General features: G+C 32.5%; 12 protein-coding genes across 13 annotated transcripts; 8 read left to right on the forward strand and 4 right to left on the reverse strand.

Annotated features, from left to right (window-relative positions):
- Positions 1-4,154: 4,154 nt before the first annotated feature.
- On the reverse strand, positions 4,155-8,744 carry LOC123907308 (ATP synthase subunit gamma, mitochondrial). Its single transcript, XM_045957509.1, has 9 exons — positions 8,454-8,744; positions 8,312-8,358; positions 8,034-8,186; positions 7,532-7,645; positions 7,274-7,401; positions 6,948-7,070; positions 6,603-6,722; positions 4,620-4,741; positions 4,155-4,489 (listed from the first exon to the last, which is right to left on the reverse strand). The coding sequence occupies exons 1-9, from the start codon at positions 8,555-8,557 to the stop codon at positions 4,420-4,422; spliced, it is 981 nt and encodes a 326-aa protein (XP_045813465.1). The 5' UTR covers positions 8,558-8,744; the 3' UTR covers positions 4,155-4,419.
- A 2,364-nt stretch (positions 8,745-11,108) lies between these two features.
- LOC123911245 (merozoite surface antigen 2-like) lies at positions 11,109-12,095 on the reverse strand. Its single transcript, XM_045962620.1, has one exon. The coding sequence runs from the start codon at positions 11,851-11,853 to the stop codon at positions 11,368-11,370; it is 486 nt and encodes a 161-aa protein (XP_045818576.1). The 5' UTR covers positions 11,854-12,095; the 3' UTR covers positions 11,109-11,367.
- Positions 12,096-14,929: 2,834 nt separating this feature from the next.
- LOC123909588 (glycine-rich cell wall structural protein 2-like) lies at positions 14,930-15,930 on the reverse strand. Its single transcript, XM_045960454.1, has one exon. The coding sequence runs from the start codon at positions 15,747-15,749 to the stop codon at positions 15,273-15,275; it is 477 nt and encodes a 158-aa protein (XP_045816410.1). The 5' UTR covers positions 15,750-15,930; the 3' UTR covers positions 14,930-15,272.
- Positions 15,931-18,231: 2,301 nt separating this feature from the next.
- Positions 18,232-20,978, forward strand: LOC123909451 (protein FLX-like 4). The gene is made up of 3 exons (XM_045960293.1): positions 18,232-19,004; positions 20,068-20,207; positions 20,296-20,978. Exons 1-3 carry the CDS (start codon positions 18,556-18,558, stop codon positions 20,505-20,507), a joined length of 801 nt encoding a protein of 266 aa, XP_045816249.1. The 5' UTR covers positions 18,232-18,555; the 3' UTR covers positions 20,508-20,978.
- Positions 20,979-23,696: 2,718 nt separating this feature from the next.
- On the forward strand, positions 23,697-26,905 carry LOC123909452 (cytochrome c oxidase subunit 6b-2). The gene is made up of 4 exons (XM_045960294.1): positions 23,697-23,823; positions 25,331-25,419; positions 25,501-25,582; positions 26,629-26,905. The coding sequence occupies exons 1-4, from the start codon at positions 23,815-23,817 to the stop codon at positions 26,680-26,682; spliced, it is 234 nt and encodes a 77-aa protein (XP_045816250.1). The 5' UTR covers positions 23,697-23,814; the 3' UTR covers positions 26,683-26,905.
- An 801-nt stretch (positions 26,906-27,706) lies between these two features.
- LOC123910402 (tetraspanin-8-like) lies at positions 27,707-28,254 on the forward strand. The gene has a single exon (XM_045961498.1). The coding sequence runs from the start codon at positions 27,775-27,777 to the stop codon at positions 28,252-28,254; it is 480 nt and encodes a 159-aa protein (XP_045817454.1). The 5' UTR covers positions 27,707-27,774.
- Positions 28,255-29,622: 1,368 nt separating this feature from the next.
- On the forward strand, positions 29,623-30,820 carry LOC123909559 (tetraspanin-7-like). 2 transcript variants are annotated; one of them, XM_045960420.1, is made up of 2 exons: positions 29,623-30,075; positions 30,368-30,820. In XM_045960420.1, exons 1-2 carry the CDS (start codon positions 29,641-29,643, stop codon positions 30,758-30,760), a joined length of 828 nt encoding a protein of 275 aa, XP_045816376.1. In that variant the 5' UTR covers positions 29,623-29,640; the 3' UTR covers positions 30,761-30,820. The 2 variants fall into 2 exon arrangements, with proteins under 2 accessions (XP_045816376.1, XP_045816377.1); XM_045960421.1 differs by having other exon boundaries at positions 30,488-30,820.
- A 2,198-nt stretch (positions 30,821-33,018) lies between these two features.
- Positions 33,019-34,284, forward strand: LOC123904650. Its single transcript, XM_045954286.1, has 2 exons — positions 33,019-33,034; positions 33,665-34,284. Exons 1-2 carry the CDS (start codon positions 33,019-33,021, stop codon positions 34,282-34,284), a joined length of 636 nt encoding a protein of 211 aa, XP_045810242.1.
- A 556-nt stretch (positions 34,285-34,840) lies between these two features.
- On the forward strand, positions 34,841-35,998 carry LOC123908837 (tetraspanin-8-like). The gene is made up of 2 exons (XM_045959565.1): positions 34,841-35,407; positions 35,541-35,998. The coding sequence occupies exons 1-2, from the start codon at positions 34,904-34,906 to the stop codon at positions 35,826-35,828; spliced, it is 792 nt and encodes a 263-aa protein (XP_045815521.1). The 5' UTR covers positions 34,841-34,903; the 3' UTR covers positions 35,829-35,998.
- Positions 35,999-39,753: 3,755 nt separating this feature from the next.
- On the forward strand, positions 39,754-42,418 carry LOC123909667 (tetraspanin-8-like). The gene is made up of 2 exons (XM_045960541.1): positions 39,754-40,717; positions 41,954-42,418. The coding sequence occupies exons 1-2, from the start codon at positions 40,214-40,216 to the stop codon at positions 42,248-42,250; spliced, it is 801 nt and encodes a 266-aa protein (XP_045816497.1). The 5' UTR covers positions 39,754-40,213; the 3' UTR covers positions 42,251-42,418.
- A 9,100-nt stretch (positions 42,419-51,518) lies between these two features.
- On the reverse strand, positions 51,519-54,387 carry LOC123909799 (WAT1-related protein At4g28040). The gene is made up of 7 exons (XM_045960709.1): positions 53,794-54,387; positions 53,614-53,682; positions 53,054-53,170; positions 52,708-52,939; positions 52,465-52,623; positions 52,224-52,372; positions 51,519-51,896 (listed from the first exon to the last, which is right to left on the reverse strand). The coding sequence occupies exons 1-7, from the start codon at positions 53,976-53,978 to the stop codon at positions 51,701-51,703; spliced, it is 1,107 nt and encodes a 368-aa protein (XP_045816665.1). The 5' UTR covers positions 53,979-54,387; the 3' UTR covers positions 51,519-51,700.
- An 8,113-nt stretch (positions 54,388-62,500) lies between these two features.
- LOC123906914 (very-long-chain aldehyde decarbonylase CER3) lies at positions 62,501-69,834 on the forward strand. The gene is made up of 11 exons (XM_045956936.1): positions 62,501-63,192; positions 63,291-63,523; positions 63,615-63,847; positions 64,283-64,502; positions 66,701-66,828; positions 66,957-67,213; positions 67,356-67,463; positions 68,126-68,332; positions 68,866-68,976; positions 69,105-69,278; positions 69,497-69,834. Exons 1-11 carry the CDS (start codon positions 63,142-63,144, stop codon positions 69,677-69,679), a joined length of 1,905 nt encoding a protein of 634 aa, XP_045812892.1. The 5' UTR covers positions 62,501-63,141; the 3' UTR covers positions 69,680-69,834.
- The last annotated feature ends 46 nt before the right edge of the window (positions 69,835-69,880 follow it).

Here is a 69,880-nt window from a genome sequence, read left to right on the forward strand (position 1 = left end):
ATAATATAATATTAGGGTTTATGATTTATATTTCTGTTTAGAATATTTAAGATTTGTTTAGAATTTATTATAGGATTAGTTTTTTTTTTTCAATATTTGATTTGTTTTTATGTAGCTCTATATATAGAGCCATAAGCATGATGAATAAAACAAGAACTTTAGTATTCTTCATATATCCCTATATTTGAGGAGAGTTTTCTCTCTAAAATTATATCCCACCAAATTCCGCAATACAAAAACACAAAAAACCATATCAATAGAGAGGTTGTACTGTATTTTTTTGTTGATTAGTTAGTAATACTAGCTCATTATTATTATGTTACAAATGTCGTAGTAAAATTGGGCCATGATTCATTCATGTGTCGTGAAGCAGTGTACTAGTATAATAGCTGGACAAAAAAAACAGTCAAAATTAAGCAACTATTGTTAGGACACGTTTGTTTTTCACGTTGTCTAGTTTATTTTATTTTATTTATTATTTATGAAAAGTTAATACTCCGTATGTACATGCCAAAGAGCACTTCAGGAAGCAAAAATAGAAAAAGAAAAATTCTTAGAAACTGTACATTGAATATTTTAGATATTAATTTTTTTTGCGGCATTAAATATAAAATTTCTATATTTAACTATCTTAATACGTGACATAATGACACACATTATCCTTGTTTTGAATAAAAAAAATTAATATGAAAAAAAATTGAAAAAAATCCAAATCCATATTTTATTGTTACTATTTGGAAATGGAGTGAATCGTAAATACCAACAACATAAACAAATGTTGAGAGTTGAGAGATTGTAGATAGACTATGGCTGGACGCTGGAGTATGGTAAGAACAGGAATATGGGCTAAGTTAAGTGCTACTTAATCATCATAAATAATCATAACTATTGGCTGCTTGGGTAAATAAAGAAAGAGCAAACCAGTGTGCTATTCTTTATTACTCCCACTTCCATAGGACCACAATGGCTGACTCAAAAACAGCACTACTACTAGTCCCTCTTACACCAAAGGTATTTGTTACATGGTCTTAACAATCAATGAATACTGGATTGGGATTGAGTACTACTATGAAAAATGCTAGAGCTTCCTTAGAGCATTTATAATAGAAAAAATTATTTTTTATATATTTAAGTGATACACAAGCAGCCACGGATCTAAGTGCATTACATTGGGGTCATGTGACCCCACTCCTTTGAATTTCCCTTAACCAATAATAACATAATTTGTGGCATTGACCCCACTTCCTATATGTTAATGTCGCCACCCATCGTCACACACAATTCCGTAAGCACATTCATGATTCATTTGTTGTAATTTATATGGTGCATGGATAGTACTATCATAATTCATAAATCATAAAAATTAGTGAATGTAATTTTATCTTTCCTTCAGACTTGTTTCTCTTTTTTATCTCACACGTTCACCTTCGTCGACGAAGACTAGGACCCCGTTTGACTCTACTTATTTTCTATTTTTCTACTTCTCCTTAAAAGAAATAGAGAAGTAGAAAATTGTATTTGACCCTATTTCTCCTTAAAAGAATTAGAAAAATAAAGTAAAGAAGTGGAAAATAAGGAGACGTTGGGTCAAACAAATTTTTTTACTACTTTTAAAGAGAAAAAAAAAGTGGAAAATAAGTAGGGCCAAACGGGGACCTAAGATTTGACTTTGTCACTGTTTGCATACACTCCAAAATTGAGTTGTTGAACATAAGACAATCTAATGGTAATTTAGTTTAGGAAAATACTTTCCCCAATCTTAAAGCATAAAACAAATTTGCATCGACATAAACATGACCATGAAAGCCAATTAGTCCGTCAAAGGAAGAAAAAAAATGAAAGTGTCCAAAAATTCTATCTAAACTGGTAAAATTGTCAAAATTATTAGATCGAAAATTATGATCGAAGTTTAAACTCAAATTCTTTCACTTATGTATATGAGTTTATAATAACTTTATCATTTCGTCTATCTAATAAAATAAAAATGTAAGCAAAATAGAATAAATAAAGAATTAGATTGGTTTTCAGTTAAACATCGCGTTAAGAATCATTTGCATCCATTTAATTAGAATTATGTAGATAAGAATTTTTTGAATGAATAGAATATGAATTTGTTTTATCCATCCTGCATATGCCAATTGGATTGTAGCAAAGATCAAAAGGCGGTGAAGTTGATGGTTTAACTCTTATTTTATTAGTTGGCAGATCATGTGAACATGTTCTCTAATCTCTTTCTCTGGTTTCTACCTTTGAACCTTCCATGATGCTTCTTCTCCGGTTTATGAGCTCCAAGACCAATCAATCAATGTATAATACAAAATTCATTTAAAACAATTTATTTATTCTATGACGCGTAAAATGTGTATTTTTAAGGTAAGTTCAATATTTGAATTTATTTAACAAAAATGCTCTTTTATGAACAATCTAGTATTTAAATAGTAATATCATTGCAAATTTGAAATAGTTGTCCTCCTACTCAGTTTCGTATTGATGACGGATGTTGTGGATATTACTCGTCCACGAGCTTAGTTTCTTTTTGTTTGTTTTATTTTCATCTCATAAGAAAAAAGTATGAATTAGTAATACACTACCTTTTATTCATCTAATTCTGAGATCACAATGATTTTTTTTCTTATTTGAGCTTTGCGGTAATCACAATGGCTATTGACAAATAATTATGTGTCATTAGTAGAATGAAACAAGCATCGTTCTATGACTTTAACTCAGTTGGTAGAACATTATATTATACATATATAGGGATCGGGATTCGAATCCCCCGATCATGTCACCAAACTGTTTGACAAAAAAAATCAAACAAGCACCTGTATTAATTTCTTTTTTACGCTAACTATATTTTTCAAGCATTTCATTCTATGAAATATGAATACAATCTGAAATACTTATTTTAATTTTCCTACCCCTTAAAAAATATGTCAATCACTGCCGGATGGTCCGGATCTAACGACAAAAAAGAGAAATAAAAAATATATATAATTTTAGCCCAACAAATTCATAAATGAAATTTCTATTTTCAGGTTCAAAACATTATCCTAGTATTTGACGTTTTGATTAATTCCCGGAAGACTTTTTAGAACAATAAAGAGTGGTATACATGTAAGCAGATCTCTTTTAACAAATAAAATATCTTGTTAAACTTAAATTTCTTATTTATATGTGGATGTCCTGAACAAGTAATCCCGAATGAAGACTATTTTGTAATCAAATTGACGAATGAATACAAAAATAGCTACTTAAATAACAAATAGAAAAATTGATCAAAACGTACAAGATTAAAAAAATGTCAACCTTAAAATGTTTTAATATTTTGATTCTTTTTTGGTATTATAATGATCAAAATCACCATCCTCAATATTAATACATTTTTTAGCCTAGTATATATTTGTCTCTCTTAAGTCTTAATGGTTCCATATGGCTTATTCAAAATTCGTGGATGTCACGAACATGTAATTCGAATAAAGACTAAATTGTTTTCAAACTGTTTGCCTTTATACCATAAAATAACGTGAGAAATGATATATATCACAAGTATCTTCTTGAATGCCTTTTAATTGTCATTATGTAAATTGAACATAAGCAATATCCTTTTTTTTTTCCTTTCAAATTTGGATGGAGAAAATGCAGGTTTTGATAGTTATCATAAGTCAAATATGGGGTAAACAGTCATTTTGGTCATCGAATGTGTAACTCGCTATCACATTAGTCCTTGAATTTATTAAAATTGCAAACAGATCCACTAATATCTTTTTTATTAGTCATTTTGGTCCTCCAATATGTTTTTAAGTAGTCAATTTAGTCCTCAAATCTTTTCTTTGTTGGTCAATTTAGTACAAAAAATTACTATCAAATGAGATACTAGGGATGTATTTGTAATTTGGGTGATATTTTCAAATTAAGCTGATCCAAGCCCAATTAAACGACTCAACAATTTGTTGTTACTCTACCCCACCCCGCTATGCGTTGCAGCCAATAACCTACTCATGATATACATGTTTCTGAAATGAGAATCCATAGTCAAGGTCGATGTATATTTACTATACTTCATAATTATTATTTGTTGAAGGAGTAAGGATCCTCTAAGGTGTTGGACGGGAGTGTATGAACTCAGTTTTTCTTCGGTCACAAGCAAATAACAGTACAAGAAACAAAGGCTGGTAGTTATTGGAAATAAAAATATCATGACAAATCATTTGAGCTAAAAAGACGTGCTCCACCTCAACATCAAAAACAATTCCAGAAATATCTGGTCAACCAAGAAATCCCAAAGCGGGTTTCACCTTGAAATGATTATTATAGTAGGCGAATACAAAAAAAATTGTTGAACCAACAATTTCAGAAGAAACCGACTGATATATCTTAATATCGTCATTGTCAAATATAATACAGCTCGTTATCTTGCAATTAACCTGTCAGTGCTGATGCTCCAGAGATAATCTCAATCAACTCAGTGGTGATTGATGCTTGACGAGTTCTGTCACAAAACAAACGAAGAGACTAGTCAGTGAAATCATAGGTTTGGTGAGAATCTGAGATATGCAATTATATAGGATAGTCACCTCTATTGAATAATATATGCATCTACAACAAAAAGAAAAATATACCTATTATAAGTGAGGGTCAGACGATCAAGCATATCCCCAGCATTCCTGCTAGAACTGTCCATGGCAGACATTCTTGCTCCTTGCTCACTGCAGGCATTCTCCAACACCGCGTTGAACATGACCTATACCAAATAGTAGAGTATATAAAAATAAGTATAATTTAAAATAGATCATCACCCCCCTTTCAAAGGACAAAGATTGGTTTAAACACTGGTTCCAACACAACAATTCCAAATAAAAAAAAATCATTAAAAATAAATAGCAAGAGTACAAGCATAATATGAAATATGCCTCAATAAGCACAATACTTGAGGTTGATGTAATACAAGAATAATGTTGGCACAAAAGAATCAGGAACAAGATTGGGTCTAGAGATGGGCCTTCCGATGGCAGACCAAATAAGACTACGGAGTTGAGGAGTCAGGAAAAAGGGTGAACCAGATTTAGGTTACAGATGAGTCTTGGGGAATGGGGTCTTTTAGGAATGTGAGGTGTAGAGCAGGTAAGTTGTTTTGTCAGCTTTGTCATTAGAATATTGAGAGGTCACTACTTTCTGGGTATCAGTCTCACAAGTCACAACCCTGCAGTAGCAGAGATGTTTCTCTGGTAATCAATGGCAGTGATGATTTTATTTCCTTCTTTTAAAATCCTCACAGAACTAAATGGATCCTCCATATAAAATTTCCAAACAAAAAGTATTAAAAAAAGGAAAAAGGAAAACGTGTGGCAATTTAGGGCCTGTTTACTTTGGGACAACATTTTCTATTTTCATTTCCTAAAATGTGTTAGTTTTATTGGTTTAACAAGAAGAAAAGAGATTCTTGAAGTGAACAACTGTCTTTCATCACCGGAAACAATGAAAATAAGAACTATTTTCATTATTTCCTGAAATACATCGTCCCCAGTTAACATTTTATCTTCTCAGCACAAAAGTTAATATCTTTTAAGAATGTGATATAACTGGATCAGAATATCAGAAATGGAAAATTTACCGACGGAAACATGTCTCTTGACATGTACAAAAGAGATGCATTAACAGAGATGAGAAAATATGAATGACTTGACTTGAGGCATTTGAGAGACCTGGTTCTGGCTCTCAAATTACAGTATAAAACCAACTATTACTTCACTCCTATTATACGTACCCTCTAATACCCCGACTCTACTAGTTATCTAACCAACTATTTCAACCAACTACAACTGTCTAATACAAACAGTTAATGTTTTCCAGTTACTGACTTTTATTTTTTACAAACTAATTCTAGCTCCAATTAGGAATCACAAAGTATTCATAAAATATAATTTCAAAACCGCACTATCCACCACTTTATACATGAGTATATATGAACTATGTATGGTATGTGGTGAAAACAGAAAATTCAATAAGTATCTTATCAACTAGTCACAACAAATAATGCATCAGCAATTTCCAACTAAACTGCTCTAGAATTATTTGCCATCCATGAAATCATAACCATCTTAATTAATGGAAGGCCAAAGGAAACTTATTACAAAGCCAATAAGGAGAGGGAGGAGAAAGCGGAAAGTTCTCTGTGGAAGGATAGATATGGAATTATTTCCATGTAGTCAGGCAGGGGCTGGGTTAGGGAAAGTGAGAGTAAAGTTTTGCCATGATGAGGATTGTTTATCTGTGTACAAGACCAGCTTAGTTATCTGTGTCAATAGTTGATTGATTCGTTCTTTCTGTAAGGACAATTGCTCAACTGTTTATAAACTTTATTGAATCTGTTCTCTTAAGTTGATCCCTGCTATGGACTTCATCTCGGTTCAAGCTAGCATTTTATTTTCTAGTAGTTTATGTTCAATCAGAATATTCCAAATGCAAATATTTCAAAAGCAATTTTCTTTGAAAGTCATATTTTGAATTTGATTCTGAAGTTCTATGTGTGGCAATTAGTGCAATGGGAGAAAATAAGCAGTACACGACAAAGTTTGTCATGAAGTGATGAAAACTGTACTCACACAAGAAAACTGAAACTCGGACAGATTCTGAAGAACTTCTGATTTTGTCTCACCCCCTTCAATCTCGTAGGAATCCAGTTCACCAAGCTTTCCTCCAGCTTCAGCCTCTCTTTCGACAATCTACATGAAAATTGTATTAGTTTACAACATTGAAACAAGCAAAAAGCACAACATCGAAAGTCTGATATTGCAAAATAAACAAGTCTTCATGGTTTTCTTCATATAAAGCAAAACCAAACGTCGAATCTTGACAATATTTTTCATGTCATGGGTCTCTGGACAAAACTTGAATTCAAATTACAATAGACAATATTAAAACTAAACATTGTTAATACATGAAAATACCTCAGGGGATAGTACAGTTGACACTGTTGGTATAAATTGCACAACCGAATGAAATTTGTTGAAAACAATCCTCAATGCATCGTACTCCACGTTCTTCAGAATGTCATCAGCCAAGACAGACACCTGAAAATACAACCATTAAAATGAAACAACGGGGATATATTCTGTGTAAGACTGTAAAACTAAGATGTAAAATGTATCTAGGGCAGAGAGAGACAACATTTTGATTTGCAATATTCAAAATCCACATTGAATGTTTAAATAGCTTATTTTTTAGCATGCTAAGTTTCAATATTCAACAATGTTTCAAGACACAATATACTAACCTGAGTATAATTCAGAGGATTCTTTTGCAGCTCAGTCAAACTGAGTGCAATGTCTTTCTTTGAGTCACGAATCAACTGAGCTTTAGCCTTCTCTCCCAATATGACATACTTTGTCTCTTTATCAGGTCCTACAAATAATAAATAGGTTTGGAACCATTATCATTTTGAGATTTTGCAGAAAATTGTGAAAATGTAACAAACATTCAAAACACTGATTCCAGCCATCACAGAACACACACAACAAAGTGTAAAACTTACCCGAATTCAACTTGCTCAATACCCTGCTTATCTTGACAGATGTGGAGTTGATTCCACCACAAAGACCTTTGTCCGAAGAAACAGTAACAACAACATTCTTCTTGACATCAACACCTAAGCATATAAACAAAATCACAATGACCAATGTCAGGGAAACATATAAATTGCATTCACATATGATTAATATGCACCATGTGGACAATTCCTATTCCTAAAAAAAATCCAAGGTTCCATTTGGTTTTAGTTTTCAGCATCAACTACAAAATATCAGTGTCTCCACTATCTTTCCTGATTTCAAAATTTTCCATCGGAAAGAGTAAAAACAATGTGATATTTTTTTTGGACTAAAATCAAGGATTTAATTAAAAGGTCCACGAGACAGATTGCGACTGAATCTCTTCGACGTCAACCACAATTACACTAGCATATAAATCGGGAAAATGAAATAAATAAATATATAAAATGTATATTAACAAGGGGAAAAAAGGTATAAACAACATACTTGCGGCATCACCGAGAAGAGCCGTAAATGGCTGCCACAAACCACGTGAATTTTCAGCCCTAGTTTGAACAGCTCGTAATTTAGAAGCAGCAACCATCTTCATAGCCTTAGTAATTTTCTGGATATTTTTCACACTCTTCATGCGATTTCTCACTACACAATCACATAGATCCAAAATACAATCAAAATTTATTCGTTCATAACCTAACACATCATGAATCTAACCAATCGAATAAAAAATCAAAAGAATAATTAAGAAAATGATGAAATGACGGTACCAATTTGAGTGGAAATTGAACGCGCTCCTCCAATAGAAGTTTGATCTCTATGAATCAAAATGAAATTAAGAGATTAATTGAAAAAATGAACGAAGATTAAGAAAAAAATGGTGAGATTTGATTTGAGAGAGTGGGAACTAACAACGGAGAGGTGAGAGAGGATCGGAGAGTGTTGTTGATTGGTTGAGAAGAGATGAGAGGAGCCAAACGCTTCCCTTCGCGTCGCATAGCAGCAGCCATTGCCATCTCGATTGATTGATTCTTTGATCGGTGATTGGGAACCCTAGCTTTTCTTCAATACAGTTCTGTGTTTTGTTTGTTAGAATGAACGAAACAATGTTGCTTAACTATATTCTTCAAAGAGGATTATATTGTGTTGTCACAAACCCACGCATTTCTCTTATTTAATCACTTGACCAAATAAATAAATAAAGAAATAAATTGATGCTCCAAATATTTTGTATGAATTATGAAAAATTGGGGAAAAAGATTCCCTGCAGACTGCAGTAACTGCGTTGACGTAGTTACGATATGAACCGTCCGATCATAATGAATGGTCAGGATTATTTTAGAGTATATTTAATCAAAACCGTTTGATAAAAAATCAGTGGTAAAGATTCATTACAGTGTTAAACTGTGTGGTTTTTCAACTGTAGGAAATCCATGTCCAAAAATTGGTGCTCAATTTTTTCTAAAAAAATTGAGTATCCTATCCAAAAAAAATAAATGGACTCTGATTTTATTTTTTTAAAATAAGGGTATATTTACTTAATTTTGTAAAAATCTAAAAATATATTCGTGAAAATATAAGTTAGTGTATTTTGTTAAGCTTTTCGGTCGTTAATCAAATTAAAATTCGACGATAGCTTAAAATTAACGTGAAAAAAGGATTTGACAATTGTTTACGTCTTTGGTGGCTTGATCTGTTTAAATGTTTAAGATATGTCTTTTAAGGCTTTTGTTTTTTGATTGGGTGTATTTTTTGTGATTTTGTTTGGGACTTTGCTTTGTTTTTTTTTCTTATTGCTTTGCACACTTTTGTGTTGGATGTGAGTGAAGTGTAGGAATATACTCACCAAACTTAAGGGAAAAGATGATGATGATTTCAAAAATCAGGAGTTTAGATTTCTCTTGCACAATTTTTCTCCTTCTCTCTAGCTCAAGTTCACTGTGTGTGTGTCACTCTCGCTGCTGCTGAGTTTGTAAAATGAGCTCTAACATAAGTGAGTACTTCTCCCTTAATTTTGTGAGAGTAGGAGTGAGGTGGAGTATTTTAGCAGTCATTTTCCCTTTTTCTCACTAGGAGTTATGAGGTAATTGCATATTATACCTTATACCTAATGCTTGTAAGGGTGGATGAGTTTCAAAGTTCTACAATAGATCAAAGTATTTTTATGGAGACTATAGAAATGAGTTGTGTTCCCGGAAGTACATTATTCTACTATGCCTGATATGTGAGATCTTAATTGAAAGATTATTGGCGTTTCTTTTTTGGATGTATACACAGTGTTTTACATCGGAGTATGAGTTTGAGGCTATACTTTTTATTCAGTTAAAAATTGGGACGAGTTTGAGTTTAGAGAAGACAAAACTCGTCCCCGTCCTGCCACATTGTCATGCCCAGAAATAATGTTATTACTCAATTTCTTCTTTCTTTGGTACAAGCTCATTCGTCATTCTATTACATTTACGAAAATATCACCAAGTGTTGTTTAGCTGGATTATATGTTTACCAAATGATATAATTTGATGATTTTATTTTTTTTAAAGTTGTCTGGTGGCTAAAAAAAATTGATTAAGTTGGTTGCTTGGAATTCAAACTATAACTTACTCCCCCGTCCTAATATATAAGACCTTTTTGCAAAATTTTGTTGTCCCATCTTATAATAAGACCTTCTTCAAAGTTCAAGATGCATTTTATAAGATCATTGTTTCTCTCTCCGTCTCTTAATAATTGAAGGGTAATTTTGAAAAGAGAATGTATATTATTGTCAAATTTAATGCGAAAACAATTTTTCATAATTCTTGTGCATTTGTGAAAGAGGTCTTATATATTGGAACGAAGAGAGTATATATAAAATGCAATGTTTACACCAACTGAGTTACAGTCACGAGAACATATGATTTGATGCTTTGATCACATACAAAAGACTAACTATAGATCAAATTATTAATATTGTTTTAAACATTCAATAGGACAACCATTATACATGGAAATATGCCTGAATAATCCGGATTTGGATCTCTCCAATTTTTTCTCTCATTTTCTTAATTCAAGTGTTGATAAATCACAATGAGCAAATACACATTTAAGAAGAGAGATAAAAAAAAAAAGTGGATGAATGATAACATGACCAATATGAGAAAAAAAATTGGAGAGAATCAAAATCCCTATAATCCAATACTACCTACTCTTGCAAACCAATATATAATTTTATTATTTTAATGTGGTCCAAAAACAATAACCAAATACATAAATATGTACCACAAGAAACATGTAATTAAGTAAAAAGCTTTTCTTCCCACAAAAGAAAAAAATCATTTTCAACACAAAGTATTGGAAAAAATTGAAGTTCCACATTGCTAGGGGTTCAAAATCTAAACTGAAATTGCACTATGAATATGAAAAAATTACACACTCCAAGAATCATGCACACAATTCATTCACTTTCTTTAATTTTCTCTCCTCTAGTTTTCTTTCCTCTCTAAGTGCATATGGATAAATTGTTCTCTCAATTTAATTTCGTTCAAAAGGCTTTTTTTTTATATAAGAACTAGCAAAACATAATAACATAAATTGGACAAAGTGAAAACATTATTAACTCAAACTTAAATTGGACTAGTGTGAAAACATTCTCGATTCAAATAGTTATATCAACTGTTCAACTACAGAATTGAGAGTTAACACTTCAAACTTTATTGAACCATATATTATAGTCAATATAAACACAATATATAAGGGAATCCAGGATTACAATATGTATATTGAACTAATTGGAATTATATTTGTTTGTTTATCGTCGCATAGTGAAGTTTTATTTTATATATGGATGATTCTACTTTCCATTACCACCGGCATATGATCCAGCACGAGAGCCTGCATATGAACCAGCTTCAGAACCGGCTCCAGAAGACCCTGACCCAGCATGAGAACCTGCATAGGAGCCAGCTTCAGAACCGGCTCCAGAAGATCCTGACCCAGACCCAGCATGAGAACCCGCATATGAGCCTGCTTCAGAGCCTGCTCCTGACCCAGCACGAGACCCTGCATGAGAACCAGCTTCGGAGCCTGCTCCAGAAGACCCTGATCCTGAACCTGATCCCGAAGCAGAACCAGAACCAGACCCTGCACCTGCACCAGAGCCAGCACCACTACCACTACCACCACCGCCGCCAAGTCCAATTCCTAGACCAGCTCCTACTCCTACTCCCACCCCACCCAGGTCCAACCCAAGGTCTTTTCTTGCCGCTCTACTTTCACATGCTATAGCATTAATTGCAACGAGCAAAGCAACAACACCTAAAACCCTCATGGAAGCCATTGTCACAAATCAATTAAATGTCCAAAGATCGATCAGCACAAGGTTATAAATTACTTGGAAACTTAGCTAATATTGATTTAGAGGTTAGAAAGTTTTAATTGCAGAGAAGTGCGTTGAGATATGCATGCTATTTATAGATGATATATAGCTAATGTACGTCCGTCGGCAAGCATGTGTGAAAGCTGGAAGAGGCGTGCATGCGTATGGAAATGGGACAATGTAAGAAGTGGGGGCGTCACTTGTGGCACAAGTCAAATATTTTCTGGTAAAAATTTGTATAGCAGAAGCTAATGTGGACTCATGTCATGTGCATATTATTTGTCATTATTGAGATAAGGCCATTATTAACAGTACATGCCACTCACCGGGCCATAATGTATAGTATATAGTGATATAGTGGGATTTGATACGTGCCATCCAAATTCAAGAACAAAAGCTATTAAGGATATGTTTTCCTATTTGCAAGCCACTAAAACAAATGTTGGAACATGATGAAGAATTATGGAGGGAACTTGGTATTGAAATAAACACAATTGTAAGAACCATTATAGTGTGAATTGAAAAAAGGTTCTTTGAGTCCCACATTGGAAAAATCACACTACTTGGTAGTGTTTATATATCACAAGTTGGCAACCAAGGGTGTGCCCTGTAAGAAAGGGAGATCACACACAATGTCGAATATCGCGCGCGTGCCGCCGTCCGGCCGGCTCGGGACGGGCCGGGCTTGGGCTTGGGTGATATATTAATTTTTTAATACTAAGAAATTTTGAATTTAAATTTCTTTTAATTCGTCTCCTTAATTCGCACATGTTAAATGTGCTTAGACCAAGTCTGAAACAGATAAATATCTGTTAAACGGTCAAAAATTACGTGTCCCTGCGTGTCCCTATCTTTGTGCCACGTTTGGAATTTTGACTGAGCAATTTCAGCTCCTGAAAATCCTCTGATTCCAGCTCCCTACTTGCCTATAAATACACTTCAGTTCTTCAATTTGAAAATCACTTCTTTTTCTCTGCATTCTGAGAAAACTGCTTCTTCCCTTCTCTCTTTTTTCTTCTTCGAAATAATTTTGTTGTTTCAACATTTGAACGGTTGTAAACCGTAGAATTGATATTCGTATATCAATTAGAGTGGTTCGAAAATTCGTACCATATTTGGTGTTATTCTGGCCGATACTACATTGCAGTAGTTTATCGGTATTTATTTGATAAACGGCTGTTTTATCCTGGGGACTTCGCGGTTGATATACTACAGTGCACTTCTTCGAGTAGTTCCGCGAAACGTCTTAAAGAAAGCGACCTAGTACGTGACTCAGCCAATAATTTATTTCGTTGCCAATTTTGAAAATTCGTTTTCTATTTTTTTTTTAAAGTCAGTAAACCGTTTTACAACAACAAACATATATGTGGAGAACATTCTGGAAAAGTTACCAATCTAGCTATCGATATGATAAGATTTGAATAAACAACAACTATTGGTATTTGAATTTTGAATATGACCAACCTGTAACATTTTTGTAATATAAACATGTTTTGAGTAATAATTAAGAGAACTTGGTGTCACTACATATTACCCGGCCCATCAAATCTTGAGAAATAATTAAGACACCGTAGATTAATCTATGTATCGACACAGTTACACGCAATTTTCGATCTAGACTGTTTATAGATCAGATGGGTAAGATTGAAAAATGTCTTTTGTATTAAATAATTTCAACCGTTAATTTTAGATCGGACAGCTGAGATGGATTACAATGACAAAAAATTTGTTTCCCCTACATAATTTTCATTAATAGCATTCAAATACTTTGACAATGACAAACAATGAATCCTAAACAGAAATTGCAATGCTAATTTGCTTCTTGCTGTTATATACATATTTTTTATACAAAGGCTTGAAGTAATATAGTACATTGTGATCGACAATTCGCTTACAAGAAATAGATTGCGAGGTTGTAGTGACACACTCTGTAGTACATGTGACAGCCAATTTGTTTATGTGGACAGACATGTGACACTTGGACACACTGACACGTGTACTATTCAAACGATGTTAGTGACAAAACTAACGGAAAAGACTAACTTGAAACCTATAATAAACGTAAGAGACCAAATTGATATTTTTTTAAACGTAAGGAACCAAATTGAAACCTAAAATAAACGTAAGAGACCAAATGTATAATTAAGCCCACTATTTATTATGAGCCTTGTTCGATACAACTTAGTCATTTACGTACTAGCTTATGATATTATGGGAAATTTTGTTCCTCGGTCGAGTTCCGTGTAATTTCTGTCTCTATAGACTTCTGCCTTCTAAGTAATCAACAAAAGAAAGAGAAAAACTTTCCCCAAAACTTTTTTTTTACTTTGTTGCATGCTTGGTGCTACATATTCACATGATCCGTCTCAGAGAAAGTAAGGCATAAAGCAAATTTTCAAGTAGGCCTTTTTGTTTTTAGTTTTGTGCTTCTTTTAAGTTAAGTTTTCCGTGAGCTTTTACGCTAAGTAGTTTTCTTTTTTGCAGGACATGCAACAAGCTGGATCTGTTTGGTGTTGCATATGTGTTTGTGAATGTATCTGGATTAAATTTTAAACCAAATTCATCAATTTTTGTTGACATATTTTTGCTTATATTTTGAGACGTAGTGAGTATTGGTTTTTGATTGTCAAAAAGAATATCATCACTTGATTTTTTCTGTCAACTATTGACATGTCTTATTTTATATCTTTATAAAGTAAATTGCTTATTTTAGAAAAACCAAAACTATATGCAGCAACGAAAGTTTTATCTTTGTTGCCGTAAAGAAAAGATTTTGTCTGCATGTAATTAGAAATAAAGATATAGGCTTTCCTGATATGTACATATTATGATTCATTGTCTTTTCAAGTCCAAAGGTTAACCAAAGAACAAAATTAATAATATAGGTAGTACTGATTATTCAATCATTCATGAATGTATTCAAATTTCATGTGCAACAAAATGCAATTGTAACTTGATCTTCATGAAACAGAAAGCAAGCTAAATTGAAACGCAGCATATTCTTGGGTGGATTGAAATTAATCAATTTCAGAAGATATCACACTTAAGTAGCAGTAAACTTTTATATATCTGAATTCAACCATGATACACATTACATTGCCATCATCTATGACTCAAAATATTAAAGCTATGATAAATTACAAGTGAAATTTTGAATCTCTAAAACAAATAGCAATTTAGTTCAGGTTGAAATTAAAACAAACTGATTTTTCTTCACTAATTAAAACACACATGATGCATGGAACCAACCATCTTACAAGTTCATTATTTGATACACACCAGCTACTACTTATTTATTACACCAAACAGTCTTAATACTTTCTTTTATTATTTGAGTCAAATATATTATTTATCTTAATCAATTTATGCATATAATTTCCTTAATCACCACCACCTTCGCCATAACCCCCACCATGACCATAACCCTCACCATAACCAGAGCCCTGCCCTGAACCTCCTCCACCACCGCCGCCGCCTCCTCCTCCTCCACCGCCACCTCCTCCTCTACCACCACCTCCTCCTCTACCACCACCTCGACTTCTGCCTGATCCGGATCCAGCTCGAGAGCCAGCGTACGAGCCAGCTTCAGAGCCAGCACCAGACCCAGAGCCAGAACTAGAAGACGAAGACGACGAACTTGATGAAGAGCTAGAACTAGAACCAGAACCGGAGCCTGCACCAGCTCCGGCTCCAGAGCCACTACCACCTCCAATTCCCAAACCTACTCCTGCTCCAAGTCCAATTCCCAATCCACCAAGGTCCAAACCCAAATCCTTTCTTGCCACTCTGCTTTCTGATTCAATAACTGACATCAAAACAAGCACTGCAAGTAAACAACATGACCAAGGTGCAGCCATTAATGTGGCAGCTTCAAGTAGCAAAATAAGGGAACTATATATATAGCTAGTGTATTATAGTATAGAATTGAACAAACTTTAGAAGGTATATAGTGTATTTGATGTTGGCTACTATGAAGAGATTGTGGAGTATTTATAGATGCTGAATGCTCTGGTTAATGACATGGCATTGTAGAGAATGGTGTTGGTATGTGTGAACATGCCTAATGATTATTTTAAGTTTGAGGCTAGAAGTGGGGGGATATCATATTGGCGTGGCATATTTGGATTTATGGACAAAAACTTGTGGCTGAAGCGTCTTGAACTTGCACATTGGCATGATTTATGACATGTGCCAATACAATATTGCCTACTCATATGATGGCCACTCAACTTTAGTGGAGAATGAAAGATTATTTACTGTTTGATTAATTATATGCATATGGTATGTACTATGTTAGTATGAAGTACTGACGATGACGGTACGTGACCCCGAGATAATCAGAAACACCGAACACGACATTAACACAATGCATAGTTACATATGTCAGTATCAATATCATGTCGTATTTGATACGCGTGGAACACCGACGACCAACCAGACACACCTTTAATTGGAAGTATTGTATGACATAAGTATGGTATGGTGTTTTTGCTCATTTTCAAATATATTATGACTGATGGTTTGTTTGGACAGCTAATATATGGTTATAGGTGAGGTAAGGATATGAAAGTTTACTTTTTGGTTGCCAGTGGTGGTAGCACTGCCAGACTCCTATTTTTGTATAAGGTAGTGGTATATCATTAACTTTTTGCTGCATGGTCACCATTTTGCACTTAGATTACTATATCTAGTGCTTATATTCTTATGAAAGGTTCAAGAATGCTTTTTATTTACTCCTCTGAGTGACTAACTCAGTGGGGATCAATGTCCATGTCCTAACTCTTTTGTTGCATTCATTTGTTGATGACCATACTTTTGTGACTTTTAAGTTGAAGAAGATTCGTGAAAATTGCTTGAAATTACCATAATGATTGGTGCTGCCCTATGTGAATAGAAGTTTATGGTATTACTTATTCTCACAATTGAGGCTATTGTCAATGCCATCTAAACAAAAAGATAAGAAAGATAAATATTAGTGCTCAAAATTCGACTCATATGTTCTCGCTTGCTTTTGTTTGAATTAACTGATCAAATCACATTCTTAACTATAAGGACATAGATGAACCTAAATTTTCACTTAAAGTGGTGATGTCGGTCATCATTTTAAGTAATTTTCAAACATTTTAACAGTTGTTTCTATGTCGTTAAAGTCCCATTTTTTTAAAAAAACTGATGAATTAATAAATAAAAAAATGGTTAGATGTGAGATCAGTTAGAGAATCCAACTCGACTATCCTCTGTAAAATGATTTGGGACATGCAAAGAAATGTGGATAATTTGTGGATTCGAGTTAGACTTTGTCAAACCTAAGTTTGGTCTATCAAAATTGTTACGGTTTGAGCCTAGGTTGTCATAGGCCGATTTTTTAAGTCTGGGTCTGACCTTTTGAAAATCTGATATGACTTGTTAGTTTGTTTAAAATTATATTTCATATGAATATATTTAAATAAGTAATTATATTTATATTTAAATACTTAATAGATCAATGAGATTAAATTCCCTTTTGATATTTAACATGATATTTTGGAGAATTCAATTATATATGACATCATATTAAAAAAATAGCCTGGCCGTTTTGAGCTCATATAGGCTAGGCTGTAGGCCCCTCTAGTCTAACCTGATCTATCCCCCTGTAGTCATAAAGAATTTTCTTTGGGAGGAAAAAAAATTGGGGTCTCCAATTTGACTGTCACTCGGAAAAAATTTTCTTTGGTAAAAGGTAAATTGTCTGGGTATTGGAACCGAATCTTCTCCTTCAAACTTACCTAATGTGTTAGTCACACATGTGTTATATCTAAAACTTTGTCCTAAACAAATAATTTGGTGCCTAATTTAGAAACAAATTATATCTGAAATCTACTAGACCTACCAATTTATATTACCTAAACAAATTACATATATAAAGTATACGCATACAAGCGTCTTCATGCTTGAGTTTTTAGGGACGCTTCAAGGTTTATGGTTAGCAATGAGGCAATAAGTGACGAAACTTGAGGTTCAAATGAATTCCGCATTGATTGTCCAAGGTCTACAATTGTGAAGAGAATGAAGTGTAGTTGACCAAAAGATCATTCACATAATTATAAATGTTCTTAAGGCCAATTAAGAGGTGAAAATTTTTCATTATTTACCGAGAAGACATTATTTAGCGGGAAGTCAATGAATGTGATGATATTCCAGGGGAAGATTTTTCTTTTTAAAATGTTTTGCTCCTACATTTTGGAATTAATGATTTTTTTATAAAATGAATTTGTTAAAAAATCTATAACAAACAATATTAAAATGATAAAATAAATTAAAAAAAAAATTCTTAAAAATATTTAAAACAAACCCACCTTATAACTGGTTCCATTTTGCCCTTGTTTTTGAATCAGAAACAGGTTGGATCGAAGTCGTCTTGAACTGAACTCGTCGTCGGAGTTCGTCGTCAGCCACCAGAAAAGCAGCGTTAAAGTCCGTCCAGGTCAGAGAATGCCATTCGCGGCCGCGATATCCACCCTGCGATTCCGTGTTATTGCGCCCTAAACCGGCGCAATTGAAAGCATAGATTGCACATACCTTGAATAGTTAGGGTATTGATTTTTGCACAAGTACAATTTCATACTCAGATGAATAACTCTTAGGGTAAAGTTTCCATCATCTATTTAAGTTCACCGTGTAACAATGAGGCATAACCATGGTTCAATTCCTTCTCATGTTTTGGAAAACAAACTCGCCGCTCAAGAAGCAGAAATCGAACGACTTGCAGGTGATAATCATAGATTAGCAAATACACATAAAGCTTTAAGAGATGCACTTGTTGCTGCTGCACAAGATGTGCAAAAGATTAAGTCACACATTAGAAGTACTCAAACTGAAAGTGATATTCAAATTAGAGTTTTATTAGATAAGATTGCTAAAATGGAGGTTGATATTAGAGCTAGTGATACTGTTAAGAAGGAGCTTCAACAGGCTCATATTGAGGCGCAGAATTTGGCCGCTTCTAGGCAAGAATTGAGTGCTCAAATTCAATTAGCTACTCATGAATTGAAGAAGGCTATTGGCGATGTTAAATGTTTGCCGGATTGTCACGCTGAATTGGATAGTTTAGTGCAAGAGCACCAGCGGATTCGGTGAGTATTGAAGTCTGTCCATTATCTGGCATGGCTTTTTTCACATAACATATATTGACATTGTTTGATCTTTGCAACTGGTTCTGCCTAGTATGATTTATTTTTGTTATAGTTGTTATTGTTATCATGGTTATCAATAGCTTACTATACATGGCACATGCAAGTGTATCTCGATTCGATACAAAACTAAATCTAATCGATATGAATCTCTAGTATGCATGTATTTTGAACATGAGTTTCATTTTGAGTTCCGAGTTATTATGATGAATCCTGATTCACTATGATGAATTCTATTTCATTATAATGAGAATGTTTAACTACCTAAACTTAAATCAGCTTATAATTTTGCAATGTCACTTGATTTTAGATTTTTACTTTAAAATGTCGTATCTTGTGGGTCTGTATCTTATGATTCATAATAAGATTCGATTCAGAATTTGAAAAGTTGGTATTTCGATTCAAAATTTGAATTTGGTAATCATAGTTGTTATACTTATACCATGAGAATGAACATATTGTACAAGCAAAAAGCTGTTACCCATATATGAAACAATCTAAGAGATTTATTCATGTTTGCTTTATCAATGGTGAGTACAGTAGTAGTAGCAAAGTTGTCGTTCCAAAAAAATGGTAATAGCAAAGTTAAGAACCACATGCTCTTGATAAGGACTATTCCTTTCTTCTAACTATCTAAACTTAGCAGGATATGACTGCATTTAAGATATGGCATGTTATCTTTGAAGAGGCTATTACGAGTGGTATAATAGTCTGAGTCTCCTATTGCTGATATACTGTCGTGAAACTATCAGGGGGTGAAATGAAAACAGTTCAAAACTTATATGAAGGACTCCTGAATCTTTTGAGGATGCAATGAAATTGTTTTTGATATCTATCATTTTGTGATTTAAGTCAGTTTTACTATTCATGGGTGCCATTATATGCCTAAAACTTTAAAGAATTTGTTACTCGTGCGCATCATGTTGCATACTTTTTGTATCAGTACGTTGACTTGAATTTTATGTTAACTTCTCATGTAAATGTTCAAATCTGCTTTGGTTGATAGTGACACATTCGAATATGAAAAGAGCAAAAATGTAGAGCTAGTAGATCACTTAAAAGCAAAAGAGAAGAAACTAATAGCGATGGCGAGAGAAGTTGAAATGTTACGGTCTGAGATTTTGAATGCTGAGAAAAGAATAAATGGTAAGTCTCTGCCTTCAGTAGGTTGCTGTCTCTTAATATGATATTTCTATACATATTTGTTTATGATGCATTGATACTATGTAAACAGCACCAAATCTGTTTGGAGCTGCTGCCCCGGCAGATGGCAGTGGTCCCTTTCTCGACCATTATGGGAGAGCTCATGGTCAGATGGGTATTGGCCAAGTAGGAGAGTCTATGGTACCGGTTGTTGACAGCAATGGAGTAGCAGTTGTAAATAGTACTGATGGTAGCGGTGCTGGTTGGGTAGGTACTTATGATCCATCAGTTGCTGGGAGATGAAGTTTAATGAGTGACGATCAATCATATGCAGCTTGACTTCAGCTTTTGTTGGTACAATGCAATGGGGATGTGATGATTTTTCCTATGTAAATCTCAGATTGGGTGGTTTTATTGATTGCTCATTTCCTTAAAACATCATGCAGTTTTGCGAATTGTTGCATTAAACTGCAAATGAAGGAGCCAAAGATATGTCTCTCAAACAACTTACGGTAGGTGTAGTTGTAAGCTTTGTTATTGATTTTGAAGTTTTTAACCAGGAGGAACCAATCTTATTAAACATGCTTAGGATTTGTTATTCATCAGAAATGATTAGACAGTTTGCAAATCATTATGGATACTAACAAGTACACACTCAAATCATCTTTTCATTTGTTGTTTGGTGCATATCTGAATTTTGTTGGTTTAACTCACCTTTTTGCATCGATACTGTTTCAAAAATTGCCGACATGAGTTTAATTTTCCTTTCAGCAATTGTAGATGCATGTGGTTATAATAACTGGTAGTGTATACTTTTTTCCTTCAATAAATTGGTAGTTTATACTCTAAACTTATTTGCAGCAGTTACACAATATGACATAGTATAGGAAATTGACATCGGACATTCTCGTACCTATATATAATAAATCGGTATAATTCAAACACACTTTAACAAATTGGACATCCTCGTTGCTAGATTGCCAGAGTCTTCCCCACCAAACCTTCCAAAACTCAACTAATAAACATGTCCTAAGAGTTTGTGTGCCTCCAAATCATGAATTGAGTCTTGGGAATTATCTCAAACACTTTAGTTGTCGACCTTTTGTAGATTTGGAGATCCAGACACACCCATTTTTTTGACTGCAAGTTACTCCTAATGCAGCTTTGTCCAATATTTATGAGATAGTTACAACTTTAAACATTTGTGTTCCTTACCATATATTCATGAGGATAGTTGCAACAAACTTGTTTCTTCCCCTAGGGGGTAGCTTTCACTATTATTAATGTGGGTGACATTTGTTTTGGGAACCCCATGCCTGCTAGTTTTGGGGTTTGTTATCACAGATTCTGAAGGGAATTGGCACTCAGGTATAGTACTATAGTAGGTAGCCTTGAATTTTACTATTTTTTTTTGTCGAGATTTTTTTTTATATTTCATTCTATTAGCTAAAAGTCAAACATTACATCACGTGTAGATCAACTACCCGCTAATGCAAAATCAACTAATACAACTTTAAACCCTAACTTGCTCCTGACTTATACATCTTCAAAATCATGACCATCTTGGCTAGATAAGAAAGAAATAGACGTCCCCTGCAGAACACCAACAAACAAATAAGCAACAAAGATAAAAGAAAAAAAAACACTAAAAATCATAGACTTGGTGATCTGAAGTAGACAAAATAAACACTAAAAAACAACTTCCACATACGTGATAACAAGAGAATGCAAAAGCTACAAACATCAACAACGACCTAAAATTATCATAAAATACTAAAACAAATATGAAGTCAGGAGGACTAGATCTGAGTGTTGGAGGACCATATCTAAAGTAAAGGGGGGTGGTTTCGGGTGGAGGTCAGTTGATATTTGGTAGAAGGATGGGTGGTGTGGTGGTGCACCCTCACCGTTGTAGAAGAGGCCATCGATGGGAAAAGTCAAAGTTGTCGTAGGCATACATGGCAGAGTGGAGACTCAATCTCATGACTCCAAAAGTTAGAACTAAAAAATGCAGCAGGGTCGACCTTTGGAGAGGAGACACAACACTAACAATGTTGAGCTTGCCATTGTTTATCATGGAATCAAGGGCTAGAAAATGCCAAGAGCACGAGGGTTTCATAAGTTATACTTGAGTACTTCACTATCAAAGCGATTTTTTTTCCACCTCCCAATCCCATCCCATCCCATAATTCTTAAAAATCACTATCATTTGGACGAGAAAAACCCTATTTTGTCTGAAATTATAAAATGGGTGAGGATTAAAAGTGGCTTTCTTACTCTTACTCTAAACACCTCATTGAACTAATTTGTGATACCCTTTCCACATTTACTCTTTTACTCTATACACCTAATTTGATATTCTCTCTGCTTACCACATCTATGCTGCCCTTATCTTCAAATCCTTGATTCAACTCTCCAAATTTGAATCCATGTTGCTGGATAATTGAAATTAAATTATTACATTGGTTTGATTGGAATTGAATTCTGATTCTTTAAGCAAGAGCTTGGATTCAACCCTTTTGAATGAAAAAATATGGCATGGAAAGGAGACTCAATTGAAAATGGTCAACCAAATTTTCCAACATATATTAATCATTAACAAAATTTATCGATATTTCACATTTATAACATGATTACTAGCCAGACAAAACAAAAAAACAAAGACCCTCTTATATGTTTGACAATATAAAAGACAATTTCGAAGGACCTATGAGCATATAAAAAAACCTAAGGAGCAATTTCCTAACTTCATTTTGCTTTAGGCCAATGTGATGGACTAGCTTAATAGTCCATTTGGATGGAGGAGTGTTTTGAGGGAATTCAATTTTTTTTTTTTTTCAAAATTTTCTTGTTTGAATGATTAATTTGTAAAAAAATTTAAAACGATGGGAATTTATGAAATATTTTGTCCAAGTTAATTTAAGGAATTTTAAATGACACAAAAAAGTTAGGAATTTGAAATTTCTTCCTCCCATATGTTTCAAAACTTTCAAATTGACCCCTATAATATTTTTAATTGCTAATTGACCCCTGAATTTTTCAAAAATTGCAAATTGGTCCTCAAAATTCACAAACGGGTCCTTTAAAATTTTGAAAATTGTAAATTTGTCCCTATTTTTCAAATTGACCCAAAACTTTTCAAATTTATAAAAGTGACCTAAAATTGTTCACAATGAAATTTCATATTGCTCTATCCAAACACACATTTAAAAATGAAGGTTATTCAAATACAACAATTTGAATTGTTTAGAATTTCAAATCCTCTTAAATTTCTAATTACTCCATCCAAACACACCATTTGAACTTTAATTAATTACATATAAGTCCTCACAAATATTTAGTAAAAAAAAAACAATAGGATTGCTTTCAGTAAATTAATCAACAGGCCTTAATTAATCAGAGCGTCCAAAATATAAAAAAAAAGTTTTATAAAAGAGGGTGCAAAAAACAACCCTTAATTAATCAATAAATTAATCAATAGGCCTTCTTTAAAGCAAGGCCCATATCAAGACCCTGTAATATTTATATTTATTTATCAAATTTGTTCTTTGTTTGATTTTGTTCGTCGAATTGAATTGTTGATTGATCGAGTCTGTCTTCTCTCTCACTCATGGCGGAGGTACGCTCCTGTTCTCTCCGTCTCCGCCTGAATCACAACCGTATATTCATTTTTTTTTTAAATTTTTAAATTAAATTTCCCTTTCCTTCTCCTTTTTCGCTTTTCACAGATTCCGATTCATTATCTTTTGATGTTTTGCATATTCATGTGTTATGAAAATGTGTATTCTCTCATTGATCTATTGTTCGATCATTTTGTTGATTGCATTTATTTTTCCTTCCTGTAATATTCTCGATTGCATGTCATTTTATTCTCTACGTCAATATATCAGCATTTCATGGTTTTTAATTTTAAATAAATTAAATTCGTTGCGGATTTTGTTACAGTTCAATTCTTCAATGTTGTTTGAATAAATTAAGATTATAGATTAGAAATTGAGATGTTTATTTTTTTTATTATCGCAAATTTTAGGTACCTTCAAATAGATCCTTGAGGTTATGATTATTTCAAAAAGGTCGCTGATTATATTAAATTTTCAAATTGGTCCTTATATTTAACCAATTATTATTAACTAAGTCCCTATAACAACTTACTATCAACTGGTCCCTAAGTTTATCTACTTTACTTATTATCAATTTAGTCCCTGATATTATTCATGGAACGACTAATATGAGTAAAATTTCGCAGAGTCATAGACCTTTTTGAAATATTTATAAAGTTAGGTATCTATTTGATTGAGAGTGCTCTAAAAGTCAAAGGCTGATTTGGTGGTTTACTCGTTTTATTTTCAATGACCTTGTATTCTCATGAAATAAGTTTTCATGAATGGTACTTTTGAGAATCAACTTATTTTATTTGAGATAAAGAAGACTAATTGTATTTAACTAAATTGTTTAATTAGTGTGTGATTAATTATTTTTAATTATAATCGAGAACAAAGGTACAGTAGTATGTTTTATACTTTGGAAAATAGTTAATAGTTATTAAGTTAATAGTTTCATATAGCTATAAAACCTTACATGGATCCCTACAGCTGGGGCACTGATAGACATTCTACGGTTGTGCCTATAAATGATTATAATCATTTATGTCACTGACTCACAGCTGCCTCAGGGGTTCATTTATTTTTTGAATTTTGACTTCACAATGAATATTTTCTTTTTTATTGCTAGTAAGTATGATTCATTTCACCGATACTTATGATTCATTTCATCGATATCGTAGTTATCGCAAAGAAATGGCATGTAGCAATTAAACTTCTACAGATGGTTTTAGTTTTACTGCAAATGGCAGAATTGACCCCCCTATAACACAATTTACATACGATTCTGAATCAAGATGTGTATGTTGTCTTTGTTTACATATTCTGCATTCTCATATGGATCATATTTTTAAGATATGCTTATCTTCATTGCTTAAACCTATATGCTATGATACAATACCACTCACTAACTTTCTTATGAGATACATTTTATCCCATTTAAGTTTTAATTTTAATGCTGCAGATATATTTCTATTCTGTCCTGTAGACTTCTTCTTGACTTAGTATTGTGTTGCTTCCTTTTAGATTGAGCTAAAAACAGCACCTGTTGATTTTCGTTTTCCTACAACCAATCAAACCCGACACTGTTTCACTCGCTACATAGAGTTTCATAGGTGAATTTCTCGACTCTGGCTATCTGGTGAAGCAAAAATAGTTTTTTAAGTATTTTATTTAAAGCCTGACTTTAATTACAGGTGCATGGCAGTAAAAGGTGAAAGTTCAGGCGACTGTGAGAAATTTGCCAAATATTATCGTTCTCTTTGCCCCGGTGAATGGGTAAGCATACCTTAAGTTTTTTTTCTCCCTTTCTGATAAGCAAGCATCTTAACTTTTTGGTTTACTTTGTTGGGACAGACCGCAAATTTACCTTAATGTAAAGATTGATGTCATAGGCAGCGAAACTTAATTCGATTTTGGTGTTTGTCCATGAGAGTTAGTCCTTTCCATCAGCTAACTTTAAACATGTAGGAACTAGAAATTTTCGCAGTAAGAATAACTAAATTCCCAGTTCGACTCTCCACTTTGTCTTCATTTGGATTACCCTTACCCTTATTTACAACATCACTATTCAACGAAATTGTGTGTTTATCTATGTTTTAACAAGATAGTCTATATCGTTTAATGGAAGTCATTACCTTAACTATTCACTTTATTTAGAGAGTTGGAGTCAAAAGAATTCTTGAGTGTTAAGGTAAGTCATTCCAAATACGCAAGGGTGAAAGAAAAGCACTGTCTTGTTTGTTTGCATTTATACTAGGGAAACTCCTTATAATTCAGTTTATACTGTATGGCCATTGCACTGGTCATGCTCTTGCGTCCTAGCTTCAAATGTTTTGAGCTTTTGTGCGTTTATGCATTTGTCTGTGTAAATTTTTCGTTTCTAGTTTGCCTCCCTCTATTCTATGGTTTCTTTCCCAAGCACATTTACTTATTTCCATGACTAATGGATTGTGTCTTATGTATTCTAGTTCCATTGGGGTTTCGTAGGTTATACACAATTTTCTGTTGACGAATTCACTTATATTTGTATTCAGTATTTATTAGTGAATTTGCTTGGAATACATTGTTTGTTCTTAAAAAAAAAAACCACCCTTCTAATTAGTCTCTAGACATATACTCCACGCATGACATGAGTTATTACATCACTGCTAGTATATTTTCCTCATTTGGGCAAAGAGCTACTTATTTCAAATTTTGTCACAAATTTGAAATTCTGGTAGTACTCCACATGAGCTGACATGAGTTATTACAAAATATTATACTGAAGTTCTTTTGTTATCATTTCTATATTTTAATTTTCCGTTTGATTCAAATTATTGCAGGTTGAAAAGTGGAATGAACAAAGGGACAATGGCACTTTTCCAGGACCTCTTTGAAAAGCATGTGTGTTGGCTACCCTTAGTTCTGAGGCATATGAATGAAATTTTTTCAACAATCTGTTGGTTTATTTTTTCTTAAATACATTTGATTGATTATCTTCACCAAGTCATGATTGTTCAAATAAGGCAGCTTATGAACATTGCTTGCTCCACACATTCCTGAAACAATTTTGCTTTTTAAGCTAATATAATGGCTCTGATATATTATTTTCTTTGTTCAGAAGATTGAATTTAATCTATAAATTTGTCAGCTCCATCCTCCCAAATTATATCCTGACACTTCCCTACCCTCTTTTGATAAAAGAAGGGTGGCTTCTATGGTGGCCAAAGTGTCCCATATCGCACACGTGCACGACTTCACAAAGTTAAAGATGAAGATGCAGTGGCGCAGAGCCTTAAGGCCTTCCCTGAAATTCAACTTCATCTTAAAACTTTTTTTTATAAGAAAAAATATGTAGTCGTCGCACATTACTTCAACGCTTTATTTTATAAGATGCGGTCAAACACTCAAGTTGTCCAAACAATTCGTCTTTAATACAGTACAAATTTTTTTTTTTTTTTACTTTTAGTTTTCAAATACAAAAATATGTTGCTGACTAAATTTAGTAAAAAAAGGGACTTACATTTAAAACGATTAGTATCATATACAAGATAGTTTTCATCATTGGATCAATAAATTACATCATTGGAATTGAAACAAATGAGATATGATGAGATTTATTAATCAAATGGTAAACAATACATTTGTGCATGTTGTAAGACTATTTTACCTGTACACGTGAGATGAAATCCCTTTTTTTGGACACTGAGATAGAATCCTCTTGTTTAGTTTATTAATTATTACTAGTTTTTTTTTTTTCCTTTGTTGGAAATTTCCATGTTAAACTTACCTTTACTGTCCTCAATAGTGAAAAAACCCAAAAAACTCTTTCTATCTATAATAGGAATATTTCGTCTATTAAGAAGGATTCCCCGAATACCTAAAATAGAGATGATCATTGAAAATGTAAAATATTTGATAGTATCCGTATGTAGTTTTCTTTTTCTTCACACTCTCTGCTTTTGACCATCATTTCACCATCAATCACCATGAAGTTCAGCAACATCTTAATCGGAATTCTGAACTTCGTAACTCTAATTATGTCAATACCAATATTAGTTTTGGGTGTATGGGTAACCAAAAATTATCACTCAGAATGCGATACATGGGCAGCAAAATTCATTATTTCCCTCAGTGTTTTCCAGTTGGTGGTTTCTCTAACGGGTTTTATAGGTGCTTGTTGTCGTGTCTCGTGGTTTCTCCGCTTCTATCTCATTGTCATGCTTTTCCCCATCATTCTTGTCTTCTCTTTCACAATCTTTGCATTTGTTGTAACTAACAAAGGCGCCGGTGAAACTTTGCCGAATAAAGGGTATAAGGAGTATAGGCTTGGTGGTTATTCCAATTGGTTGCAGAATAGAGTTAACAATAACAATAATTGGAATACCATTAAGAGTTGTTTTCAATCTCAACAACTTTGCTCTAATTTTTATTACCAGTTTGCAAATGACGCCGTTGATAAATTCTAATTTTCATGTTCTTGATGTTGATTGCATATAAATATAAGAACCTTCCTGCAATAAGATGGGAGTAACCTTCACTTGTAGATTTTCTATGGGTTAATAATTTTCTTGAATACTACACGTTAGTAAGCTGCGAAAAATGAAATGTTGTTTTTGGCTCACACTTGTGAATTGTTATATCATGTCATTATATTGGATTTAAGACACTTGTGAGAATATCTAAGTTTGGTATAACGTTAGGTTTGTCAGAATACCTTATACTTTATCCTATATTGTTCGAATTTCAAACACTCCACTTATTCGTTTTAAATGTGGAATTTTTAACCACTATATTACTTTTAAAAAAAGTTTAATTTGTTCTAGCAATTGAGCTACACTCCATTTGATATATTATTTCTATATGCAATATGAATGTCTCTCTTAACTTGACTAATTCATCTAAGTTAAGATTTAACAATCATTATTTAAAACTAAAACATTGAGTTCAAGTGGTTAATATGCTTTACCAAAAGATAGATTGTTCGGAAATACTCGAGTTCAATTCTTAGATAGAACAATTTTTTGACCATATTTTACTTACCTTACAGTCGAACTCCAGATTACTTGGACCTCGTCTCCTAAGAATCGAAGTGTTAACACCCACACACAATTTTTTTTGGGTCAAGTAGCCTAATGGCTAGACTATCACATTTAAATATGAAGAAATGTGGAATTCGGATTTCGAACTCCGACTAGCTACCATTTGAGCTATGAGACAAAAAATCATTATTTAAACATGTGCTAACTCAACTGTCTCTATAATGTTAACATTTTTAATTTTACCGAGTTTAGTATTTCTCACATTTATAATTTTTGACCATCTTAAATTTAGTTTTAAAATAGTAAAATATGATATTTAGTTTTTTAACCAACTAATTAATTTTGATAGTATTACTATTACAAATCTATTTTCCTTTTATTAATAATAATGTATTAATGGATAGTACTAATAATATTGCATAGCATAACAAAAAAAATATATGGTTTTTTTTACAGATGGAATTAACTCTGGTCTATTTTTTTTGGACAATTAACTCCGATGTTAATTCCTATTAATCATGTTTTTGTTTTTATTTTTATTTCGTTGTTGGCAATTTTCTTGCTAAACTTACCTGTTCTCCTCAACTGTTAAAACAAACACCACCAACAACATTTCATTATTTTGTGTATAAATTCTTTACAAATTTATGCTATTACTTTATAAATAAAGAAAATTACAGTTCGATAAAAAAAAACTATCGAGAAATTTTTATTTTACTTTTTGTTAAAAACAAAAATCTCTCTATAGTTTTTTTTTCTTTTCTTTTCACATTCTCTTATTTTGATACTTCCGTTTTCATCATCATCATCATCATGAAGTTCAGCAACATTTTGGTCGGAATTATGAACTTCCTAACCTTAATTCTGTCGATAGCAATGTTATGTTTGGCAGTATGGTTACCCAAAATAGTACACACAGATCAATACGACAAATGGTTGCAAAAACCCTTTATTGCCCTTGGCGTTTTCCTCTTGGTGGTTTCTCTAATGGGCTTCATAGGTGCTTGTTGTCGTGTTTCATGGGTTCTCTTGTTCTATCTCTTTGTTATGTTTTTGCTCATCATTCTTATCTTCATTTTCACCATTTTTGCTATTGTTGTTACAAACAAAGGCGTTGGTGTTCATTCCAATTGGTTAGTTAACGATAGAGATAATTGGAATACAATTAAAAGTTCTTTGCAAATTCAAGATATTTGCAAATTACCTAACCAGCATTTGGACGACACCTCCCACTTGTCCAGTCTTGAGGTTAGGGTTTTTATTTTAAATTTTCTTTATTGAATACATGCTCTTGATTTTGATTGCTTTTTTGGGTTGTCAAAAGTTTAGCTTTTTTGTGATTTTGATTTGATATTCGGGGTTTTAATTTTGAGCTTCAAAGGACACTAAATGATTCTTCACTTACCTACCTAGTGTTATTTCCTGTCAATGCTTAACTTTATAAGGATATCTTACAATTGAATTTTTATATGACACAAATACGGGTCATTAAAGTTTTATGTTTTATGGATTTTCAAAATTCTTTTTATGTTTTCTACAGATCGGATGTTGTATGCCTTCAAATGAATGTGGTTTTACGAAGAAGATCGAAAATGTTTCTTATGTCGACCCTAACTGTGCTTATAATAAAGAGGATTGTGGTGTTTTTTATTACAACCAGATAATATGGACGAAGACCGAAAATGTTACTTATACCAACTCTGACTGTAATGCTTGGAACAACGATCCAAATGCTTTGTGCTTCAATTGTCAATCTTGCAAGGATGGCTTTCTCCAAGACAGCCACATTTGGAAGAAGTTGGTTGATGTCAACATTGTAATCCTTATTTTCTTGGTTATTGTGTGCTTCTTTGGTTGTTGTGCAATCAGAAATAATAGGTGTAAGGGTGGAAATAGGCCGGGCCAAACCAAATTTTACAAGGCACGAGTCTGACCTATTATCTATGAAAGAGTTTTTTACATCTACAAAAATGTGAAAGTGTAAATTAACAATATATGCATTTTTTATTCTGCAATACACAGATAAAGATTCACAGATGTTCTAATATAGTGATGTTAATCGATATTCAATTTAGGGTGGGAGTGAGTAGCTCAACCGATTTGAGCTAAAGATGAAAGGTGTAAAAGGATTTGTGTTCAAGTTCCTATAAAGAAAAAAATACTAACATTAACAATTAATTACTGACTTTGACCGTTTAAAAGAAAATCTCACGTATCTAGTTCTTAGCTCCACAGATATGTTTGTTTTACTAATTAATTTGATTGTAACAAGTGTTTATCCTGTGTGACTCACCCACACCTTTATAAGGGAATTATACAATAAATCTGAATATAAAAATAAATTTTATAGTAAAAATTACATTTTTCAAAATCAATTCTATCTTTCTATGTCACTAGCTAGAACCAATTTTAACTCATTCAAAAGCTTTAGTAAAAAAAAATAAAAAACTCATTCAAAAGCTAAACAGAACGTACATGGCTATGTTTGCCCTAACTTTTTTTTTAGAATCGTCAAAGTTAAAGTTCTTTTTTTGTTGATATTTTTTTTTTTGGTTAAATCCAAAGTTAAAGTTATAAAGAAGAATTAAAGTTATTTGGTAATAATTGATTTTATTTGTTTATTAATACCATCTCAGATTATTTTTTTTGGGAATGTTTAGAATGTTTTTATTTTCCTTTAATGTTAACTGTTTCCGTAAATATAAGCTATGAAGCACCATTACCTCTATGATTAGGTGTGTCGCGGTGTCCGACACTCGTATGAGTGTATGACACGTGTCAGATAGCTCAGATCGGTGTCCAAAAAAATTCAATTTTTCCTTTACTTGGACATCCTTTGATTGTGTCCGATACCTGTAAAACACTCGTACAATACGTGTCGGACAAGTGTCTTAAAAAAATTGTTTTTTCTTTGCTCATACTCTCATTATGCACATATTAGACATATCTACAAGTGTTAAAGATATGTCGAAACAACAATATTGATCAATGAGGGATAAAGACATTACATTTTGATTATAATATTTTTAACATTTTTGATAGTAGATGGATAAATAAAGGTAATATATTATCACACCTTGTTTTAAACCTTTTTTCAAGAAATAACTTGCTCAACTTAGATTTATATGTATATATTTCGACTCTCTATTTATATTTTTTATAAATATATACGATGCCGGTATCCTATATTTTTTACATTAGCAGTGTCGTCGTGTCTGTATCGGTATCGTGTCGGAGTTCGTGCTTCATAGAATATAAGTCAGTTGGTAGATACATTATATTTTATATGCATGAATTAGAATTTAAACTGATTTTTTTAAGTTAAACGTAACAAGGGTTAGAATTCAAAATAAGTTTAATAATAATTAAAGACAAAAATCACCCTAAATATAAATAAATAGGATTCAAATAGCTATAGAAAGCTTTGAAAAAGACTTTAAAGTTGGTTTCAACGTCTTCTCCTTTTGCTCAATTTTGCACATAACATAGAAGCTCTTTGATCACGAGCTTTGTGAAAATTCTCTTTGGCCCCCATTTTCTTTAAAGAGAAGAAAAGAAAGCGTGGCAAACCAGGATATAATGAAACAATTTATTTATAAAAAAATAGTGACACGTTGATTGGAAAGTAAGTCTTACATGATCACAAAATTAAATATATATTGTTAATTAGGTGCACACATACACAAGAGAAACACTTACTTGAACACAAACATTTAAATACAAGATTTTGACACACACATAAATTAAAAAAATTAAAATAAAAATAAAATTGTCACATCATGTCATTCACTTTAACATTTTTTCTTTTATTTTCTTTTATTTCTTGTGAGTGTGCCCAACAAATAATATTTGGACTTGTGTCCAAACAAGTGTTTCTCCACACACAAATGAGTCTTTTTTTTTTCTAATAATAGAAAAGAGTAAAAAAGACCGATAAGTAAACATTTGATTTAATTTTTTTTTTTGAAATATTTAATTTAATATATTTTGGGACAAATGTTTTTGTGTGTGATTAAGCACTATCCATTTAATATTTTCACATTGAGTACTATTTGTGGCAAATATTTTTTGGCTGAGAATTTCTTTCGAAGCAACATTGGATACTAAATTTAGACATCTTATGAGATGGACAAAAATTGAAGTCAATTAGTATTGGACTTCTAATATTCTCCGGTACTCATATCTAAAAACATGTCTTTGTACCAATGTTATAAATTTTAAATTTCAAAAAAAAAAAAAGCTAACAAACTTTGAACTTTAAAATATATATTCAACCTAACAATTTTGACAATTAATTGAACTAAAATTTGTAAACATATAATAATTTTAGGAAAAATGTTAAATAATACCCTCGAACACTAGTTAAAGAAACTAAATATAGTAAAAATATCTTAAAACTTGTATAATCAATTTTTTTAATGCGTAAAAGGTAATTTTTTCAATACAAAAATTCCTTTTTTTAATTTCCTTAACGAGTGTGCAGTTCCCAAGATACACTAGTAAGCATGATCCATAATTTTACTATTCATTACAATAATTTTTCCCCGACCAAAGTACTAATTTTTATCATAATTACACTGCAAATTATTTATCTTTTTTTTATAACACTTTAATCTTTTTATTTTTTTTAATACTTCGGTCCTTTATTTTTTTGTAACACTTTGTTCATTTATTTTTTTATTTGTAACAAAATAATATGATAAAACAATCTCCAGTGTAATTTTATACATTTAATAATTTAATAATTATAGTATAAAATTGAGGGCGTGGGAGGAGGAGATGTTGGGAGAGTGTCAGTCTTTACTTCTTACCATCTCTTTGCAGGATCATGTTTCAGATAGGTGGCAGTGGCAGTCTGATTTGGATGATGATTATACTGTTCGTGGTGCTTATCAGCTTTTGACGACACAGGATGCAGTTACTTTGGATGCTGCATCGGGTCTTATTTGGCACCGTCAGGTTCCTTTGAAGGTTTCCATTTGTGTCTGGCAACTCTTGCGGGACAGGTTACCTACCAAAGCAAACCTGGTTACTAGAGGGATTTTATCTACGGCGAACCACCATTGTGTTTCTGGTTGCGGAGAGGTTGAGTCGGCTCAGCACTTGTTCCTTTCCTGCAGTACTTTTGGTGCCCTTTGGTCCCTTGTCAGCTCCTGGATTGGTTCTCCTTTGGTGTCTGCTCAGACTCTTTCCGATCATTTTGTCCGGTTCACAGTTTCAGCAGGTGATCTTCGAGCACGACGTTCTTTCATGCAGCTCATTTGGCTTGCTTGTGTATGGGTGGTGTGGACCGAAAGAAATCACAGATTGTTTAGAGGCTCAGCAAACACAGTGTATCATATGTTGGACAAGATCAAAACTTTTTCATACAGGTGGTTAAAAGCGACGAGTAGTACTCTAGCTGTGAACTGCCATAGTTGGTGGTCTAGTCCTATGCTTTGCTTGAGCCTTGTTTAGTTTAGTTTCTTTTTGTTCTTGTACTTTGACTCTTTTGTAATCTTTCTTAGTCTCTTTTGGCACGTCTTGTGTTGAGAAGACTATTTTATTTATATTTATATATATCTCATTTTGGCCTGTTCAAAAAAATTATAGTAGTAAGGTTTTTTTTGGAGAATAATAGTAGTAAGTTTGAAGATACAGAAGAGTGATATTGTCTCATTTTATTTCTCAACAAAAAAGGAAGCAAAAGATACGGAGAAACAACAAAAACGTGTAAAATTAATGGTATTGCGTGTGAAATTAATTCTTGTTCTTGGTATTATCATGTGAAATTAATTCTTGAAATATACACTGTATTAATCAATTTTAATTTTTTGAATATACTGTAACTATTATTAATTAACGTTTTTATTTGTTTTTTATTCCCTTATTATTGTTAATGATTTCCGCGTTAAACTTATTACCTGTTCCCCTCAACGGTAAAAAAATAACATAACGTAACAAATAAGTAACAAATTTTCTCTATAAATAATTAACAAAACCCTAAAACTCAGTATATCTCTCTCTTCTCTGTACTTTTCTTCTTCTTCTTCTTCACATTCTCTCTGATTTTGATACTTTCATTTTCATCATCATCATGAAGCTGAGCAACAACATTATCGGAATTCTGAACTTCCTAACCCTACTTCTTTCAATTCCAATTTTAGTGATGGGAATATGGTTACACAAACAAGCCACCTCTGAATGTGACAGATGGTTAGAAAAACCCATTATTGCCCTTGGTGTTTTTCTCTTAATTGTTTCTCTAATGGGTTTCATTGGTGCTTGTTTTCGTGTTTCATGGCTTCTTTGGTTCTATCTTCTTTTCATGTTCTTACTCATTGTTCTTCTCTTTGTTTTCACCATTTTCTCTTTTGTTGTTACTAACAAAGGTGCTGGTGAAAAACTATCCGATAAAGGGTATAAAGAATATAGACTTGGTGATTATTCTCATTGGTTGCAGAAAAGGGTTAATAACAATAAAAATTGGAATAAGATTAAGAGTTGTTTACAATCTAGCCAATTTTGCTCTTTATATCATAACCAATTTGCCAATGATACTGTTGATAAATTCTATACTGAAAACTTGTCTGCTCTTCAGGTTAGAGTTTTTCTTCTTTTTCTTTTATTCAATCTCTGTTCGTTTATTTTTTTACGCAAGAAAACTTATGCCATTTCATTTCAATCTCTGTTTTTGGTTTCTTGATTTTCATTGTTTTCGATGTTTTGTGCAGTCCGGATGTTGTAAGCCTTCAAACGACTGTGGTTTTACTTATGTGAACCCAACAACCTGGACAAAGACCGGAAATGTTAGTTATAGCAACCCCGACTGCGATGCTTGGGTGAACGATCCAAACATTCTGTGCTTCAATTGCAAATCTTGCAAAGCTGGCTTATTGCAAAACATAAAGGGTGATTGGAAGAAGTCAGCTGTTGTCAATATCATATTCCTGATTTTCCTGATTATTGTCTACACCCTTGGTTGCTGTGCATTCAAGAATAACAGGAGAGACAATTATTAGCATGTAGATGATTTCGCCTATATGGTTTATATGCTCTTTTTCTTTTTGTTGGTTCTTTATGGCTTGGATGTATTTTTACTGTTTTCAGTACAGTTTATTCTGTTGACAATTTTATATTCAGATGTTGTTTAAGAAGTTGTTTTAATAACATTTCTGTTCATTCTTTTCAATTTCTATACCGTTTTAGAAATAACTGCATGCTCATAGTAAAAATTTATTTTTTGTCGCGATTATTTTTTGTCAAGTAAATAAGTGAAGTGTCCCGGGTTCAAATCCGGGCTTCTGCACATAGTGATGTCCCTACCAACTAGCTAAGCTCACGGAGAGAATTTGCCCTGATTTTATACTATTCGGAATCTTGATTCTTGATTTGTTTAGCCAAGATTTTATACTAACAAACATGCACAATTAACTATCAGAATATATCCATAAAAAAAAAAAACTATCAGAATATAGTCTATATTTTTTCCGGATCATGTATCAATTACTTTAAGGGTTTTGTTAACATGTGCATGTATGATAAAGTATCTTAATATAGAAATTCAATATTTAATGATGAAAAAATTTAATGTTTGAAAGGTTAAAATACACAAATTCTAAAGTATAATTTTTATTTTTGATTTTGATAAAAAAAAAAATTTATTTTTGATTCCTTAACATGTGTCATGTGCACATGTTAACATTCTTTTTACTTTAAAAATGCATGACAAATTAAATGACTAATTATTTCTAATTAAATGACATCAAATGATTCTTCACTTACCTACCTAGTGCTATTTCCTGTCAATGCTTAACTTGATAAGGATATCTTACAATTGAATTTCTATACGACACAAATATTGGTCATTAATTAAAGTTTTATGTTTTATAGCTTTTCAAAATTATTTTTATGTTTTCTACGATTTGGGTGTTGTACATGCCTTCAAATGAATGTGGTTGTATGAAGAAGACTGAAAATGTTTCTTATACCGACACTAGCTGTGCTTATAATAAAGAGGATTGTGGTGTTTTTTTATTACAACCAGATAATATGGACGAAGACCGAAAATGTTACTTATACCGACCTTGATTCTAATGCTTGGAACAACGATTACGATTCAAATGCTTTGTGCTTCAATTGCCAATCTTGCAAGGATGGTTTTCAGGATGGAAATAGGTTAGGCCAAACCAAATTTTGCAAGACATTTACGAAAATATAAAAGTGTAAATTTACAATATTGCGCACTTTTTAGGGTGGGAGATTGTAGCTCAACTAATTTGAGCTAAAGATTAAAGGCGTAAAAGTATACGTGTTCAAGTTCCAGTAAAGAAAAGTACTAATATTAGCAATTAATTACTGACTTTGACCATTTAAAAGAAAATCATGCTTCGTCAAAAAATAAAATAAAATGCAACAATTAAATTAAAAAAATAAAATAAAACTCTTTCCTCTTGCATAATCGGTTATCAGGTAAACATTAGAAGAAAATGGATGAGGTGGACCAATAAAGTAGAGGGTGGTTATAGGAGTGTGTCAATGAGTGTGACATTAGCATTCCTCTATTAAAAATAAGTAAGTTAGTTGAATCAAAATAATTAAATAAGGGTATACATGAAATAAGTTTAAATTTATAGGAGTATTAAATGAGAATAACTATTTACAATGTATTTTTTTGATTTGTGTATTTTTTTTTTTGCTGAGAATTTTATTCGAACAACATTGAATACTAAATTAGTAAATTTAGATATCTTGGCTAATGCTACGGTGGACAAGTGATGTACCGAATATGAATTTTACAAAATTCACTATTGGATTGAAAGTTTATATCGTATAGATCATCCATAAAATTTTTAAATTTTTTTGAAAATCATTGGATGTGTTATTAACCATCAAAATTTACGTTATTTAATAAACCGTTAATCTTGATATGTCTCAATAACATATCAAATGGTTTTCAATTTTTCTAAATTTTTCTATGGATGATCTATATGATATAAACTTTCAATTCAACGGTGGATTTTGTAAAATTCGTATTCGTTATAATATTATTGATGAAGTGATCCATATTAGAATTTACCTAAATCTTTGTAATTTCAACAAAGTTTTAATATTTATAGACTAAGCAATAACAACTACATCAAATTTCGTAATTGGTACACACAATTGTAAGATGAGCATTCCGATAGCTAATCATGAAAGGATTTTAACAAGAAATACAATAAGATGTTTAGTGCATCATTTTAAAAGAGTTAAAACTTTTATCTTTATGGATGGTTAATTGTGTAAATCTACAGCCAAGATCATTTTTTGCATTTCTTCACCTAGTATTTATTGTAAGAAAGAGCATTTTCCTTATAAGATTCATGTTCAGACGATCTAGAAGCAGAATTATGCAAAGAGCATGGGCCCAAAATTTACAGAGATGTACGACGATGTTGGAAGATATGGCTGGCATAGTTTTAGGCTCCGTTTGGTTTGAAGAAAAGAAAGAGTAGGAAAGAAATTTACAGAAATTGATGATTGAACCTAGACTGAAGTTAATCTAAATTCATTCATTGGTTTGCGTAATTTTCTTTCATCTGTCTTTCTTTCCTCCCTAGACCACTGTGGTGGAATAAGAAAAAATAATGTGGGTGGAAAAAAATTATAATATACGAATCGTTTAATTACACTTTTGGTCTCATGTTTTATCAAAGAGGTATGTTATTCCAACACAAAGCACGCAAAATGAGGAATGTAAAGAAATATATATAAAATATTAAAAACTGATACATTAAAACGAGGAATGTAAAAAATATTAAAAAAACGAGAAATGTTATCTAGACACATTTTTTAAGACAAAAACGTACACAACATATATGGACAATTTTGTCATTTCATATCATTTTCTCTTCCACTATCATTATTTTTTCTCTACCAACTTGTACTTTTTTTAGAGAAATGACATAATTACCCCTGAATGTTGTATTTTTGTCTCAAAAAATGTGTCTAGATAACATTTCTCTAAAAAAACAAAGAGTATATTTGTTGTATTTTTGTAAAAAAATGTGTTTACCTAACATTTTTCCTTTATCAAACTCACAAAAGTAGCTACTCTATGATCATACGTTGCAATTTTGGTCTCAATTCATATTTTTACTCTAAAAATTGTGATTTATTTAGTGTTATAAAAAAATAATTTATTGTCTTCAACATTGAATCTGAAATGAAATGTCACATTTGAGATCACCCGTACTAATAGACTATGAACTAATATTTGCACTAATACTTGAACTAATATGTGTACCGAGTTACTTACGATAGTAAATAATAAAGTTTAAGTTAATATTGACATTAATATTTATACTAATACGTATACTGAATAACTTTAAATTATTAATAATACATTTAAATTAATACCCTATGAATAAATAAAAATTTGGGTGGGGGTGGATCGTGGCCCATCTCAGCCCATCCTAGCTAGGTCCGCCATTGGTTGACCGGGAACTTGTGAGATGGGAAAAAATTGAACCTAGTAATTAGTATTGCTCAACCTAACAATTTTGACAATTAATTGAGCCAAAATTTGTGAACATATAATAATTTTAGAAAAAGTGTTAAATAATGCACTCGAACACTAGTTTTTTTTTTTTTTACGGAACTCTCGAACACAAATTAAGGAAACTAAATATAGTAAAAATATCCTGAAACTTGTATAGTCAACTTTCTTAAAGTGTAAAAGGCGATATTTTTAATACAATTTTTTTTATTTCCTTAACCAGTGCTCAAAATACACAGTAAGCATGACCCATAATTTGATTATTCATTATTACAATAATATTTTTCCTGACTAAAGTACTAATTTTTATTTTAATATTTAATAATAGTAGTAAGTTTGTTGTACCAAAAAAAAAAGTAGTAAGTTTGAAGGCTTAAGAAAAGTGATATTGTCTCATTTTATTTCTCAACGAGAAACGAAGAAAAAGATACGGAGCAGTTTAAAACATTTTTTTTTATAGTATATAGCGTGTAAAATTAATTCTTTTTTTTTTTTGTATTACCGTGTGAAATTAATTTTTAAAATATACTGTATTAATCAATTTTAATTGTTTGAATATAATAACTATTATTAAATATTTTTCCTTCAAAAAACTATTATTAAATCTTTTATTCCCTTATTGTTAATTGTTAATTTTTCCGCGTTAAACTTACCTGTTCTCTCAATATTGAAACAAACGTAACGTATACAAGTAACAAATTTTAATTATTTTCTTTATAAATTTTCTCTATAAATAATAAATAAAACCCTAAAACTCTTTATATCTCTCTCTCTCTCTCCTCTGTTCTTCTTCTTCTCTGTACTTTTCTTCTTCTTTTCTTCTTCACATTCTCTGATTTTGATACTTTCAATTTCATCATCATCATCATGAAGCTGAGCAACAACTTGATCGGAATTCTGAACTTTCTAACCCTACTTCTTTCAATTCCAATTTTAGTGATGGGAGTATGGTTACACAGACAAGCCAACACTGAATGTGAAAGATGGTTAGAAAAACCCATTATTGCCCTTGGTGTTTTTCTCTTAGTTGTTTCTCTATTGGGTTTCATTGGTGCTTGTTGTCGTGTTTCATGGCTTCTTTGGTTCTATCTTCTTTTCATGTTCTTACTCATTGTTCTTCTCTTTGTTTTCACCATTTTCGCTTTTATTGTTACTAACGAAGGTGCTGGTGAAAAACTATCCAATAAAGGGTATAAAGAATATAGACTTGGTGATTATTCTCATTGGTTGCAGAAAAGGGTTAATGATAATGGAAATTGGAAGAAGATTAAGAGTTGTTTACAATCTGGCAAAGTTTGCTCTTTATATCATAACCAATTTGTCAATGATACTGATGATAAATTCTTTACTGAAAACTTGTCTGCTATTCAGGTTAGGGTTTTTCTTCTTTTTCTTTATTCAATTTCTGTTCTTCATTTTAATTGCTTTTCTGGGTTCTCATCAAAATTTGAACTTGCATGTGATTCAATTTTGGGGTTGAAATTTTGATCATAAAAAAAATATATATATATTGGGGGTTGAAAAATTTGATCTTGATTTTATTGATCTATTTTCTGAAGATTCTGTGCAATTTGCTTGATATTAGGATTTAGGGGTATGTGGATTTAGGATTATTTATTGCAAAATTGAACATTATTCTTCTGGTGTTCTTATGTTGAATGTGATAATTATCTTCAGAAATTAGAATATAATTTGTATAGAAAAAAGTAATTACAAAATTTCAGAATATCTTAGCTTGCAAAAGTATCACATGATAGTATTAAATTAAATTTATAAGATACTTATGCTTTATAACTTTTTTCTGAGTAGTCAAATGTTTCTTTCTGAAAAGTGAACTTTTAAACTGAGATTTCTGAGTAGTCATGGCTTGTTCATGAAAAGTATTGACTTTTAAATTGAGATTGCTTTTGTCCAACTTTTTGTTAAGTTCTTTTCTTTTCTTTACTTCTCATGGATGCTATGCTATTGCTTCTGGGCTAAAAAGTTGTGTCACTTTTTGAATATGCACTTTTCTTATGCCAATAAATTAAGCAATGGTTCCTTGTAGCTTTTCCAAATTTGAGTTTACTTTGATTTTATATTCTTCCATCATGGTAACATATAAGAAGAATCTTCCCTGCATGAGATTTTATTTTAAAAAAACTTGACAGATTATATTACTCTTTAACTCTTCCTAATTAATTACCTTGTTTAGCTTGATAGGGTATTTTACAATTGAATTTCTGTATGTTATGTCATGTTAATTACTTATTTTGTTATGGTGTTCCGTGGTTTGTGTTCTATGTTTTATGCTCAACTTGTACATGGAAAGAAATTATGGAACTTTATTGTACTTTGTTTGCTGGCATGTGAATATCAAATGGTAAAACCGTGCAAATTTTGTGTATCTCTCTATTCGTAACGATCAATGAAGGTTGATAGTATCATCTATTTAATGCTCACAAGAAAATGTGTAATATGAGACTTTAAACCTAGAACCATGATCAATTTAAGTTAGCCAATGACTTAAACTTCATTCCCCTGTGCTTTGTTTTATGTATTTCTGCCGTCTTCTGGTTTGTAAAATTTAGACTAATGGATTTCCATTTTTTCGGATGTTTTGTGCAGTCTGGATGTTGTAAGCCTTCAAATGACTGTGGTTTTACTTATGTGAACCCAACAACCTGGACAAAGACTGGAAATGTTACTTATACCAACCCTGACTGCGATGCTTGGGCGAACGATCCAAACGTTCTGTGCTTCAATTGCCAATCTTGCAAGGCTGGCTTACTGCAAAACATAAAGACTGATTGGAAGAAGGCGGCTGTTGTCAATATCATATTCCTGATTTTCCTGGTTATTGTCTACTCCATTGGTTGTTGTGCATTCAGGAATAACAGGAATGACAATTGGAAGAGATATTAGGTTCTTCAATATTGAATGATTTAGCCCATATGGTTTATATGCTCTTTTTCTTTTTGTTGGTTCTTTATGGCTTTGATGGATTTCTTACTGTTTTCAGTACAGTTTTACTCTGTTGACAATTTTATATTTTACAGTTTCATAGTATCATATATCTTTACTTAGATATGACTTGGTTTGGTCACACTGCATTTCCTTTTGCAATCTACAAGTCTCTCTACTTAAATCATTATGCGTTTTAATCTCGTCTAACGCATAATGATTTGCAAAGTTTACGCCTAAGCTAAGCATTTCCATTTGATAAACTTGCATTGCATATACTTCGTCTTCTATGCAATCATAAGTCATATGCTTCTAAAGCTTGTCACCACCGATTTGTTTTCTTTCTTGATTCTCTAAGTAGGACAATATCATTTGTAAACACCAAATGTAGTGTTGGCTTGTCTATGTGTTTTATATTCATTGACTTTTTGTGCATTCTGAAAATTGTGTCCCCTACTTGCAATATCACACACACACCTCTGGAGCACCGATTCTTCAAATTGAAGATGTGTTTGATGTCTGGCGCACATTATTTCATATTGACGCATGTAAATACTTACACATATGAGTATCAATGTCTATGTTACACTTGGGTCTAATCGTGGCCTCGTACATAGCTGAACTATAAACAATAGGAACCCTTTGTTTTCTAGGCTTTGTGCAAAACTTCTCTTGACACTAACATACAATTTCTCCAACTCAATGGAAATTATCTTTAATTCCAATCCCTTCCTTATCACTCATCCATCACTCGTGATAGCAAGTGGTAAATTATTTCCATGATCACCTTTGGAGCATAAAACGAAATTGTGTAGTGCTGAAAATTCACCTCCACTAAAGAAAATGACACCCATTGTGATGTATTATTACATTACTTACAAACAAATTAGGTGTCTAAAAGTCTTGAGTATTTAAAATAATGGTAGCCGTTCAAATTATGGATTGAACATGTGTATAGATGGTGAAAGACAGAGTGTCATTTTGAGATTGAATTATTGATGCCGGAGGTTATATATGTCCGTCCAATCATGAGTGAAACTTGACTAGTTTGCCATGGACCATGGTCCTGTCCAACACGTAATTTTCCACGTTTGCCCCTATCTTATCTACTTGTGTGATGTAAATGTTAATCTACCTAATCAAATGTTAGTTTCGTGCCTGCTTCCCTCAACTCTTGTTCCAATCCTTTAATCATCACTCTTCCGCCGATCTTGATTATAAGTGTTCTGGTAAAAAACAAGGGGGTTTGTATTATTGATCAAATGGTGTGATTACACTCAGTTCAATCCCAACAACCCTGGGAGTTTAATAAGTCAGAATTCGATCAGAACATAGGGGTTTGTGTTATTCAAGATTGATAACTGATACAAGTATGTCGGAGAAGAAATTGAATCTCTTTACAAGAATGAAAATATGGTGGTTTCTCATGATGAGAGTGAGTCTATGTAGAATCAGTGAAAAGTTCTCCCCTCTTCTCTTGAAGAAGATCCTATTTATAGACAAAACATCTCCCTCTTGTTGCTTGATAACCGCCTTGCTTGGAGAGGAATTCATGGGTAGTGGGCGGTTACTTTTACTTCTTCTCCAAGCTTCTTCCTTCTTCTCCAAGCTTCTTCCTTCTTCTCCAAGTTTCTTCCTTCTTCTCCAAGTCATGGTGGATCATGCTTATCATGTGTTTTTCATGGTTGTTTTCATGCTTCTCCTTTAGATGCTCCCATTGGGCTTTTTCGTATTGGGCCTTAACAAATCACACCCTGGTCCATGGCCCGGTACACAGCCCCCCAAGCACGAGGCTTCAAGAAGGCGAAGTGCTTTTGAATGAAGTAACTTGGCAATTATTATGTCTCGGCGTGGTTCTATGTCGCCTATTTGTTGCTGACTCATACTCTTTGTTTGCTTGTCGCCTTGTCCTTCCTTTTGTTGTTTATATTTCTTAGATAATTTGTACGTCCTTCTATGACTTTTGAATATCTTGATGCACGCCATTTGTGGCTTTGAATATTGTTGTCATTGTTTCTTGGCGACTTTGAGCAAGTTGGCAAGTCGCCCTTCCTTCTTTTCCATCGTATTTGTATTTTCGAGCCAGCGTTGTCACCAATCTCGCCTGTTCTTCTTTCGCGGATCGCCTTTCCTTCTTGGAAACGAATTGAAACTTTGTGGCTAGTAACTTTGTTAGTCTATACTTCTGCTTCTTCTACTCAACATGAGTTTCTTATTTTCTTTGACACTCTATATTTGAGGATTGTAAGTATTCTGGCGTAATCTGTCTCGCCACTTGTAGTTGATTTTCGTACTGCCAGGCTTGCACGCCTTATTTTGTAACTATTGTTTCTTTGGAGATTTAGAAAGAATTGGCGCTGCTCGGAGTCGCCCTTCCACTGTACTTTGTGTTTGGTGTTGAAAATAATCTCGCCTTTGAAATTTTTAACTTTGCACCTGCAATGTCTTTAGCACTTTAAATATAATTATATATCATTTATGAATAACTTTTATACCTGATGCCTTTTTGGCGATTGTAACTAGTATGGCGATATGTCGCCTTGTTTCGCTGCATGACGAGCGATCTGGTTGTGTCCTTCTTGCTTTTAGAATCATATGACTTGACGTTATGGTGAATCGCCTTGCTTTGGTTGTGTGTAAGCTTCTTCTGGCGGTGTTGATAATCTCGCCCTTTTCTTTGCCGTATCTTTTTCTGACGTACCCCACTCGTAAGACTTACAGGTAACGCCAAGGCCTTTCAACCTTGTTTAATTTTGCTTTTTCTGACGTACCCAACTCGTAAGACTTACAGGTAACGCCAAGGCTTTTCAACCTTGTTTAATTTTGCTTTTTCTGACGTACCCAACTCGTAAGACTTACAGGTAACGCCAAGGTTTTTCAACCTTGTTTAATTTTGCTTTTTCTGACGTACCCAACTCGTAAGACTTACAGGTAACGCCAAGGCTTTTCAACCTTGGTTTATTTTCTATTTTTGACGTACCCTACTCGTAAGGTTTACAGGTAACGCCAAGGCTTTTCAACCTTGTTTAATTTTGCTTTTTCTGACGTACCCAACTCGTAAGACTTACAGGTAACGCCAAGGCTTTTCAACCTTGTTTAATTTTGCTTTTTCTGACGTACCCAACTCGTAAGACTTACAGGTAACGCCAAGGCCTTGCAACCTTGTTTAATTTTTCTTTTTCTGACGTACCCAACTCGTAAGACTTACAGGTAACGCCAAGGAACTGTAACCCTTGTTTAATAAAATTTTTTTTTTTTTTTTTCTGACGTACCCAACTCGTAGGTGACGCCAAGGCACTGTAACCCTTGTTTAATAAAATTTTTTTTTTTCTGACGTACCCAACTCGTAGGTGACGCCAAGGCACTGTAACCCTTGTTTAATAAAATTTTTTTCTGACGTACCCAACTCGTAAGACTTACAGGTAACGCCAAGGAACTGTAACCCTTGTTTAATAAAATTTTTTTTTTTTTTTTTTCTGACGTACCCAACTCGTAGGTGACGCCAAGGCACTGTAACCCTTGTTTAATAAAATTTTTTTTTTTTCTGACGTACCCAACTCGTAGGTGACGCCAAGGCACTGTAACCCTTGTTTAATAAAATTTTTTTCTGACGTACCCAACTCGTAAGACTTACAGGTAACGCCAAGGCACTGTAACCCTTGTTTAATAATTTTTTTTTTCTGACGTACCCAACTCGTAGGTGACGCCAAGGCACTGTAACCCTTGTTTAATAATATTTTTTTTTTTTTTTTTTTCTGACGTACCCAACTCGTAAGACTTACAGGTAACGCCAGGGCCTTTCAACCTTGGTTTATTTTCTATTTTTGATGTACCCTACTCGTAAGGTTTACAGGTAACGCCAGGGCCTTTCAACCTTGATTTAATTTCTGTTTTTGACGTCCCCTACGGGTGACGCCAGGGCCTTTCAACCTTGATTTAATTTCTTCAGAGCTTTCATATGAGTTGATCTTGAATAATTTTTTGTTCAGAGCCCGCAGCTTAATCATGATTACTGCAAATAAGCTTTGATACATTAGAGGTTCAACGATAATAATATATGAAAAATAAAACAAACGAAAATGATACCGCCATGGGCGGTTTGTCGCGGCGCTCCTCGCCTAGCAAGAAAAAACAATTATGTTTTGGCGTGGCGAGACTGAGTTCCATTGCGGTAGTCATCGCGGAATATGCTTCAACCTGAAATATTAGTTGGCGGCTTCTATCTCGCCGAGTGATAATTATTGAATTTTCATGTTAATTTTCCACATTTGTTCGTTGTCCTGCACTATGATTAACATCAATGAATCAAAATAGAAATCATAGATGAATAAACTAAATTTCCTAATCAAGATTTCAAAAGAATAAATTTCAAAGAAGGTGACATTATAGCAAGTGCTTCAAGTATCTGCACTAAAAACAGGTCGGTTAATAATAAGTCTCATATACTCCATTAGTTTTGCATGTATGATTGATTTTAATTAATCGATAAACGAAACAGATAAAAATGTGATACGTAGAGAAAGCATATTCATGTTAGTTATAAGTAAAAAGCAAAATACTTTGTAAGAAGAATACTGATTTAGTTCTTAACCGAAAAAATGTAGAAACATATGAAAATTTTTATACTTTCTCTGTTGGTTATATTTGTCTTGGTCATTTTAATTTAAAGTGTTGACTTACTTATCAGAGTTGAAGTTCTTTCATGCAAAAGTTCTTTCATGTTTGAAATGTTTACATGAGGTCTTAAGAAAGTTAGTTCATACAATCACACAAAATATTTTATCGTGTGCTAGAATAATTTATAGCAGGATTAAAGATATCACATATCAAATAAGCACAAACAGTTTTGAACCAAACAGAACAGCGATTCTTGAATTTAGATCTTGTAAAGTGGCACACCCAAAGAAAAACAAGTCTCATTCTAGTGATTATTAACCTTGAAATACATAAGTACCGATGTTCTTTTCTTTTACTCATTGATGAGATTATTATTATTATTATTATTATTATTATTATTATAGATGGCGATAGAATGTGATTCATGAACTATAAATTAACCATGTTAATAAAACCGATAACGTATATATGCACAAATAATATATTATCACAATAGAGAGAGCGAGAACTATATGATTAAATGGTAAGTTAGAGGAAAAGAACGTTAACACCTGGATCGGGAGTCGCCTGTTTTGGCGCGGCGTGACTGAGTTCCATTGCGGTGGTCATCACGGAACATGCTTCAATTGGAATGTTAATTGGCGACTTGTATCTCGCCGAGTGGTACCAATGACCAATTACTCGTGTTTTATTATCACCTCTGTTGGGGCGATGAATCATTTCCATCGTGAAGGACCAAAACAGCGGTTTTACGAACGATTGTCGCTTGAAGCAGTGTGCGAGCTGATTAGCTCATCGGATCTACGCCATTGGATGATGACCGAGACCGGTTGATATGCTGTGAGCGTGTGACAATGAACGAGATAGAGCTTGCGACAACATCAGACTTTGAGATATCAAAACGCTGCATACTCTCCCTGTTATTTCCAAAGCCTGGCCATATTTCTAACTTGGTGCTATAATTTTATTCATTAGTCTCCCTCTGAATGACAGAACTGTTGATTTTCCTTCCATGTGTGAATTTGTAATTGATAATCCAATCCAAATTAGAGTTTGATGGCTTCATTGGATCAAACGTCCTCGAACTGTGTTATTTTCCTTAACAACAATGTATAATTCTTGCTATGTGGCCTGTCTACATTTTAGCAAACACGAAACAGGCATATACACTAGCACTACTATATTTCATATGTTTTAATGTATTTGTGACAATGAAAATCCCACTTCATATCATTATTATGCGGCCATTAACACCAACTTGATCAATCCACATGTTATTAACCATGGGTTTTTCATTAGTCTTGTGGTGTTACGTTTTGATGTAATACGGCATGAATGCCACTGCTAAATAAATCAAAATAATAAATTGTAGGAAAGTTTCACAGTTAAAACATGTTTTTAGAATACTTTCCTGAGGATTATGAACAGAGTAGATTCTAAGTAGATTGTTGTTCTTCATCGTTCTTTCCAAGCCTGGTCACTAGACCGGTTTCCTCATAGACCTGGTGACGACACAGTGGTTCCTACACGAATCTATCAGCGGCGAGGACAGTTCTTTTATGAATCCGATGGTGGCGACAAATCCTTCATAAATCAAACCGCGACGATATGGCGTGGTTGGTAACTAGAACGAACTCGTTTGGCGACGACACGATGGATTGAGATTCTCCAGGAGTTCTTCTCCATTGGTGATTTCGATGGTAATGGATACTGCGAAACAAACCAAGGCTACCTGTTCTCGCCATATATCAAAAATTGCTCCCTTCCTAATTGCCCCGTACGTGTCTCCCTTTCAAACTTTTCCGAATCAATTTTTTCTCGCGACGTTGGGAGATAATCACTGCTGCTTTGTATGACAAGACATTGTTGTTGTGTCGATGAACAAGATGAAACTTTGAGGCCTGGGAATCGTTTTACCGGGTGATGTTTAATTTTTGTCTAGTTTGATGTGGTAGGCTGGGATCAAATGTTTTTACCGCAGCCCCACGGTGGGCGCCAAAATGTTCTGGTAAAAAACAAGGGGGTTTGTATTATTGATCAAATGGTGTGATTACACTCAGTTCAATCCCAACAACCCTGGGAGTTTAATAAGTCAGAATTCGATCAGAACATAGGGGTTTGTGTTATTCAAGATTGATAACTGATACAAGTATGTCGGAGAAGAAATTGAATCTCTTTACAAGAATGAAAATATGGTGGTTTCTCATGATGAGAGTGAGTCTATGTAGAATCAGTGAAAAGTTCTCCCCTCTTCTCTTGAAGAAGATCCTATTTATAGACAAAACATCTCCCTCTTGTTGCTTGATAACCGCCTTGCTTGGAGAGGAATTCATGGGTAGTGGGCGGTTACTTTTACTTCTTCTCCAAGCTTCTTCCTTCTTCTCCAAGCTTCTTCCTTCTTCTCCAAGTTTCTTCCTTCTTCTCCAAGTCATGGTGGATCATGCTTATCATGTGTTTTTCATGGTTGTTTTCATGCTTCTCCTTTAGATGCTCCCATTGGGCTTTTTCGTATTGGGCCTTAACAAATCACACCCTGGTCCATGGCCCGGTACAATAAGCAACATTTTTTTAGTCACGTAATTTAGTAGTAGTTCAAAATTTACCCTTTGAGATAGATAAGTGAGAAATTTTAATTTTGAATTCTGATATCTACACATATAAGTGTGATGTTTTTACCAATTGAATTATTATATTTATGGGGACATTTAACTCCCTCGTTTCAAAATTAAAAAGTAGTACTATATGAGTATCTTTCAAATAATTTTACATATATTTAATTTAATCTTATTATTTTTAGAAGAAGAAGAATGCTAGCCATTTTTAAAAATATTTAACTAAATAAAAATGACTTACATAAATTTCTGATTTTTTCATACCAAAATTAACTTTTAATTAACAACCTAACAACATTGCTATTGTAGTAGGTTATCTATTTCGGTATCAAACATTACTTTAAATCTATTTTATTTCTTATTTATTTCTCTTTCCTCATATTTTTTTCTCACATTTTTCTCTTGTTAGTTACAATTTCTTATCCCAAATGGATCTCTTCGATGCAATTTTCACCGGAGAAATTAATGTTTAGATCTTGGTCTTTCATTCCTTGTTTTACACCATGGTCAACTTGCAACAAAAAAAAAACTGTGGCTAAGATTTGACTGGATCCACTTTACGATTGAGAGATCCTCTCCCCAACCAAACATATAACATAAATAAAAGATTGACATGACCTGCTTCTTTTCAAAATTCACAAAACTTGTATTTAAAGCCCCCGCCATTTTCAGTCAATCCTATTCCCCCAAAAAACACACAATTACAAAAATGTCAATTCATCAAACCCACTTAACAGAAAAAGAACCCATTCTATCTCCAAACACAGATTGTTTCTGCATGTTCCCAATCAAATACCCACAAATCTGGAAAATGTACAAAAAAAGAACCGGCAGCCTCTTTGTCGACTATGTTTCTCGATTGAACTCAATTCACGCGATGAAGGTCTTCATTGTGATTTCACTTGCTTACTTTATTCTTTTTTGAGAAATAAATTGAGCAAAGAGCACGCGCGAAGGTCTTCATCAGCACTGTTTTTTCTGAGTAAGGGGACTTGTAGTGGAGAGGGATCAGATTGTTGAAAATGTGGTTGCTGCCATTCATTGTGTTGTCGAGATTATTCCGAAAAAAATGGGATAATGTGATCATCGTGATGTCTTTTCATAGCAAGTTATTGGATTCAGTTGTCTTGCCGGTTTATAGGTTGTTCTTGATGTGAGTCTGAAAATTGCGCGAGTTAGGGATGTTGAAGCTGCTCTGGAGAAGAAGAATGAGGAGATTCACGGTCGGAAAGCCACGAAGAAGCCGAAGATGAAGGGACGTGTTAATTTATAGTTTGGTATGCTTGCCTTATTCCAAATATTCAAAGTGTTTGCAATTGCTTAGTGTATTTTGGTTGCTTTTAGTAACTATTATTTCTTTAATTTATATACCAAGTTGCATGTTAGAATGTTTTTTCTATCAGTTTTGTTGAAATTAATCTGGAATATGCTAACCAATCCATGTGCCTTATAGTACAAGTTATGTTGAGCAAGTATCAGTATGGTTTTGACTTATGTCCTCCTAATGTAAGAAAAAGAAGCAACACTTCTAATTCATGAAGGCTTGTATGTTTTGAATGATTTTGCGTGATGTGGCGGCTACATGGGGAGTTTCAGATCAGGAGTTGAAGCTATCTATAACTGACATTTCCAACTGTAATGGAGGCATTGCAGTTCATCCTGTGAAGGAGTTTTTCTTATAAATTTGGGATCATGTCCTATCCTTATGAAGGAGCTGTAGGGCACCCCCTTTAAGTTGGAGAGTCATACTACAATTTTTGTATCTCTTATCACTAAGGATTGTCTGCTTTTGCATCCCTATAGCTCTATTGTTATGAATATCTCTTAATTTCTTATCAAAGACTGAAGAGTTTAGATTTATCACATTTTTCAGGAGGACAATGCGGTGGTTAACTTCTAGAAGAAGCAACTCACTGAAAAGCTACTTGAAAATGTGAGCGCAATGTAACTAATTGTACTTGCACTAGCAGAATAATGGATTGCTTGGTAAGAAATTTGGATGCTAGTAAATGAAATTAACTCTTATTTTTTCCCTGGACAAAATTTCACATTCTCTTCATTAAGAGTTTTGGTGGAAGAAACTAATTAAAGCTATGTTCTTTAAGTTGCTAATTGATCCTGTTTCCGTTTCTTCAAATCGAGATTGATCAAAATTCACCAAAACTGTCATTAGTTTAAGTCATTAAGGCTCCATCTTGCTCTCAGTTACATATTCTGACTTCTCTGCTAGAAGTGGTTCTTCCAAATCTATCCTATTACTTATTTCATCATCCACCATGTTTGGTTGTGGTAGCTCTTGTTTCCTCCCATCAAAGTCTTTGGCTTTCCCCCATAACACAATATACAAACCAGTGATCACTCCAATAGCCCCTACCAAACTGAAATTCATGATGCATGTGAGTAGGCCATACACAATATATATCACAAATACTCCCCCGGTCTCGTATATAAACAAACATTCCTTTTTCATGTTCATTGAATAGTTGATGTATCTGGTCCAAACATTACTTTCTCAGGTTCATTATGGACCAGATACATCAATTATTCAGTGAACTTGACAAAGGAACTTTTGCTTATATATGAGACCAGAGGGAGTATATAAAATATTAATCATACAACTATACTTGTACCAACAAAATTAGTTTTAAGATCATTTCTCGCGAAGGCATCTTAATTAACTTTTAAAATTAAGAATAGTCTATTACCTTCCAATGTATAGCTCTTCTTGTAGGAATGTAGCAGATACCAAAGCTGTGATGACAGTTGCTAGAGGGTTGAACATTGCACAGTATAGAGGACCTCTTTCTGAGATGCACCAAGATTGAATAAAGCAACTAACAGCAATTCCAATTCCCTATATCACAAAATTTGCGATTTTAGTATTAGACGAAATTGCAACAAATGATACTAATTGAAATGTTTTTGAGAAGCCTGTGACAGACTTACTGCATATAAACTGCATGAAATTTGTAAAGGTGTATTTAAAATCCATGATTGAAGATTCTGCTCTTTGAGCAATGCAAATATAGCCGACTGTATTGTAGAGAAAAGACACATCCAAAAAGTCGACAATATATGATCCGGGCAGGATGAAGAAATTGGTACCTGTAATGAATTAAGTTTAATCAAATGTCCATTGATAAACAATAATTTTGTCACACTAAAATTATTCTGGTTTTGTAAATTTACCTGCATGATCATCCAACATGACCAAAAAACACTACTTGCTAAGAGCAATAGACAACCCAAAATCCAAGTATCATCTCCACTTGCAGTGAGATGTTTAGAATCAGGAAAGAACTCCATGTGTAACAGCTTATTTCCTTTGAGAAATGCCATTGTTAAAGCTCCACTGACACAACAAATTGTCCCTAATATCTTGGCCGCGTTTCTTAAACTTCGAAGATCAATTTTCTCATATCTAATCATTCAAAAACCAGAAATGTTATTACATATAAGTATAACTAAGTAAACAAAACAAATGTTAGTGTCACTAGAGAGGCATATTAACACTTAATTTGTGTAGAGAAATTACCCCAAAATTGCTGCAAATACAAAAGTTAATGCAGGTATCAAATTACTCATAGCAGTTGCTGCTGTAGAAGATGAATAGAATAAACCACTAAAATATGCATTCTGATTGAATGTAATTCTGCATATAAACAATAACAAAAACTGAGTAAGTTTTATTATTAATATTTATTTTGTTAAAAAAAATCAATAAAAATCTGTTTGTAATTTATAAACCAATTTCAAACTGATTCTAAACTTTTTTTTTTCACCACAAGTATCTGGTCCACTGGGCCGCCTAATTTGATTCTGCAGTCAGTTCTGGCATCAAGTGGTTTCAGCCCTCTCCCGATTGCAGTTGTGGGGGATCGAACCGTGGTCCTCCCTACCAAGTTCAACGTCAATCACCACTGAACCAACTAATGATTGGTTCAAACTAATTTAGAAAAATTAACTAGTTTTTCTAAAAGTGATTTTTATGAACTAAATTAAACCATTAATAGGGTTCAGTTTAGTGCAGTTTATGAACCATGAACACCCCTAATAGCATAGCAGAAGAATAAAAGGTGATTTAGCAAACTATACCCAATAAGAGCGGTCATAAACATCAAAGAGAAACTCTTTAATCCTAATGAAGCCTTCAAAGATTGTCTCCTACAATAAAAAAAACAAACACATATGATGTATATGTATATATGAGTTAGTAAGAATAATTGAGTAATTAGGGTTAAGAGAGGGAAAAATCATTCAATTAATTATATATACCTCTTATTAGAGGAAATGATGATAGGTGCCAATGACAAAGTGGCTATGCCTTGCCTATAGACTACAAAGACAGTAGGAGTCAATCCATCTAATAGAGCAGCTCTTGTAAAGATGGCAAGTAATGCATAATGAAATTGTAACCCTATCATAACCATTACCGGAAGATAAACATCTAAACAACCCATTTTGATGAGATGTTGTCTAGCTTCAAACTATGTTATTTTGAAGCACTTGATGTGTATATATATACACACTAGAAATGAATCAAATGTGATATAAAGTTAGAATGGGATAGTTTAACAAATTTAAACTAAGAATGAAAAGAGTTAAGGAGTTAATAGTCACCGGTGTAAGTTATAGTGAAGATGAAAAATATTATTATTATTTTTGGATATTTTTATAAAAAATAATTGATTTTTTTAGGTTAATTGAATAGCTGATTATTTTTATAAAAACAAATATTATATACTAAATATAGTTGTTCATCATGTACCAAAAAATAATATATATAGTTGTTCATAATTATGCAATTAAATAATAATAATGGTTATTAAATGATCACCTATAAGAAACAACTCATTTGAATTTATCTCGATTTCGAATTTGTGTATTCATATGTTGTATGTTTTTATAGGTAATGACAGCTTAACCTTTAGCAGATTAAGATTAAGATTATTAAGATATAATATATGGATATGTTCATGTACCACATGCATCTAAATAATTAGCCATCAAAGATATATATGAATATGACCATACGCGGAGATTGGTTGGTGGATGTGGATATGATGTGGAAGGATAAAATTGACAACACACTTATTTATTTGTACATATTTGTCTGTAATGTATGGTAAAGTACTGAAGCTTCTAGTAAAGAATGAATGTCATAATGTCCTACAGTTACATAATATGGTGAATATAATGCCAAATCCCATTTAGCTGGTGCAATCGATAAAAATCATTAGAGAAGATAGGATCTCCACGGTCTATGTTGGATGGATGGCTAGACCTATATATATTTCAAGTTAATCTGCCACTCGATCAATCGTATATGATTTTATATTAATAATAATATTTTAATTCAATGATTGGGCGATTGGCTGAAGTTCAATTATAGAGGAATATTTTATTTCGTTTCTAGTTTGTCTTTTTGTTGCACGGTGGCAGTTTTTAGCATACCACTTTCCATAAATTAGAGATAGAAGTAATAATGTTAAATGATAATGAGTACACTAAGTATCTTAAATACTAAGTGATCTTATCTGGATTAGAGATAATTTTATAGGTGGTGTTCCTTTTTCGTTCTGGTAAATGGGATGGACATTGTGTACATGCAGGTGCTTCAATGTTTAACCAAGTGTGAGTGTGAAGTAAGATTTTCAGAGAATGTTAGAATGTATCTGACTCCATTGTATGAGTAGAGTATATATAGTCCCTAAGGTTGGGCCAAGGACGTTGATGGACATGTTTCATGCCATCAATGGCTACTGGAAAAATGGTTGAAGAGTCATGATGAGCAGTGACAGTTAATGTCCATCATTCCGGTGGTCGGCCGTTACAATATGATTGTATATTGTGACCATTGACCTGAGTTTGGTTTTCGTGAGCTGCTCCATAATTGGGCCGTGCTTGACGGTCCAAAAAGAGGATCTCCTCATCGATTGTGCTTTAGGCCCAATCGAGAACAATACTTCATCCGACCTTATTTATAAGCAAAAATTATTTTTTAGATTCATTGAAAAATCAATATATTTAGTCTATATTTAAGCTAGATACATTAGTTGTCGATGAATATACAAAAAGTAACTTTTGCTGGAGGAAGTATATTTTTGTGAAAGTTTTATGAAAATGTGTGAAGTCAACTTTTAAAAAATTAAATAATTTCTTTAAATAGAATGATTAAAGAATACTCCAAAAATACTCGTTAACAATACCCTGATAATATTACTAATGTAATGTAATAAAAAAATAATAGGTGTGCATTTCATTTGCGTGGCCTCTATAATATTTATTAGAAGTTGTTGTGTTTAAGTTTAAGACGCCAGTGAGTTGCTTATAAAAAAAAAAAAAAAGATGCCAGTGAGTTGGGTTGTCAAATTCAATTTGTCATCAATTAATTAATTAATATTTTAATGCTAAATTACAAATATTTTTTGAACGTGTCAGAGTCCAAAAAACAAAACATGTATTGAATTTATGATCACATGAAATGTGAGGTGGAAACCATAGGAGGTGTTCACGAGTTAGCACTTAGCAAGTAAATAGTAAATACACAGACTTTATAAAAGGAATCAAATGCATGCACATGCCAATGCGTTGGCTGGTTGGTTTCTAGTATACATTAAATTATAGTAATTAATTTGTTACAACCACGAAAAAATACCATTTGCATAGATTTTTGTTGGGTTGGACCATGCTAGTATGTTATATTCATTATCGCATGCTATGTTGGGAAATCAACTACTGATATATTTTCGTATGATATACTCACTCCATCTCATATTATAAGGTAAAAACTCATTTTTTTCATGTTTCAAATTACAAGAAAAAAGCCTAATTTTTATCATTTTTAAGATAAACTTTTACTTAATTTACTCTCTCTCTTCTTTTTCTCATAATCAATAACTAATAAAAACTGTTTTTACATCTTCCCATGAAACTTATTTCAACAAGCATACAAAAAGTCAACATTTAAATTATCATATTTTACTTTTTTTAATAAGTGTGAAAATATATTTTTTGCCTATATTATGGAACGGAAGGAGTATATCAGATAAATATTACTTCCTCCATTAAAAAATAAGGAAAATGTTAAACAGTGCCCCCGAACACTAGTTAGAGAAGTAAAAATAGTAATTTAGCATAGAAACTTGTGCAGTCAATTCTCAAAAGTTAAAAAAATGTTACTTTCTATTTAAAATTTTCTTTTTTTGATTTTTTTAACCAGTGCCCCGAGAACACCAGTTAGTATACTGATAGAAATTTTGCAAGTATACAAAATAATCGCTAGTAGTAAAAATTATCGATCCTCAGGGATTGAGATTAATATAAAGCAAAACAATTAAACTATTACTTGATGAAATTAAAATACATTTGGGGGGTTTGCACTGCAAGTTGTTTGACAATTTGAAAGTAAAAATATTGAATTCAACAATTAAAAAAAAGATTGGGTTTGTTTCGAATCCCTCATATTTCACTATGGATGTTAGCGTCTAATACCCTTATGATGATCAATTCAATTATCACGACGGTTCAACTAAGCCACTATACCCATTCTCATGGTGTATAACTCACTATTTTACACTATAATCCCCTAATCTCTTAGGCCAATTGAATAGTTAAAATAGACAAACATTGAACGTTAAACCATAAGTCACAACCCCTAATTCTCTATCTCTAGATCAATTACAAGGTTGAACGATCAATTTAGGTCCAATTCATACAATTAATCTCTTAATCAATATGAATCTCAAATCATACATGAACATTCATCAATGCACATAAGCATTAAACACAAATATTGATTGAATAGAAAATTGAATTAATCAAAAGAGTATCAATACAAAACTAACATGTGAAACCCATAGATTCATACAAGTTCATCTTACAAAACCCAATCGAAGACAATTTAGCTACACATTAAACTAAATAAACAGTGAAAGAAAGAAAATAGAACCAAGAACTTGCATCATGGTGTCACCCACGTCAATCTCTCTTCTATCGCACTGTTCCTCTGTTTCTCCTTTTCTTTCCCAGCGTAACTCCCCTCCTGTTCATGTGTTCTTCCTCTTTCTTATAGCCACCAGCACTATGTTGTTGTCCATTCCTCTTTCATGTGTCCTTCAATTCCAAGACCTAAAGGCTTTTTCTACTGGGCCAAGTGTCAATATAAGCAAATGTCTTTATCTTTTAATTTACTATTCACACCACACTCACCCATAAACATATTATTAAGTTGAACAAAGAAAATAAAAACTACACAAAATATTATTTTAATAGAGAAAAATATTTATTTGACTCAATAAATCAAAACTTGCAATTTATTTAAAATGACTTTAAATTAAACACTAAACTAATAAAATTTTATTAAAACTTAATTAAAAAGACTCTAAAATAGCGACCGATGAGGATCTCATCATATACTCTAAAAATAAATGTCACAGTTGTATGTAGAATATTGTTTTTAAATATCAATTTTTTATAACTTTTACTAATAACATTTCAAAATAAATGAACACTAGTATTTTGTGGTGCCCTCTAGACAAAGTTGTGCTTTATAAAGAGGGTGTTTTTTTTCCGTTAAAAATAATTTGAAATGCATTTTTCGAACTTCTTTTACCACTAAAAATAATATTTAAATTAGAAGAAGTACGAAAAATACATTTCAAACTTATTTGGTAAAGGCAACAAAAGATTGTCGAGGGAAGAGAATATTTCATATATTATCCGTGTGGGCACATCCAAAAGCAGGGCCCAAATTGATTTGTATAGGCTTTTAGATGTTTTCTCTCCCCACCCCCCGTGATTCTTTTATACCCCCTGAATTTCCAATTTTACCCTTGCAAAAAACTTCGGTTTATATAAACCGAAGTTTTTTTTGCCTTGAAAACCGAAATTTACTTTGAATTTGTACTACAAAAAATTCGGTTTCTGCGAAGCGAAGTTTTTTGCAAGGGCAAAATCGGAATATTGGGGGGTATAAAAGAATCACGGCGGGTGGGGAGAGAAAACATCAGGCTTTTAATATTAGGCTTTCAATATTAGAGAAAACAGAAGGTCCACTAATATTGAATGTGGATTCAAGCCCGAAATAATTAATGTACATGGGAGGAGACCCAATAGGTAGTGACACCTATGACCATGATAGTACTACGAGGTGTTCAATGCACCTATTGTTACTAAGAAAGGATCTACTATTTTTAGTTTAAGAATCGATTAATCCGAGATATCAATTCCACCATCCATTAGTGGAGTAAGCTTATTTAAAAGTCAGTGTTTTTTTGCTCTTATGGATTAACCCAACGACAGAAATGACATTAGAAAAAATTTGAACTTGAGACATCGAGAGGAACAATATAAAAATTCAAAATTTCACCACATGGATTGGGTTTAGGGAAGGCCAAAGCAATTTAGAGGCCCTACTAACTTCAAATTTACGATTCGATTCATCATCAACAAAAGATCAAACTCACATCGCATTTTGACTCATAACAATATGATTTTCTTTTTCATTTTATACATTTACGGTGTTTGTATTTTTATACACAAATTCATGTTACTTGATGAAAGAAAATAACTCTATCAATTTTCCAAGTAATTTGAAATTATTAAAATACAAACACGTGAATAATTTATTAAAAAATGTTGTATTGGTTGAATGGTTAAATGCTTAGTCCAAAGGCAAGCATGCTTGGGCTTGAATCCCATCAATAAATAAAACTTTTGGAATTTTTTAATTAATTAATAAATATAACAACAAACTAAAAATCGATTTCACCGATCGTTAGTTGGTTCAGTGGTGATTGGTGCTGAATTTGATAGAGAGGACCACAGTTCGATCCCCCGCAACTGCGATCGGGAGGGGGCTGCAACCACTTGATACCAGAACTGACCCCGAACCATATTAAACTAGTGATGAAAAAAAATCGACTTCGTTTCACCATTCAACAAAACATGATCCCACTTCACATATTGACTCATAACAACACAACTATCGAGTTCTTTTTATGCCTTTAAATTTTTCATTTAGAGAAACTAGTGTTATTTGATGAAAGAAAATAACTCTTTAACGTAATTTGAAATTGTTAGAATACAAATACGTGCTTTGGTTTGAATCCCATCAATGGCAAGTTTCGAACTACAGTCCTCTTGTTACATTAAAAACACCACAACCACCAGACCAACTAAGATATATTAGTAAAATAAATTGCTAAAAGTATATAGATACGAGATTTACTTTTGCTATCCTATCAGTTCGCATGTCCTACGCATTTCCTGTTTTACCTCTCCGCTACTTTAGTAGCGGACGTTATAAAGATGATATTTTTTGAAAAATATCGTCCATTACTTAAGTAACAGACGTTATAAAGGTATGATATTTTTGAGGGTGTCCTCTACCTAAATAGCGGACGGAGATATTTTGACAAATTCGTAGGGCACGCGAGAAAATGATAGAGTGACAAAAGTAAATCTTTATTAGATACCATATAATTAGTTTTGTTATGGTCCTATAAATTGGAGGTCCATCTCCATAGGGCCGGATGAGTTGGGCCTAAGCCGGCCATAGTTGGGTCCAACAATTTATGAGTGGAGGGAGAGGAAGGCTTTGGATAAAAGAAAAGATAAAAGCGAAATGAAAGAAATGATAATGCGTCAACTTGAATAAGCCAATGAGATAATTTTCTTTTCCTTCATAATACGAAATTTTCCAAAATAGGAAAACTGAAATTACATTCAAGTAGAATTTTGGATGACTTACATAAATTCTTCAAATCCAATATGTGTTGTTATAATACTCTATAAATAAAAATAATAATATTAATCCTAATTATCCATTTAATTCTCTACAAAAATACTTTCTAAAATTAGGTGCAAAATTGCTCTATCCTCCTTACTCCAACTTCCGAAGAATGTCTAAAGTGCTGTTTGCATGTTGAGGTTTGGCAACTTTCAAAGAGTAAAAGAACTCAAGTTGGTTCAAGAAAAAATGTAGTCCAACGAATTATAGCTATTTTTATTTTTATGAACTTATAGCTAGTTAATTATAAATTTTTTGCTATCTCATAGTTGATGGAAACATTGTTATATGTTGCATATCTAAGTTAAAGACCGAACTTAAGACATTTGTTAAACCAGAAAAGATTTGCGCTATCTCATTTAAACACTCTTTACGTAATTATTTTTTTTTTTAATATTTAAAAATGATCTAAATAAAATGTTTTAAGTTAAAAAGATAATTTTAAAAAAATTCTTAAGCAAGGAATACCCGACAAAGTTCTCTTTATAAACTAATCATTCAAGTGGTGATAAACAGGGAAATGATCTATGGCACTGTATTTTAGTAAAAGTTGTGTTATCCTAATAAATTCGGTTAGATTTTGAAGACTTTTATTTTGTAAGTTAGTTATTTAATTCTATGGTTTAAATTAAATATAAAAATAGTGTTTAAGAAACATATACAGCTACTGTACTGTATCACTTAATTTGTTGTGGTGAACGTGGCAGTTGAAAGAAACTTCTATTGAACAACCAAGTTGAGTCCTTAGATAGGAAGGAGTATGACCCATAACTTTCCCCTAATTTTCATTAATAGGCGGCACCAAACTATGGCGTGAATTTAGACCAATTTTTGCTTCCTCTTTCTCACCATACTTTTGTATATTTGTTTAGAGAAGAAAAAGAAAGATCCATTGACTTGCTACTTGCTACTTGCTACTTGCTACTGTACCATTCTCACACTACTTGCTCTTTCTCATGTCTCAATTATTAATATAACAGCTCGTTTAAGGTTTTAAATTAATTAAAAAGGGCCCCAAGACTTATAATGCAACCCAAACTTGGTCTTTAATTAGTAGTAATTAACGAGAACGAGACCTTTAGTCATTGTAAAAAACACAAGACCTTTAGTAAAAAAAAAAGACCTTTAGTAAAACACAAGAATAATTTTAATGACAATACAACAATTACATGTGGATGGATATCAATTCATATATCAATGATCAATGACACATCATTGTTTCTACTAGGCAAAACATTCCAAATTTGTGTAATTTGTTCGGCAAGATAACTATTCCTAAGGTTAAATTCCATGATAAGCTTATTTGAACTCATAGTATAGATGATTATCTTAATTTTAAAGAGGCTTATAAGCTTCAAAGGCCTCCAAGTCCGTTGCTCCCTTTAGAGACTCCCGCATAACAAGTTACCTACTAATGAAAATATGTGCTCCAGATGTTGTGTTATTGTTTCTAAATGTGATATTTGTGATCCTAGCCAAAAATCCTCTTTGCATCTTTTTTGTCTGTGTCGTTACGCCAATCAAATTTGGAGTTGGTTACAACATATCATTGGTATAAGTCTTGGTCTGGCCAGTGCAAACTTGTCATTCAGAGTGTCGTTATTATTATTTTTAATACTATTTGATTCTGCAGAAATAGTTGCAAGTTTCAGGATATAAAAAAAATTGATTGGAGATATGCTATCAATTCTATTATTTTTAATTTTTTCCTCGGTGGAAATTATACTAGCGTTTCAGCTGCTCCTAACATGAAAGAATTTGTAATTTTTAAAGCTTTTGATGCGAAGAATCTTCCTCATAAGGATCCTAAAATCAAAGAGATCTTGTGGCATTCTCGTTTAATTTCTTGAACAAAATGCAACCCATATATGGAGCTGCTCATTGTAGTCTTGGCAATGCAGTATGTGGTGGTGTGTTCAGAGACTATCAAGTTAATTTTAGGTTGTTATGCTTCCAATATTGGTGTATCCTTTGCTCTCAATATTGAATTAATGGGAGCTATTTTGGTCATTGAAATTGCTTTTAATAAAAGTTGACATTATCTTTGGCTAGAAACTAATTTACAACTTGTTACCTTGTCTTTCAAGCAGCTTCACATTATTCCTTAGGAACAGATGAAAGAATTGTATGCATCTTTTTTCTCAAATGTATTTTAAAGTCATTTATATTTTCAGAGAATGTAATTGTTGCGTTGATAAATTGTAGACATGTTGATTAAATTCTTTTTAATAAGTTTTGGAAATTTTAGACATATAGATTAAATTCCATAAAATACACATTGCACATTTTTTTTTTAATAAGTTTTCAAACATAAACAAATTTTATTTTTCCTTTCCTATGGTTACCAATGAAGTTATTTGTGTGTGAGAAAAAGTCAGAGGTGGGAGACCACTTCAACTGTAATAGTATTGACCTATAGCATACAACTCCACTCCCCTTATAAATACATGTGATGTGATTGGAGAGTAGATACTCCAATTCACGGTTCAAACCCATAGAGAGAGAGAGAGATACTAGTAATATAATTTCCCATTCCCATTAAGAAGGAAAATCATTTAGTGGACAATTTCAATTTCATTACACAACCCAACCTCTTACATACCCATTGGTTGCTTTGCCCTTCTTTTCTGATTCATTCTCTTTTGAGTATTTCAATCCACCTTGTTCCTTCTCTTAGTAAATAATATAATTTTTGAACTCTATTTGTGTTTGCATAAAAAAAAAACAAAAAAAATATAGATCAAGCCTATTACCTCAAGAAAGGTACAAATATATTTAGTGCATATTAGTATAGAAGATTATTTTAGTGATTTGAGTTAGATCAAATCAAAATGGGTGCTCCTTTATCATCATGGCCATGGGAGAATTTTGGAATATTCAAGGTACATACAAATAGCAACATCTATATATGTATGTTTCTTTCTTCTTATGATAAAAAAATAAAAAATTTGTGTTACTAACATAGTTTTAAATTTTGTAGTATGTATTTTATGGGCCAATTTTTGGAAAAGTGTTGTATGAAGTGTTTTATGAAGAGAAACACTCAATCTCAAACCTTAGCTGGTGGTGTCTTCATTTGATCATACTATGTGGTCTAAGAGTTATGTTGCACGTGTTATGGAGTTCTTATAGTAACATGCTTTTTCTTACTAGAAATCATAGGATTCTTCAACAAGGTGTTGATTTCAAACAGATTGACAAAGAATGGAACTGGTAATTAATTAAACATCTTAATATATGTTGAAAAATTATTTGGTACATATAAATATGTGTGACTAATTAAATTTTGATTTTTTTGAAATAGGGACAATTTCTTGATTCTTCAAGCACTTGTTGCTGCCATAATTTGCTATATTTTCCCATTTCTTCAACATCTTCCTCTATGGAATGTGAAAGGTTTTATTGTTGCTTTGATCTTACATGTGGGAGTTTCAGAGCCACTTTATTATTTGGTACATAAGAAATTTCATGAAGATTATCTTTTCAAAAACTATCATTCACTTCATCATTCATCTCTTGTACCAACTCCTTTAACTGGTGAGTTTTTTAGATCTTCATTTTAATTTTTTTAAGACTTGTCACTTGTGTCAAAGAAAAAAACACTTTGTCACATGTATTATGTTTTTGGAAACTGTCCATTTATTAAGGAAGACTATAGTTGTTGCATAGCTTATTTTGTTTCATCATATCTTGTAGATTTAAATATCATTTTAGAATTTATATACGCTCGATTAACACGGTAACATTTTTTTACGCATACATCTAATTAAATCATTCAATACAATGATGTTGTATTGTTATATTAGTTATTGGAATATTTTTGGAAATTTAATTGGACACAGTGAAATGTGATTGAATGTATGCGTAAAGAAAATTCTACCAACCATGATTAATATTTTTATATTTTACTTTTTTTTGCAAACTACGTGTAAATATTTGATTGGTGATTGAATATGATTTGTGTTGGTGCAGCTGGAAATGCAACATTTTTGGAACATGTTATTTTAACGGCTGTGATTGGAATCCCAATTTTTGGGACTTCTATGATGGGATATGGATCTGCAAGTTTGGTATATGGCTATGTGTTGATTTTTGATTTCCTAAGATGTTTTGGGCATTGCAATGTTGAAATTGTCCCACACAAATTATTTGAGGCATTACCATTTCTTAAATATGTGATATACACACCAACGTAAGTTATATTAAATTTATTCACATTTTTACTATTTTTTTTACTACATTACAGCTAATTTGGCCCTTGAGTAGCAAAGTACAAATCTTTGTTACACTCATTACATATTCAATTGTCAGACACATGAGATGAGATGAGATAGCCCCCTCATTGATTGATTTCTGCCTACTTATTGGTGTGGAAAGTGATGAGCATTTACTTCCCCATCACCAAATTTAAATGTGAACCATAATACTTCAATATTTATATATTAGACAAAACCATATAGCAATAGCAGCATGTTGGGGTTGATTGGATGATAAAAGGAGAAAAATAATTATATAATTTTGAGGAATTTTAGGAAATATAATAAAATTGATTTTTATTTTATGGGCTTAAATGCACTTTTGGTCCCCCTATTTTCAAAAAAATGAAGTTTTGGTCCCCCTATTTTAAAAACCAACTTTTTGGTCCCCCTATTTTCATTTTTTTTTTAGTTTTGATCCCCCATCCTATTTTGGGATTAATTTTGTTGATGTGGCCTTGCAACTAATGATGTGGCAACATTCATGTGGACAAATTTAATATCCATGTCATTATCATATATTTTTAAATTCAATAAAGCTTTATTTATAAAATATTTTAATTGTTAGAATTATATATTCAACTGAAATAATAATTGTTAAATCTTATAAAATATGAAATTTGAAACCCTAATTATCAAACCTTCAACTACTAGAATTTTATTCACCGTCGGAGAGAATCATTCCTTATGGATTTCACTAATCCTATGGTTTCCGTTCAAACTCAACAATTTTTGGATTTTTAAAAACGAAAAGAAATTAGAGATGATTTTGTGTTTCAATAGAAATTACTCATACTCTTTAAACTATCTATGACTTTGGATGAGTTTGAATGAAAACCCAAAAATTGTTTTAAGTTTGAAGTTTAATTCTAGATTGGTTTTATATAAAGTTGGATGATGATAAAAGTTGAAGGTTCTTGAAACACAAAACTTGCTTTCAATATGCAATTGTTTGATATGAATCAAAGAGGATCATGTCCATGTTGTGATTGTTTGTTTTTTCTTAGGTTTAATAAATTAGAGGTTGTGAATTTTTGGATTTTTTATTTTAATGAACTTTCTTAGGTTTAATTAAATTATTTTATAAAATAAGTTTTATTGAATTAAAAACAAATAATGACATGGATATTAAATTTGTCCACGTGGACGCTGATATGCATTAGTGACAATGCCACATCAACAAAATTAGCCTTAAAATGGAATGGGGGATCAAAACTCAAAAAAAAATTAAAATTGGGGGACTAAAAAGTTGATTTTTAAAATAGGGGATCAAAACTTCATTTTTTTGAAAATAAGGGGATCAAAAGTGCATTTAAGCCTATTTTATTTTATAATTACATTAATGTTTATCTAAGTTTTTCCAAGTGTCTCCCTTCTTCTCCACACAAAATCAAAGTTTTAAAATCGAATCAAACCGCCTAATTGAAGGGATTGAACTGGTAACAAATTAGTTGATTGGTTGGTTTGATCTGATTATAATTTAGTTTGGTTGAATCGGAGTTGAACTGGATCAATCATTTTTCATTTTTTTTGTTTGCTTTTACCTTCTTAATACTCTTTTTTTTTATGCCATCAGTTCAACCGCGATTGAATCAATAGAACCAATTGAAACATGAGTCAGATTTCTTTGACTCGACCTCCGCTCTCATTTCTGATTAATCTAAAGCAAAATTAACTTAGTGTATATTATCTTTGGTTAAGTAGTTTAACGACTGAAATTCACCTTTTAAGATAAATAAGTAGAGGATTTCGAGTTCGAATTACACCCTGCATGCATAGTGAATAAATCAAATATTTAATATCACATGCAATTTAAGATGAAACATGAGTGACCTTAATTGTAAATCATAATTTTTTCATTTGATGGTTGAGGTTACTTCCAAAATTTGTTGTATTGAAGAGAATATTAATTGAATTTGAAGTCTAATAAAATGGTCCAAGAAAACCAAACTTATAGTTGGAGATTATTAAAAAAAATTAGAGGACCATTAAATTCCCCTGCATTTTATCAAGCTTGCATCCTTTTCTATTGAAACTGCCAGAACAGGCAATTAAGATAAGAAATGGACATGCATAGTGGTCCAACAAATGTGTATTAATTATTTAATTAATTTCTTTTTCCTATGTTTTGCAGATATCACAATCTCCACCACACTAATAAGGACACTAATTTCTGCCTCTTTATGCCTCTCTTTGATGCATTAGGCAATACACTTAACACAAATTCATGGACATTACACAAAACATTAAGCTCAGGTTCAGGTAATTACTAATTAACTTGTCCTATAATTTACTTATATTCCTCTAAAAAATATTTTTCATTCTAACATCAACACTTTTTTTTTTTGTGGAATTACTGATAAATTTGTATTGTGTCTGTATTAATGCAGGGAATGGCGCTACGGTACCGCATTTTGTTTTCCTAGCTCATATGGTGGATATATCATCCTGCCTGCATGTTCCGTTTGTTCTGCGATCGACTTCTTCGCTTGCATACACAACAAGACTCTTCTTCATCCCATGTTTGCCAGTAACATTTTTAGTTGTGATGGCAATGTGGCTTTGGTCCAAAACATTTTTACTTAGTTTCTATTACATCAGAGGTAGACTCCACCAAACTTGGGTTGTACCGCGATGTGGCTTTCAGGTCGGTCTTATATTCTAGAAGTTTCTCTCTTTAAATTTAACGGTTCCTACAGCTACAACACCATATTGTAGCGGATAAAAGGGTGTTGAAAACGAATGATGAGTATTAATTTTTTTTTTTCCTTTTTCGATTTTGTTAACAGTATTTCTTGCCATTTGCTACTGATGGAATTAACAAACATATTGAGCAAGCTATCCTAAGGGCTGATAAAATTGGAGTTAAGGTCATTAGTCTAGCTGCATTGAACAAGGTTTGTTTTTTCATATCATTTTTTTTGCTTTCACCACCAGTTTAATCTGGTTCGGGGATCAGTTCTGGTATCAAGTGGTTTCAGCTCCCTCTCGATCGCAGTTGCGGGGATCTTTTTCATATCATTGAATTTCTTTCTTGTGATGTTAAATTTGACAATTTATGATAAAATTAAATATGATTAATTGAAAGCTGGTCTACCTGATGTAACAATTATGATGTACTTAAGTATAGAACTATTTTAGTGCCTTGTAGTTGCTTGCAAGATAGATCTTTGATACCTGATGAAATCAATTAAATCTAGTGTGCCTAAAGTGTGCATAATATAAGCGACTCATTAACAAATTTAGGAAAGGTTCTGAAACAATTTTAGATTTTGCGTCTAAACTTTACACTCACATAACTGGCTTGTAATGTGAACATTGCGTAAACTGTATGACATAATTTTATCTAGTACTTGCAATAGAATGAGCCTAATTTATTCTAATTCCACAGAGGATTTAAGTTTGGATTTAACATTACAACTGTTAGAGTTGGCCCAAGTTGGCGCTATCATGATCTGACAATTATAATTGATTGACATTGTAATATTTTTAAACATTGACAGTATATACGAATTAAATTATATTTTAAATTCTTATTATTTGATTGGATACATTACAGAACGAGTCCCTAAACGGTGGTGGAAAGCTTTTTGTGGACAAGCATCCAAACCTTAGGGTTAGAGTTGTTCATGGAAACACCTTAACTGCAGCTGTGATTCTCAATGAGATCCCTCAAGATGTGAAAGAGGTGTTCTTAACAGGAGCTACTTCCAAGCTTGGAAGAGCAATTGCTCTCTACCTTTGCCAAAAGAAAGTTAGAGTTCTGGTAAATTTTTCTCCCATTACTATATTCATTCATTAAATTTCTTGTACCTCATTTTTCTTCCAAGATTATTGTATACTAGTTTTAGATCATAGTTTTCATATATTTGTTTGTAGTCCATTTCATATGTACAACTTTACTGTTTTATATAGTCAAACCTTTACATATTTATATCAATGATTTCATCTATGCTCATGCATTTATTATATTTGGTTTTTCAAATTTAGATAAAAGTTACTCCATATACTATTGTATTTTTGTATAAAAATCTAGCTGTCTATTTAATATATGATGTGACAGAGGCTTCCATTGTAGTATTTTTTTTTTTTTAATTTCATATGAGATATAATATTAATAGTCTAATGTAAATTGAATTTAATTTAGAAACAAAGTTTGATTCCTATAAGAAACAAGTTTTGATCGGATTTCACTTATTTCGCGGTTGAACTTCGAATTACCAAATTTTTTCTCTAAAAACCGGAGAATTAACATAAAAAAATGGACTTCGTTTATACTAATCCATTCCTATTTTGCAGATGTTAACTATTTCAACAGACAGATTTCAAAAGATTCAAAAAGAAGCCCCTGTTGAATACCAAAGCTACCTTGTCCAAGTTACAAAATATCAAGCAGCACAAAACTGCAAGGTATTTTGGCTTATTTATAAAAAGACAATAGAAATTTAGTTAGTGTAAACATTTATAAATTGGAATTATTGTGAACTGTGAAGTGTGAAAAAAATCATGTGATTAATTTGCCATATGTGTTAATACAGACTTGGATTGTTGGCAAGTGGATAACTCCAAGAGAGCAAAGTTGGGCACCAAGTGGGACCCATTTTCATCAATTTGTTGTTCCACCAATTTTATCATTCAGAAGAGATTGTACTTATGGTGATCTAGCTGCCATGAGATTGCCAGAAGATGTGCAAGGTCTTGGTTGTTGTGAGGTGAGCAAATCAATCCACTTCATCAATATGTAGTCGCGCATATAAAGCACATGTTAACATTTTCTTAGAGAATGATTTACATCAAACAGTATATAAGGCTATATAGTGGGTTTGGATTAAACGCAGTAACAGAGTGACGTAGTTAGTGTTTTTAACTGTCTGATCTAAAAACGACGTTTACTAATTAGTTGTTTGTTTGTGATTTTTATTTGATGTAGTACACAATGGATAGAGGAGTAGTTCATGCATGTCATGCTGGAGGAGTGGTACATAGTCTTGAAGGTTGGACTCATCATGAAGTTGGTGCCTTAGATGTTAACAGAATTGATCTTGTGTGGCAAGCAGCACTCAAACATGGCTTAAGGCCAGTCAGTAGTAGTCCACACAGTAAAAGTGATTAATTAAGAATATTTGTAACATGCAACTTAATTTCTAAAGTTGTGTCTTATGTGTTTTTGTATTATTCAATAACTAAGTGGCCATCAATTGTGGTTGTGTTCATTTAATATTACTTTTATGTTTCTTATACGATCATATTGATCACATATTTTATACACATTGAAAGTGATTCATAGCCTTTTTTTTAAAGGATGAAAGTGATT

Source organism: Trifolium pratense, linkage group LG2 (genome assembly GCF_020283565.1).
Source record: "Trifolium pratense cultivar HEN17-A07 linkage group LG2, ARS_RC_1.1, whole genome shotgun sequence".
Lineage (NCBI taxonomy): Eukaryota > Viridiplantae > Streptophyta > Magnoliopsida > Fabales > Fabaceae > Trifolium > Trifolium pratense.

Excerpts from the sequence above, each read along its gene's own strand:
- LOC123907308 (XM_045957509.1), bottom strand. The coding sequence starts at position 8,557 with ATGGCAATGGCTGCTGCTATGCGACGCGAAGGGAAGCGTTTGGCTCCT. Across the intron at positions 7,646-8,033 it reads TCTTCTCGGTGATGCCGCAA|GTGTTGATGTCAAGAAGAAT; the intron begins GTATGTTGTTTA and ends TTATATGCTTAG. Across the intron at positions 4,742-6,602 it reads CCGAGTTTCAGTTTTCTTGT|GTCATGTTCAACGCGGTGTT; the intron begins GTGAGTACAGTT and ends TATTTGGTATAG.
- LOC123909451 (XM_045960293.1), top strand. The coding sequence starts at position 18,556 with ATGAGGCATAACCATGGTTCAATTCCTTCTCATGTTTTGGAAAACAAA. Across the intron at positions 19,005-20,067 it reads CAAGAGCACCAGCGGATTCG|TGACACATTCGAATATGAAA; the intron begins GTGAGTATTGAA and ends TTTGGTTGATAG. Across the intron at positions 20,208-20,295 it reads TGCTGAGAAAAGAATAAATG|CACCAAATCTGTTTGGAGCT; the intron begins GTAAGTCTCTGC and ends CTATGTAAACAG.
- LOC123909799 (XM_045960709.1), bottom strand. The coding sequence starts at position 53,978 with ATGGGTTGTTTAGATGTTTATCTTCCGGTAATGGTTATGATAGGGTTA. Across the intron at positions 52,940-53,053 it reads GTATTTGCAGCAATTTTGGG|ATATGAGAAAATTGATCTTC; the intron begins GTAATTTCTCTA and ends TTGAATGATTAG. Across the intron at positions 52,624-52,707 it reads CATGTTGGATGATCATGCAG|GTACCAATTTCTTCATCCTG; the intron begins GTAAATTTACAA and ends AATTCATTACAG.
- LOC123909452 (XM_045960294.1), top strand. Across the intron at positions 25,420-25,500 it reads CGCTACATAGAGTTTCATAG|GTGCATGGCAGTAAAAGGTG; the intron begins GTGAATTTCTCG and ends CTTTAATTACAG. Across the intron at positions 25,583-26,628 it reads CTCTTTGCCCCGGTGAATGG|GTTGAAAAGTGGAATGAACA; the intron begins GTAAGCATACCT and ends AAATTATTGCAG.
- LOC123909588 (XM_045960454.1), bottom strand. The coding sequence starts at position 15,749 with ATGGCTGCACCTTGGTCATGTTGTTTACTTGCAGTGCTTGTTTTGATG.
- LOC123910402 (XM_045961498.1), top strand. The coding sequence starts at position 27,775 with ATGAAGTTCAGCAACATCTTAATCGGAATTCTGAACTTCGTAACTCTA.
- LOC123909667 (XM_045960541.1), top strand. The coding sequence starts at position 40,214 with ATGAAGCTGAGCAACAACTTGATCGGAATTCTGAACTTTCTAACCCTA. Across the intron at positions 40,718-41,953 it reads AAAACTTGTCTGCTATTCAG|TCTGGATGTTGTAAGCCTTC; the intron begins GTTAGGGTTTTT and ends TGTTTTGTGCAG.
- LOC123908837 (XM_045959565.1), top strand. The coding sequence starts at position 34,904 with ATGAAGCTGAGCAACAACATTATCGGAATTCTGAACTTCCTAACCCTA. Across the intron at positions 35,408-35,540 it reads AAAACTTGTCTGCTCTTCAG|TCCGGATGTTGTAAGCCTTC; the intron begins GTTAGAGTTTTT and ends TGTTTTGTGCAG.
- LOC123911245 (XM_045962620.1), bottom strand. The coding sequence starts at position 11,853 with ATGGCTTCCATGAGGGTTTTAGGTGTTGTTGCTTTGCTCGTTGCAATT.
- LOC123906914 (XM_045956936.1), top strand. The coding sequence starts at position 63,142 with ATGGGTGCTCCTTTATCATCATGGCCATGGGAGAATTTTGGAATATTC. Across the intron at positions 66,829-66,956 it reads AACATTAAGCTCAGGTTCAG|GGAATGGCGCTACGGTACCG; the intron begins GTAATTACTAAT and ends GTATTAATGCAG. Across the intron at positions 67,214-67,355 it reads TACCGCGATGTGGCTTTCAG|TATTTCTTGCCATTTGCTAC; the intron begins GTCGGTCTTATA and ends TTTTGTTAACAG.
- LOC123909559 (XM_045960420.1), top strand. The coding sequence starts at position 29,641 with ATGAAGTTCAGCAACATTTTGGTCGGAATTATGAACTTCCTAACCTTA. Across the intron at positions 30,076-30,367 it reads CCCACTTGTCCAGTCTTGAG|ATCGGATGTTGTATGCCTTC; the intron begins GTTAGGGTTTTT and ends TGTTTTCTACAG.